General features: G+C 38.2%; 3 protein-coding genes, 1 long non-coding RNA gene and 1 other non-coding gene across 10 annotated transcripts; 1 reads left to right on the top strand and 4 right to left on the bottom strand.

Moving 5' to 3' along the window:
- The first annotated feature begins 6,086 nt into the window (after nt 1-6,086).
- LOC131317305 (uncharacterized) lies at nt 6,087-12,590 on the top strand. Its single transcript, XM_058346863.1, has 5 exons — nt 6,087-6,167; nt 6,407-6,570; nt 7,159-7,273; nt 10,133-10,363; nt 11,966-12,590. The coding sequence occupies exons 1-5, from the start codon at nt 6,087-6,089 to the stop codon at nt 12,389-12,391; spliced, it is 1,017 nt and encodes a 338-aa protein (XP_058202846.1). The 3' UTR covers nt 12,392-12,590.
- Nucleotides 12,591-19,188: 6,598 nt separating this feature from the next.
- Nucleotides 19,189-24,102, bottom strand: LOC131313214 (serine/threonine/tyrosine-protein kinase HT1). Of its 6 annotated transcripts, none has more exons than XM_058341427.1 (4): nt 23,745-24,102; nt 21,612-22,523; nt 20,354-20,809; nt 19,189-19,909 (listed from the first exon to the last, which is right to left on the bottom strand). In XM_058341427.1, the coding sequence occupies exons 2-4, from the start codon at nt 22,329-22,331 to the stop codon at nt 19,640-19,642; spliced, it is 1,446 nt and encodes a 481-aa protein (XP_058197410.1). In that variant the 5' UTR covers nt 22,332-22,523; nt 23,745-24,102; the 3' UTR covers nt 19,189-19,639. The 6 variants fall into 6 exon arrangements, with proteins under 6 accessions (XP_058197410.1, XP_058197428.1, XP_058197419.1 ...); XM_058341445.1 differs by having other exon boundaries at nt 21,612-22,556; nt 23,843-24,102; XM_058341436.1 differs by having other exon boundaries at nt 23,843-24,102.
- Nucleotides 24,103-47,131: 23,029 nt separating this feature from the next.
- On the bottom strand, nt 47,132-51,877 carry LOC131316024 (uncharacterized). Its single transcript, XR_009196974.1, has 2 exons — nt 51,502-51,877; nt 47,132-47,397 (listed from the first exon to the last, which is right to left on the bottom strand). It is a non-coding gene; the product is annotated as an uncharacterized LOC131316024 (long non-coding RNA).
- A 3,857-nt stretch (nt 51,878-55,734) lies between these two features.
- On the bottom strand, nt 55,735-55,842 carry LOC131318249 (small nucleolar RNA snoR100). The gene has a single exon (XR_009197580.1). It is a non-coding gene; the product is annotated as a small nucleolar RNA snoR100 (small nucleolar RNA).
- Nucleotides 55,843-67,544: 11,702 nt separating this feature from the next.
- On the bottom strand, nt 67,545-69,739 carry LOC131316580 (uncharacterized). Its single transcript, XM_058345997.1, has 3 exons — nt 69,326-69,739; nt 68,407-68,632; nt 67,545-68,096 (listed from the first exon to the last, which is right to left on the bottom strand). The coding sequence occupies exons 1-3, from the start codon at nt 69,596-69,598 to the stop codon at nt 67,657-67,659; spliced, it is 939 nt and encodes a 312-aa protein (XP_058201980.1). The 5' UTR covers nt 69,599-69,739; the 3' UTR covers nt 67,545-67,656.
- Nucleotides 69,740-72,089: the final 2,350 nt, after the last annotated feature.

Raw genomic sequence — 72,089 nt, 5'->3', positions numbered from 1 at the left:
AGAAGAACTAAGCTGCTATAAAAATAAAAAATAATAAATAAAAAGAAACTTTGAATTCACTATGTTTTGGATAAAAGTTCATAACATTAATCTTCAAGAGAAAAACTATTTTATAGCGGAGCCGTGAATATACTTTGTGGCACTCAATTGCGCGCGTCTAAAAATGTTTTGGACAGTCCAGATTTAAAAAAAAACTATTCGCTTGAAGAGCTTAACTCTTCGCTGGAAGAGTTTTTTTTTTAAATTCAGACCATTAATTGCCAAAACGGACGGCTGAGATTGTTCGGAGCCGTGAATAAGTTCTCTCAATTTTCAATATTTGTAGGTTATGAGCTTTTATTTTGATATTCTGAATTTAAGAATATGTTATGAATTGTTAGACAAATGATATTATGATTTATCATGTTAAATGTTATAAATTAATGGCTATATATATTAAATGAGATATTACATACCATAGGCGGTTCGGTCGCTCATCACATTTGTCATTTTCTCCATCCATACCCGTCTGTTGTTGTTCTGCGGTTCGGTTGCTGGTTTGAGCGGTTTGAATGATTTGGACAGTTCATATATATATTAGGATCCGTCATGAATTTTCTTTGGCATTTTTTTATCTTATTATACACTATTCGGTTGACATCTTGTTAACTGTCTTCTCCGTTTTCCTTTTCCGGGCTTTGTTTGGAATATAATTGTCATGGGTTTGGGTGCCAAAATAGTTGAGATGCTTTCCTTGTGATTGTGATGCCTTTTAGCTTGGTTTCTTTAATTTTTTGTAACAATTTCAAAGATTAATAAAATTATCTTTTGCCTTTGAAAAAATATATATATTAGGATCCGTCTCCATCTGTACCATATCTCAAGTGGGTTTGCGGGCGGTTTTGGTTGACCCGCTGAGCACCCCTACTAACAGAGGTGCATTTTGTAGCATTTTCCATCAAGAACTGGTGAAATGATGTGGATCCGGCTCCTCTACAAAAAAAATCTTACAAAAAATTGACATGATCATATAAGATGACACCCTTTTAATTAAATTTGAATATGAATCCAGTAGAAGACTGTAAAACCAAATTGAAAAAAAAAAAAAAACCTATCATTACGTACGTAAAACAAATCAACATCAATAATTTTGAGCTACAAAAAGTGTTGTCTAATACAGATCAGTAACACACATTGATCTTTCCAACAAACGAAAACAATAACTTGTTTAATTCAAAAATGAAAGGCGATTAGGGTTCGTCGTCGTCGTCTTCTTCTTCTTCTTCCGGTCAATTAATTTGTTTCATAAAAAGTAGGGGTGTCAAATAGGCGGATTTGGGTTAAAATGGGCAAGTTATAAGTGGGTTGGGTCTTTAATAGGTCATTGACCTATTTAGACCCATTAATTATGAGTTCAATTACCTATACCTAACCCGACTCATTTATTTAAAATCAAACCCGACCCGCCCATAAACCCAATTACATACTATATACTACAATTTAAAATGGCTAAAATACCAATGTACATTAAAATGACCATATTACCCCTGTAAATCTAAATGACAAATACCCCTATACACTAAAATTAATACTATCCCTATACTACTAAAATGATCAAATTACCCCGTTACACATAATTACCATATTACTGTCTCCTTATCTCTCTAGTCTTCATACTCTTCACTTCCCCCACTCCTATACACTAGACTATCACATTCCACATGGGTCTCGTAAATAATGGCATTTATTTGTTATGCACAGGTTTAATTATATAAACAAGAATGATTTTTGTCTTTGTTTGTCTTAGATAAAAATGAAAAATTTAGATATACCGATAATATTTTTATAAAGAACACAAAAAAAAAATCATTCTTATTTTTTATGAGGCACAAAACTAACAACCGCAAAAAAAATTCAAATAAAGACAAAAATAAAAAAGTGGAAAAAATTGTTAGTGGAACGGGGTCTGAGATTTTGATTTAAGGCCCCGTTCCAGAACACCTCCTTAAAAAATAAGTACTTATTTCACATTTTTAAACTTAAAAATAATATAAATGAAAAATAATTTTTCAATTTTTTTTGCACCGTATAAAAGATCTCAATGAGATCTATCAAACAAGATCCATATTGATAGGAAAATTATTTGCGTAAGCACATAATTTTTGAGTTTGAAATTGCCTTCTTAAAAAATAAGTACTTATTATCCTTTTCGGAACGGAGTCTAACTGTATTATCGACTAAATTCTACTGCTAGTCTGCTGGAGTACTAAATTTCAGGATTTCTCAAAAAGAGGGAAAAAAAAAGAGAAAAGGGAAAAAAAATAGAAAAAGGGCAGAGAGAGAGAGAGAGAGAGAGAGAGAGAGAGAGAGATCAGCATGGAATGGCATTTTCGTAAATCCACCAAGATAAAAGGCTACGCACACACAAAGGTGCCGTGCCCGAAACGCCACATTCAAATCTAACTCAGTCAATTTCATATCCGCGAATTTACAAATGGACTGATGAAGGTTTTTTTTTTGGGTCATAGTTATGATTTATTGGGTTATTTAAGTTGATCCAATTGAGACCCAATTAATAATGGGTTAGATGGGTTGAGACCCATTCTAACCCAACTAATAAATGGGTTGAGTTGGATCTATTTTTTAGTAGATGAGTTTGAATTTTTTAATGGGTCTGAGTTCAGTTTGTCACCCTTAATAAAAAGCAGCTTCTTTTTGAATTAATTCTTGTTGGAAATATTTGGTTAGAGGATCCCAGTCAAAAATATACAACACATATATATCCATTTTGGGATGCATATATATGATTACATGCATGCACCTATTTTTGGTACGTACATATATATGGTATGCGCTCCTAGTAAATTCATACCATTTGTTTAAGTTTTTTATTTTTGCATTTGTCAAATAAATTCATAACAACACGATAAAAGTTATGAAATTTAATACTCATTCCGTCTCTTTTTAAATGTCCTGTTTCGTAATTTCAACTTATTAAAAAGACATCATCATTACACTTTTCACATCAACTTTTTCCTCCACTTTTCCTAGTTACCCATCATCATTACACTTTTACTTACTAACTTTTCAAAATAAAATCTACTTTTAGGGGCAAAATAGATAATACACCAACTTTTACCCCCCTAACTTTACAAAATGGACACTTATTAAGGGACAATCCAAAATAAAATACTGGACACAAAAAAAGCCACGAAAGGAGTACTAATACTATGAATTTATCAAGAGTACGTACTACCCAAAAGCAGGGGCAGGGTGTTCAAGAAAATTTAAAATTAAAATCAGATAAATTAAATCAGTCTGAACCCACTTGTACGTTAGTTGTAGACTTCAGAGAAGCTAGAGAAAGCTACTAGCTACGACTAGGGCAAATTTCACTGACCTCCCCTGAGGTTTTTGACACGAACAGAAACCTCCCCTGAGGTTTCTGAAATGACACTGCCCTCCCCTCCTTTACCCGACAATACCAAGGGACCCCCCTGCCGTTACCTTTCCGTTAGAAAATGGATGGAAAATGTGATGTTGTACTATACTTTTTACAATACTTATACTACTCTCATCAGACTCTTTACCCCTCTCATTTATAAAATATAAAATACAAACATTTTTAAACTTTGTGCTCATTTCACTTTGAGATTTTGTCCTTATTTAAAAGGATTCATATTTGTTAATTTTCTGTCAAACTCTTGTGAATTATTGGTTCATCTTGATAAGAGGAATTGAAAAAAGTAAAAAATTAAGATTTTTACCAAATATTTTGAGAAATTCAATATTTTGGGTAGAAGTAATAAATTTATATTCTTTTGATTCCTCTCGTTGAGACAAACCAATAATCCACAAAAATTTAACGCAAAACTAGCAAATACGAAAAAAATTCAAATATGAACAAAAACCAAAAAGCCTAAAAAACTCCACAAACAAGCCCGCACGAAAAAAAAAATTGTGGGTTTGTTTGTGGAATTTTTAGGCTTTTTAGTTTTTGTTCATATTCAATTTTTTCATGCAGGCTTGTTTGTGGGATTTTTAGGCTTTTTGATTTTTGTTCATATTTGAATTTTTTTCGTATTTGCTAGTTTTGCGTTAAATTTTTCTCGATTATTGGTTTGTCTCAACGAGAGGAATCAAAAGAGTATAAATTTATTACTTTTACCCAAAAATCAGAATTTCTCAAAATATTTGGTAAAAGTCTTAATTTTTTACTTTTTTCAATTCCTCTTATCAAGACGAACCAATAATTCACAAGAGTTTGACAGAAAATTAACAAATATGAATCCTTTTAAATAAGGACAAAATCTCAAAGTGAAATGAGCACAAAGTGTAGAAATGTTTGTATTTTATAATTTATAAATGAGAGGGATAAAGAGTCTGATGAGAGTAGTATAGGTATTGTAAAAAGTATAGTACAACATCACCTTTTCCATCCATTTTCTAACGGAAAGGTAACGGCAGGGGGGTCCCTTGGTATTGTCGGGTAAAAGAGGGGAGGGCAGTGTCATTTCAGAAACCTCAGGGGAGGTTTCTGTTTGTGTCAGAAACCTCAGGGGAGGTCAGTGAAATTTGCCCCTAGGACTAACTACAGCAAGGGACGAAACGACTAACGCTTAGCTGGTCCACCCTTTAATAAAAAATAATGTAAAAGAATCTTGACTCTCGGGCTTCTACGAGCAAGCAAGCGCGCGGTTGCTTCTTTGGGTGAAAGATGGGCTCCTGGCTAGTATTGCGTTCCGACTCATGCATCTGCCAGTAAAGCATGTCCAATAAGTCGCCTTTTATGTTGTGTTTGCTTTGCTTCTTAAAAAGAATTTTTAAATTTTTTTTTCTTATTTTCAATACTTCTCTCTTTATCTCTTTTTATTTATTATTTATATTATTTTTCAAAAAACAAACCAAACTCAGCTTAGTCTGGTCATCTTTTTGGTCCCCAAAGTATTAGTAAACTGTCAATTTCGTTCCTAATGTACACATTTAACCAATTTTGTCCTCAACATTTAAAATGTGTCTATATGGTTCCTAGCCTAATGCTGTTTAGTTTTTCCGTCAAAAAGGAGGGCATTCTTGGTATTTCACATATTGTCATCTTTTTCAAACCCCAAACTCTGCTTTGTTTGGATTGGAATTTGAAAAGTTTTTTGAAAAATAGTAAGGGTAATAAATGAAAAGAGATAGAGAGAGAAATGTTGAAAGTAGAGAGAATTTAAGGGGAATTTTTTGAAAATTTAAATTACAAAGAGAACAAAGCAAAGTCACTTCCTCCTCCGACCTCCTCATCTTCGTCAAATTAACCCTAACCCTGAGAAGCAAAAGCTTTGTCCAATCAAAACTTGATTATTCTCACTCCCAATTTCCCTAATTTTATTATTTCTCAAAAAAAATGGTGCTTTTCTTGAGGGACTCCACCGTTGATGAGGAACTCCATCAACAACCCTTTGAGCTGAAAAAAATGGACGAGATTGCGACTGTTTAGATGATTGGATTGAAGAAACCCCTGTGATGGATATGGCTGGCTCTAATACAAAGTCAGAAAATAGTTCAGTGATGACGTGTTTACAACCATTTTTTGCCAAAAATCAGAAAATAAATTTACGGGTTAAAAGGTGGCTTCGAAGGTCAAGGCTCTAACCTCGAAAGACCTTACGTCCGGTTGCCCACGAATTAAGGCCGGTTCTTAAGAAATGTTGGGCCTTCCATAAAGGCTCAAATCAGTTAAAGGCCCAAGTCTCAAATTAGTCCACTAGGCTTGAGTTTTTTGTTCAGGCCTAACCCAGATTCCTAGGGGTAACAAAGCGTACGTAGTAGGCCCAAATCGGAAGGAGCCTTGATTTTCTCACCAGGCTTGGGCTCAGAAGGCTTACAATGCACAAAGGCCTGTGATTTACTACAAGTTCAGGCCCAATTGACGTATAGGCCTGCTGCGTTAAGAACATCATTCAAAGCCTTTAATGAGCAAGAAAGGGGCCTTAAGCTGCTCACAAACAGCTCAAAGGCCTAGAATATTTTTGCTAGGCAGATCTGGGTAAGCTGCTCACAAGCAGCTCAAGGTCTGAACTGGTGGGACCCCATTCTTCAGCATGAGGCAAGGCCAGTGACAAATGGCGTACATGCAACCCATGAAGATGCTAGTGAATGACTTTTGCAGACCTAAGCAAGCTGCTCACAAGCAACTCACCCAGGTCTGCTTGATATTTTAATTTTCGATTCTTTTTCCATAAGGAATCAGGCTCAAAGGATTCGAGGGACCACAAGAAGTGCAAGGCCCAATAAAATGATAGGAAAAGCCTGGAGTAATAGTAGTTTTTAGTTGTGGTGGGCCCGGAAGGAGTCCATTCAAGCAAAAGCTTGAGTATTTGAAGCAGCTCAAATGGCCTGGATGCTGCAGGAACTGAAATTCTTTTTGCCCTTTTACAAATAGAAGAGGGATTTCTCAGGCCTTTGCCGTTTTCTTGGAGTAAAAGGCATGTTTTGTTCAGAGAGCAGCCCCTTATTGGAGCATTTCGAAGTTGCTCAAGCCCAAGCTTTTGCTAGAAGGCCACATGGCAGTCATGCATTGGAGCTTTTTGAAGCAGCTCAAGACCTGTAGCTCCTATAACTCTCAGTTTTGGAGGCCTTGGCAATGGTCCACGACCTCAAAGCTCATAGCTTATGCACCTACATTTTCATTTCTTTAAAGCATTACTTGTATTCACTCCAAAGTAGTTTAAGTTTTCATCACTTTTTCTGTACCCAAGCCTCATTAAATCGTTAATGGAGTTTGTTTGATTCAAGTTTAGCTTCGCTTTAACTTTCTTTCCATTGTTCTAACAACGATAAGAAAATTTTAAGTCATTCGCTCGCAAAGGCAACCAACAAACCATCACTAGGCCTTACCCTTTGGGCCAAGCACAATCACTCGAAAGAAGTCAGATTTTGAGGCACGAAGGCCTTAAAACAACTCGGACAGCAATCCTGTCCTGGCATGTCCGCATTCTAAGCCGATTTGGTTTTGACACTTTTTGTGGAGAAACATGAAGATGATGATGGAAGTTCAAGCAATTAAGAGGTGTTTGGTAATGAAAAGGGTGGGTCTTGTAGAGAAACAGGTTTGGGAGATGGGTTTTTAGGAATTGGGTAATTTGAAAGCTCCAATTGAAGGAAATCCGGTTTTTTTTTTGTTTGGGTAAATAGAAATCCGGTTATTGATATGGTTGATTCACACCCGGATTCAGAAAAGATTGATTCAGTTAAGATAGAAGTTAAGGCTGTTTATGGTTGTGGGAATGCAAAAAGATGGGGTAAGTTGGTCGAAGGGGTGGAGAGGCACCGGAGAAGAGAAGCTCTCTAATTCTTGACATGTGAGGGTGAGAGTGAAATACCAAGAATGCCCTCTCTTTTGACGGAAAACTAAACAACGTTAGGGTTAGGGATCATTTAAACACACAATTTAAATGTTGGGCACGAAATTAACAACTCGCTAATACTTTGGGAGCCGTTTAGTTGTTTGACTCTATGTTTAGAGGTCTAGTTCTTTGTTTTGAAAACTAAGAGAACAGGTAGTTTTAGTTGTTCATTGTTGATTCTATATTTTAGAATCGTTTTGTTTTTATCAGCAAATTTTTTTTATTATAACCTTGTTAAGGGTACATCAAAAAAGAAAGAAAAAATCTAAACCACGATATTGAACCGTTGTTAGCATAGAACATAACTAGTTTAATCTCTTCCGCTCCATATATATTTATTTTGTTGGTCTAAATTGTTCTAAACTAAAATCTAACTGTGGAGATCTATTGAGGCCAAAAGTTGAATTGTCTTATTCATACCAATGGTCAAATTTATAAAGTAACTAAGATCCAACGGTGCTGAGTTTATTTCGGATCCAGCTGGAGTTTCTTTTTGATCCACACCTTTAATTGTATTGCATAAGTTCGTAAGTCTTTTTGATCAATGATTCTTGAAGCCCAACGACACTTATAAAGAAATTAATTCTATCCAAAATACATTAATTATACGAACCTAATACACACCTGGTACATGAAAGATAGACAGGTTCCATCAAAATATAAAATCGAGTCTTTCATCCAGACACGAAACCAAAACTCTCTAGCACATACCGCAAAAGCGTACCGATCGAAACAAGTTTGGCAATAAAGTGAGTCAAAAGATAAACACAATAGTTCCTATATATGGGATTACCATAAATTTTATCCCATCAATTAAGGACATCTCCCACGGCCCCACTTCCCATTTTTGCGAATTGTTTTGGTAGCAGTAGATATGAAATATTTGGTAGATGAATTCAGGTTTGAATGTCAACGAATGAAATTGCTAAAACTATTTTTGTGGATGTTTTGTGCACTATTTATGTGAAATACTTTACAATTGCACGTTTGTGGATAGTACTAAGAGCATGGGACCAAAATCGGAACAAAATTGGATTGATATCGGGGTTTGGTTCTTAGCAAGTTCCATGTACTAGCAGTATTCAAAAACAAAAAGTTTTATGTACTATATGTCTCATTGTTAGCTTTCGATTCAAAATCCTTTTCAGTCACTAAAACTTAAGGCCATCCACAATGGCATAATCAAAAATGGATAACCAAAAGTTGACACATCAGCTTTTGATTATCCATTTAAGAGGTTGCTAAGCTTAACAATGTTGAGGTCCACAATGGTCACTTCTAGTCCATAACTAAAATAAGGGATACACTATAATTTCACTCTCTCTCCCCTTGTGTTTTGCACCGTTGATCACTTCCCTCCATTACACTTTTTTTTTGACAAAAATATATCGATTTTCTCCTTTAATTTTGGAAAAAAAATTGGTGACTTCCTTCCCTAATATTATGAATTTGGAAAAAAATCATGTACTCAAAAAAAAAAAATAGATGTGTTCTTGAATTTGTAAAAAAATGTAAGGTTCTTTATGTACTCAACCACAAGGAGAGGAACGAAAAAAGAATTAAAAAAAATGAAAAAAAAAAAGTGAAATACCTTAATGCGGCGACAAATGTTTTCCACCATTGATCACTTCCCTCCATTACGTTTTTTTTGGGCAAAAATATATCGATTTTCTTTCTTAATTTTGGAGAAAAAATTGGTGACTTTCTTCCCTCATATTATGAATTTAGAAAAAAAATCATGTACTCAAAAAAAAAAAAAAACAGATGTGTTCTTGAATTTGTAAAAGAATGCAAGGTTCTTCATGTACTCTACCACAAGGAGAGGAACAAAAAAGAATAAAATAAAAATGAGAAAAAAAGTGAAATACCTTAATCCGGCGACAATGAGTTGAATTGTAAATGATCGAAAGATATGAGCTTTACTTTTGAAGGGAAAGAAAAAGAAAGAGTTCGTGGCTGAAGAAAATGAGATATATAGCAGGCAAAGAAAATAAGAAGAAAATACCATTTGAAACACGCGTGTATATAAATTTTAGAACCAGTTAACTTATGTGGTGTGAGATCCACAAATTTTGATTATTGAAAAAGATTGCTAGTTTTGGTTATCCAAAGCCCAAAATTTGATTATTTCTAAGAATGTTGTTAAGTTTGATTATACCATTGTGAGCTATCTTTTACCCAAATATTGTTAACTTTAAAAATAATTTGCTTTTGATTATGCCACTGTGGATGGCCTAACAAAACTAAATTATTTTGATCGGATGTATGTATGTATAAGAGGGTGAGAGAGTGTTATAAATAACTATTGTATCATGTTACTAAATTCCTACCGAACGTAGCGTGGTGTATCATTGTCAGAGAGAGAGAGAGAGAGAGAGAGAGAGAGAGATTCTCGTACAAAAGCATTATGAGAGAGAGAGAGAGAGAGATTGAGAGAAAGAGAGAGAGAGATATTCTCGTACAAAAGCATGATATGAGAGAGAGATTCTCTCGTACAAAAGATGATGAAGTCAAGGTCAAATATTATTATTTACTACTAGGGTCAAGAAAAGATTTTATCAATTCTCAGGTTATCATTTCTCTTGGATTCTCTCTTTTGTGGGCCATGTTACACCTTGTTTTGGAAAATTCGTTTTACGAAAATGCTAGATACACAACCACTCACACACAACAACTCACACAACCGCTGACGTCAAGCTGACGTCATGTTGACGTCAGCGCAAAACGACGTCGTTTTGATAATTTAAAAAAAAAAAAAAAAGGTCTCGGAACAGAAAAACCCCCCTTTTCCCTTTCCCTTCTCCCTTCTCCCATCTCGTTCAAAATACAGACACAGAAGCGAGGGACGGGCTCCCACCACAACTCCAGCTGCTCGACGGCGACCGCCAACCCCAGCTGCTCCCCCATCACCGGCGACCGCCACCAGCACCGGCTTCTGGCACCCCGACGCTGTCCACGACGAAGGTCTCTCTCTCTCTCTGTCCACGACGAAGGTCTCTCTCTCTCTCTCTCTCTCTCTCTCTCTCTCTCTCCTTGTTTCAGATTGATAGATTAATTCCCCCCACTATCTACTCCTCATCCTCATCAATTAGAGGGTTTCAATTTGAGAAATCCTAAAATGTTGTGCTGCCAAACTAAAAAAAAGAACCTAATTCGAAAATTTTGAGAAACCCCTAATTCGAAATTTCTACCTTCTGGCCTTGCTCCAAAAAAGTTGAAAAAAATGAAGTGTAGTTGACGTTGTTCCTGGTTAGTGTGGACGATGTGAAGCTTTTCCTTGTGGCTTTGTTGTGGGTTAGTCTGAACGAGAAGGGAGAAGGGAAAGGGAAAAGGGAGGTTTCTCTGTTCCGAGACCCTTTTTTTTTTTTTTTAATTATCAAAACGACGTTGTTTTGCGCTGACGTCAGCATGCCGTTAGCGGTTGTGTGAGTTGTTGTGTGGGAGTGGTTGTGTGTCTAGCATTTTCGTTCTTTTTATCCTTAATCTCTTTTCTCAATATATACCCTTATCGAGTTTTTATAAGGATTTGGGCAGATCGAATAAGAAAAGTCTGACGTGAGTGGGTTTATATGGAGTAATTCTACTTTGGAGCTAGATTAATTGAACCGCAATCTTTTCCTATTTTAAGTGTTGTTTGATAAAACTAAAAATTAAAATTAAAAGCCGAAACTTAAGTACTAAAAGGTGATTGCTGAATTAAATCTTGAAAGTTATTTGCTAAACATATTAAGCTCTGAATTAAAATAAATGATGAATTAATTTTAATTGCATTAGTTAAATAATTCTATTTTAATTCTGCTAATGATGGAGTGATGGTGGTGGTGGGCGTGGAGTGGTGGCCTGGTGGTGGAAGTAGTGGTGGTGTAGTGATGGTGGTAGTGGTGGTTATGGTGGAGCGATGGTGGTAGTGGTGGTGGTGGAGTGATGGTGGTAGTGGTGGAGTGGTGGTGGTGGTTGTAGTAGTGGCAGTGGCGGCGACAAAGTGTTTGTGGTAGTGCTAGTGTGGTAATGATAGTGGCGACGACGATGAGAGTGATAGTGGTGGTGGTGGTTGTGGCAAAATGGTGGTGGCAGTATCTACAGTAGTACTAGTGGTTGTAGATCGAAGCGACCAGAGTGGTGGTAGTGGTGGTGGTAGAGTTGTGGTGATGGTGATGACAATGATGATGTCGGTGGTGTGGAGGGTAGTGATGGAGGAGGAAAGGGTTGAATTCGAGCACGCATAAATTTAGTCATAATTAAGTAGCTCAAAACCATTTAATTTTTATTAACTTTTAAGCCTACATTTTAGGAGGAACTTAATTTTTTTAATAATGCAAAATATGATTATCAAACGTATTTAAGTCTCATTCTACTAAGATTTTTATTTTTTAAGTATTTATTTTTTACTTTACGAAACATGTCATTCTCTCATAATGCATCACCTTTAATCCAAAATATAAGTACTTATTTAAAAATTTTCTTAGCAGAACGGAACCTTAATCACTTATTACTTTATTTATTTCATTCAACTCCTCCTTGAAGGATCTCTGCCCTTACCTCTCCCCCCTCCATCCTCCCGACCATCTTCAGCAGTGCTTTGGGGCAATGTACAGGTGACGTTTTTTCAGATTTGGTGGCTCGGTGTCTTTCCTTCAGAAGCTACGATATTGTGCTATCAATCCATTCGACGCAGTCTCTACTCGGTCCGGTTTGCCTCTGATTCCTTCCTTCCCCTTTCAACCCTCCTGATAGGTGCAGATCCGGCGAGTTTGGGGTTGACGGAGAGTCGGCCAAATAAAAGAGAAGGAAAGTTGGTGGTTTTAGATTTTGTTGGTTTCGTTTTTGTATTTTGTTTGGTTTTAGTTTCTTCTCTTATGGGGAATCTCTCTCCCATGTTTGGGAGTTTCTCCCGGTTGGTTTCCCTAGTTCGGGCTATGTCCAGGTCTGGTTTTCCTAGATCCGGTGGGTGCTGGTATTGGATGTGTTCTAAGTTTCGTAGTGGTATCCAGTGCTCGTTGTCGCTTGCGTTTGTTGTATAATGAGCTGGCTGGCAGTTGGCTTGTGGTTTGCGAGGTTCTGGAGTTTAAACTTGGGAATCTAGTTCTCCAGGGACAGAGTCAGGATTTTCACCATGCAGGGGCGATTGTGCATGCGAGAAAAAAATAAAAATACATATGCATAATCACATAAATACATTAAAATTCAAAATAATATAAATACGTAAATCGGTTTAACTAATGGGATCGATCTTGATGTATGTGTATTGTTTTTCTTTATTGTTCATCTTCTTTTTTTCATTCATCACAACTAGACGAATTTGGTACATGGGCTTTCATGTTACTTGATTTTACCAGTCAAAAAATAAAGAATTAGGAGAAGTCTAGAACAACAATTGGGAAAAGACATACCTACAACTTAAATTTCACCAAAATTACTTTGGGTTTCTAAAATCTCTTCTCAGCTGTCTCTATTTTCTCGAAATTGCCTTTGAAGTCTTAATAATTGAGGATGTTTGTGCCGAGAGAGAGAGAGAGAGAGAGAGAGAGAGAGAGAGAGGAAATTTGGTGTGCCATTGAGATTTTAGGGCAAAAAGAAATAAAACTGTAAAATACTAAACCCATCTAACGAAAGATTGAAGTTTATTACTTGAATATTCACAATATTAACCTTATAGTTTTATTTTTTTGTTATATTTTAGCCCTTAGCCTTTAGTAATTAATGTTGATATCCTCGTAATTCAAAGGTTAAAATTATTATTATTTTTTCAAAATTCTACACAGGGATGAGCCTATATACCTTCATAGTAATTTTTTTTTTTACATATAATGATTGCGTTTCTTTTTCTTCTTGCAGGGACGGTTGGCCCCTCATGGCTCCGTCCCTATTTCTCCTGTTTGGTTATTGTATTCTTTTGGGAATGATAATCATCTTATTTGATGTATTGAGCTATTTTTATTAATGAAAATTTCTACCATTTTGAAAAAAAAAAAAAAAAAAAAAACCTTAGGCACTCACGAATTGAGTACAAGAAAAGAAGTCAGGTTATTTCGAGGCAACTCCCCTTTGCGAAAGTGCTGGTGTCCCACTTTTCTTCTCCCTTATTCGTGAAAATGACAAACATTGAATTAGCAAAACAAGAAATACTTTTCTATATAAGTATAGATGACAAGATCATATATGTATATCAGTTCACTTCCGATCCACTCCTCTTACGGTTCGCACCCTCTGCACATTTCATTTTCCAATAAAATTCTGATGATCCAAATTGTTCAATGTGTTTAAAACGTGATATTAAAGATACTCTCAAGAAATCAACTCAAAAAAATATCGAGAATGGCTTGATCCGTGTAGTTTTTTATAAAACAGTTTCTGCTAGCATTTTTGAAAAACTGCTCAGATTCAAACACTACAAAAATAATTTGATATGAAGTTATCTGATAAATGTTAAAAATAAAAATAAAAGACTCCTCTTATAAAGTTTCCTAGGAATTCATTTTTGAAATGTCTCTAACTTATTAAGGGAACAACAATGAGTACTAGTAAAAAACTTTGATTTTTCAAGAATGCCCTTCACTTTTTTAACATTAACTGAGAATGCACATTCTCTAAAGCATAATTTTTTAATATAGGGAGGATATTAAGAAAATGTTAACAAGTTAGTCTCAAATTGGACACACATTTTGAGACATGTAAAAGTTAAAAAAGTGGACAAATAAAATGAGACGGATAGAGTACTACACTCGCCTTTAGTAATGAGTACATGCCCTTTTTTTTTCCTTCATTAGGGGTAAAGTACAAAACCTACCCTTCGGTTATGTTGTCCTGAAAAATACCGTAACTACATGGGTGTAATTTTGAAAATTTTCCAATTTACAAGCAGCAGAAAGATCATTTAGCAATAAGTGAGGGGTAATTAGCTAGAGGGATTAGCGGCGGGTTAGCTAGCCACCCTCAGCGACCATGTGCTGTTAGGTAATCATGGGCTCATCCCCTACTCGGAAAATTGATCAGAGTCATTCATTTTATTAATCTATTTGAATAGATAACTCAATCAAAAGATCAAGTTTGTCAGACATTGATAAATTAACAGCTAAACATCAAGATCATACATATAGCCAGCTGACGACATGTATATAATACAAATTCATGTTGTGCGATATGCGGAAGAAACAATGATTATATATCAAGCATAATCGATCTCAAGAACAATAGAGATGAAACGAATACAAGGAAAGCAAGAAACCAAGCACACAATAACAAAAAGATTTACATGGTTTAAAGTAGGAGCTGCGTATCTACTCCACGGGGAAAGGGACATTAATCCACCGTAATTAATAAGGATTACAAACTCCAATCTCCTCTCAATGTATCTCAATCTCTCTAGGTTTCTCTCACCAAAATAAGTAGTAAAAACTCTAAGACCGTAGGAAACATTTAAATTGTGTTGTCTTGCATGCCCAGTCGCCCATCCGGACAGGAGTGGTCTCAAATTTTGTCCACCATGGGTCCTCCGGTTGGCCCTAGGCCCCGTCCGGACGAGCATTGCTGCGAACGCATTATTGAAGCCACACTCAACAAAAACTTTAGTATTCTGTGATGAATATTTTTAGTGTCGCATGCATTATCATATTAACTTTCATGAATCGGTGCCCCTCGTCTATTGAATTCCTAGATCCGCGACTACATTTATGCTCTACAAATATTCGATTAAATCGATTTATATATGATTGATGAGTCCGAATAGTTCCAAACTTCCAAACCAAATCACAACACCCGAAGTGGGACTCCCGTAATTCACAGCACTTAAATAATTTTTCTTCCCTATGGCCTTAGCCTCAATTAAACCACTCCTCAATCCGGTTTCGATAAATAGAGAGAGAAAAAGACAAGAGAAAAAGTTAATCGTGTTTAGACCCTCCAGAGCTGACCTGGTTTTTGTGATTAATTAGAAATTGATTTATTTATTACAAAATGTGCAACACGTGGTTGACGGCCGTGGAATTGAATCTGGCAGTGCCCTAATCATCTTCAAAGACTCTTCATCATTTTACACGTTAATGATAAATTAGTCTAGTTAATTAGGCATAAAATCACAACAATGAACCAGCAGATGAGTAGGCACTACGAGTCTAAATTCTGCCTTCACGTACCAAAAATGGGTTTTATTTATTTATTTATTTATTCCCTTTCTGTTGATTGCAGAATTTGAATCCCAAAAGTCGTCCAGAAAACAGTGCTAAAATTTGAAAAGAGATCATGCGTCCTTCTTATCTCTGAGGTTTGTGTCCCATATTGAGACTGAGAGAGTACATATGCCGTGTGATTTTGCTTTTGAAAGAATTGACTAGTTTCATCTCACTTCTCCGTTCAATGGCCGGTGGTTCCTTCCACCCCATATTCTACAGAGTGCATGACAAAGCGTATGGATCCCACCATATTCTCTGTGGCTTCCGGGAAACTGAATAATCTCTTCCAAAAGGGGGTCTGTTACTTTGGGATTTTGATCTTTTCATGTCAATATCATGTGAGAAAATAGGAGTACTCATTTATTTCTATTTTGTTTATCTGTGTCGTCTATTTTGTAAGTATAATCGTTGATGCAATAAATTAAGTTAACTAGAGATAAGTAAAAACTTGGTCGAGACATTTGTTTTGACAACCCATAGAAATGTAGAAGTAAAATAAACCTCGAGTGATCAGATCCATGGGCCACCAAGGGTACGTAGGCGATGGTAGTGCTTGGTGGTGGTAGGTTTCGGCGACAGTTGTTAAGGGTGCTTGACCGTGAGTTTTAGAATAAGTGTTGTACTGGGAAAAAAAAAAGGCCAAAAAGACCTCTATACTCTTAAGTTTAGGTAAAAAATACCTTAATACCGTTATTTATTGCTTTATCTATTTTTTCAATAACTTGATGATTGGCTTTTAAGAGAAATGGGTTGAACAAGGATTGTTATACCTTTAACGAAGTCACATGCAACTGAGTCAACATTTTTTTTGTCACTGATTTAACGTTTTAATCAACAGAAGGGGTACATTGCAAGTTAACCTAAAGTGTGAAAGTAGGAATGTTCAAATTGAAAATAGAGAGTGGAAAACGACACTAGCGTAAAAGTATTGCGGCTTACCCAAATACTTACTCGTGCGGTCTATGTTTAAATGCAGGAGAGGACCATGACTTCAGGGATAGCTTTCAACTTTCCATACAACCTAGCATTTTTATTCCCCTTTTTTTTCTTTTTCTTTTTTAAATTTGAGGTGTCACGGGTAGCTTATGCCCACCTCGGACTAATTCATCCAGCCCCTCCCACAGTCTATTCACATGAAGAAGCCAATTTATGCGCACCTCGGACTAATTCATACAGTCCCTCCCACAATCTTTTTACACGCTTACGCGTGTGCTTGGGCGTGAAGAATAGATGACCCCCAGAAATTACTGACAAAATGAATCAAACCTTGGACCTTAGGTAGAAGCGAATTCTTAAGGCTTAGGCCAAGACCAAGTCAACCCGTTGATACAACCTAAGCATTATTTGCTGGGTTTCGCTTTTAATAATATATACAAAAAGCAAAAAAGGGACAATCCTATTGACGAGGAGAGGGTCCTCTTCTGAGTCTTCCTTGGGTTCAGATCACTAATGGGTGTCCAACCGTTACTTGGCATAAAATGACCAACAAATAGCTCTTGTCAATTCGTTTGTGCTCCTTCTAGCATAAACAAAAAAATAAGAAATAAAGGGCTTGTTTGGATGGGGCTACTGAAGGGTATTAGTAATACCCCTTCTAAGATATTAGTAATAGCTCTTCTAAGATCGTGGGCCCATGATTAAGTCATGATTTGGAAACACATTTTGCCGGAGTATTAACTAAGCCCCGAATTATCTTGTACCTCCTAATACCCCGGCAGGAGGATTATTTATGGGAAGGTTCTGTGGTGTTATTACATAATACTCCCAGATAATATCCCATCTCTCTTTTATTTCAACTACAAAACAACATTATCCACTCATTCTATCCCTCATTCAAACTAAGTAATATTTAATTCCCCCGTCACATCTATATGGGTCCACCATTCTTACATAATATCTCTACTATCTTATCACCCTTCATAACTAATACCCTCAATCCTTATTCCGCATCCAAACGGCCCCAAAAGTTCATTTTTAGAGACCAAAAGAGATCCAAACAGCTGTTTGGTAGGTTTGTGCTAAGGAAAAAATAAAGGGAAAATGACGGTCAATGACGTGTTTGATATTTAATACCCTCCAAGGACATTTTCAGCATTAACAAATATTCTTAGCATGTCCTTGACGGGTATTAATTATCAAAACACGTCATGGGCCGTCATTTTCCCAAAAATAAAAGTAGGAAGTGATAATAGTAAAATGTATCAATGTTAGTCATGTTATGTCACAAATTAAAATGCAGTAACAAACTTTTCTGCTTTGACACAGGAAGAATAAGCATTATCGTCATCTATCTGCTTTGTGTCCGTTTCCAGATCCCAGTATCCATGCTTCCAATTCAGCTAACAAACAGAAACACATCTGAGCGTCCATAATTTCATGTAACAATGTAGATGGCACACTCATGCACGAGTTTGAGTCCTATTGTCACGAAAGTAGGGTGGTGAATATTGAATCCAGGTTTGTGGAATCCAGGATTCCAACTTCATCGAGTGAGATCGAAAGAACATTAGCCATCCATCAAAGCATGGACACAGCCTAGACGAAACAGGCGGTAAGTGATTGAGCTTCTAGAAAACAAATGGATAGATGGATTGTAGTTTTCCAAGTTGGACCAATCTATAGCTTTCGATTTTGGTGAACCCCAAAATCAGCAAACCCAGATTCTTCCAGGTTCCAAAAGCATGTTCATGCTAATGGAAATCATGAACATGCAAAACAACATATGCACCAAAACTAAAGATCATCAAAATCAAATATGTGAAATGGAAATCGTTCAAGTATTGTCAATATCAGTTCCAAGCCAAAATAGGCGAAATAGAATTCTGTTCAAATACCAGTTCTAACAACAAAGAATGAGAAAATACCAAAGCAAATCCAAACAACAGGGAAATTAATATGCCTCTAATAGGTCAACCATAATCTTCATTAACGAACAAAATCGAAATGCTTACACACGAGATTCTGAAGTACGTCTGACTAAATAAAACAGAAGCAACAAAACATTATAGCAATGGAATAACACAATGTTGCAATCTAAAATTTACATGGACCACACAACTTGTGAAATATCAAGAATTCTGCCAAGACATATTTTAACATGTGCCTCTATCTGCAGAATGCAGCATTTGTGCAAGCAGGTCCAGATTCTAAAATTCAGTTATCTTAACTCCAAGAAGTCGGTATCCAATCTTGCAGACAAATTGTGGTGTCCGTAACAACACTGAAATGAACGATGCCATTCAACAATCTAAAAATGTTGGGACTATGTAGAAGGGTTTTTTAGAAAGACACCAAAATCCAATATCGACAAAGTACGACTTGTTGGATCGGCTAAAGAAATACGTAACACATGCATTTCTTGTATAAGATGGAAAATACGAGAGGATGATATATTCCTGAAAAATTATCATTTGTATCAAAATAAGGTGTCTAGTTTATAACTAGTGTGGCATGAAGTTAGGTGTCAGTTTAATAGTTTATCACTAGGACCGTGACTTTCCCAAGTTTAGACATCACGAGAGAACAAACTTCATAATGTACTTCACCATCAATTACTTGTAAGTGTGCAATACATCAGTAAAAACAAGAACATATTTTAAGTAACCAACCAAACAGGTTTCAATTGAACTTAGGAGCAGGAAAGAGAAGACTCGTCAAAGAATGCAATTTGAATATTACTAACTCTCTTGTGACTTTCGAAGATCACAACAAAGCAAGAATTTACAAAACTGGATGACTGTTATGGCCTTATGGGATACAGGGAATTTGAGATAACAAAACAAGAATATCTTTTTAGTACATTGCTAACCCCAATACCAACACAGATGCACATCCCCAAGTCAGAAAGAACTTCTAGCCGCAAACCAACTTGCAAATTCTTCAAAATCTGACCATATCACGCGATATATATGTATATGCAGATGAAAATCAATTTCACACCAATGCATGCCCAAACCTATTAATTGACGTTTGCATGTAAGTGAAATAGGGGAAACAACCAAAAAAAAAGGGATTAAAAAGCCCTCTTTAATTGCATTCTGCCCTGGCAAAGGTATATTTAAAAAAAAAAAGAAAAGGAAGCCACCAAACCGTAAGGAAGATTCAAATGATCTTAGGCTTGGCCGTAGATGAGCTGTGAGAATGCATGGGACCAAGCTTTTGAATCCAATAAAGAAGCCCCTTCTTATGATCTTGACAAGGGTTTTGGATCAGGTTGAGGGTTCCATCTTGCTTAAGTGAAGACTCGAACTGCTCTAACACCTTTACTACTTGCCAAAAATCTGGCCTTTTCTCTGGTTGCAAAGACCAACACTGCTCAATCAAAGCTCTCATGGCAGGTGGGCAGTCTCCAGGGATAGCTGGTCTCAAATTCTGAAACACCGCATGAATTAGTAACTTCAATTTTAGTATACGATAGTGTCACAAGAGTTCCACAATAAAAAGGCCAAAAGGTTCACCAAAAAAGGAAAGGAAGGAACAGATAAACCAAAAAACCCAAATCATGTAAGAACACGCAACATGCGCCTTCAGTACACTACACATGAAGTTCAATGTCACAGGGTCTCACTCTCTAGTAAGGGAACAAGACAAGTGTCTGACATGGGAGGTCGAAAACTGATTTTCCCAGATTGCATTTGATTTCAAGTCCTAAAAAGTACTCTACAACATGTTAGGCCATAACATCATAGGACAGTATGTTAACTCAGTGATTTGGATGTATCAATAGATACAGTAGGGAAACCAAAACAGCCTAATCTGCAAATTTGCAACTTTCGAACAACATCAGAGCAATAGAAAATGATGTTTACCAAGTACCTTGTTCACGACAGCAAAAGCTGCTTGGATAGGAGTCATCTCCTCGTAAGGAATTGTTCCAGACACCATTTCCCATAGCATAAGTCCAAAGCTATACACATCAACCTTCCGTCCATACAACTTACGTTTGATCATTTCAGGAGCCATCCAACGGTAGGTCCCAGGGTCTTCTGCCAAAAGATCACAGTACGCCTCCTCACAAGCTATTCCAAAATCGGCAATTTTCATATTGAAATCTTGACAAATAAGAACATTCTCAGGTTTGAGGTCCCTATGAATTACTCCTTGAGAGTGAATGTATTCCATTCCTCGAGCAATATCCAGCGAAACAGCAATTAGTTTTTGTAAGGGAAGAGACTGGTGCTCAAGTTTGTGGAGGTATGCTCTCAAGGAACCCCCTGAGAGATATTCTGTGACAATAAAAAACACTGGTGGCCTTCTGCATGCTGCTACAAACTGTTTCATCAGATCAGAGTAGTCAACTCAAGTCAGTAGTGCTTAAAAAGGTAACAAATCGCAAATTTGAAAGAAGTACACGTGAGTCGTGACTTCTTGGTATTGTGCACTAAGGAAGTAGAATGTGCCAAATAAAAAATTCGTACTTCCATATATAAGAACAATTGATTGCTTCATTTGCCATGACATGTTGTACTATCAAAATTGCACGCAAAAAGGGAGCCACAAAAATCGTGACAGTAAAGCAAAAGCAAAACTCACTTTTCTTTTATAATAATTTCAACTTCACTTCCTTCCTGAAGGGAAAAGGCATTTCTGAGAAAATAACACACCAAAATTCCACCCCCGAGGGGATTCTACCACAGTTCCATCAGATGATTCAGATCGACCACAGGTCCATCAGATGATTCAGATCACAGTACAGACAACTCAAGACAGTATGATTTTGAACGGAAACAACTCTCAATTTGAAAGCAGCGTGCATGTGATTAGACTTCTTATTATATGCATTAAGAACATGGAATAGACCAAATCAAAAGTTCCTACTTGAATACATAAGAACAGATTTATTCCTACATTAATCATCCTGTGTGCTATTTTCAAAATTTGTACAAGAAAATGATGACCACAACAATTTGGTGACCATAAAAGTAAAGATAAACATCAACTCACTTCCTTAGGTTATGGGAAGAATGGCTTCCAATAAAATTCCACACAAATATTCTACTAGGAGGGTGTCCAAGAGTCAGCAGATTAATTTTTTTGCTGAATCTGGAAGAAATTGATAACAGAAATAAATTACCCTTAAGACATTTCGATGGTGGAGCCGAGATAAGAGAGTGACTTCTCTAGTGAATTGATTCTCTAACTGAGCTCCCAGAGCTCCATTTTCGTCATCATCCGGTATCTGTATAATTTTCACTGCAACAGGTTTATCCTTATATATCCCTTGGTAAAGCTGACTGTGTGCCCCATGAGCAAATTTAGGCCCAAAATATAGCTCAGAGAGATCAACAATCCACTCATCTGCTGTTTCCACAGAGGTAACCCTTCCACCTCCAACCTCAAAATACTTTGTCCACGACGATTCCTTCCTCGTTTTCATCTCGTCAAAAGTTTTCAAGGAAGAAAAATGCCGAAGTGGGCTTTTCCTTGAGATTGTCTTTGAATTATGTGCTCGTGATGGATGGAACAAATTTCCAATAATACTTTTCTCATGCTCTTTCCTTCGAGGATTAGGCGTGGAGAATCTCTTCAGATCTGATCGAGCTTCCTTAAACGAATCAGAAAGTTTAATTTTAGGGAGAGGTGATATGGACCTCTGCTGGTTTGTAGCCGGATTTCGCTGAATCTGGGGAACAATAGGATCTGATTTTGGATCAACAGAAGCCTTTCCAGGTCTAGATTTCACACCAGATTTTTTTTCTCTTTGAATAGAAGCCAACCTAGCAGAATCCAATCCATGATAGACAGTGCGAGAAAATTTTGCTCGCCTTATCCAAGAAGTTTCCTCTCCCTCCATGCTCACCCCTAAAAGGCCTTGTAACCACAAACAACAGTACCCTTATTTTCCTTCTTCTCCTGATGAGAAGAAGATCTGAAATCAAGATTTTCCGCAAGAAACCCGATATATTTTGCAAAGATCCATACACACATTTGTTTCAAACCCATCAACAGAGAAGCAGTTAACGATCAAACCGCAGCACCATTGAAACTATAAAACAAAATCCCTTAGTAGCCAATTAACCTTGAAAGATCAAACCCACAAATAATATCAGCAGAGTCAAAAGTTTAATCTACTTGATAAAAATCAAAACTTCAAATCATCCCATCAGATTCAGAATTGCCTGAACGCCTACCAAATGCCATACCCTACCCACCAAACTCAACATACCCCTAGCTTCTAAGTCAAATACCAACTTCCTTGAAAACTTGGAAATAATAATAAAAAAGTCAGCTAATCCTACAACAATCAAAACCAATATTTAATTGACACCAAAACAAAAGTATACTCAACCGAATGTTAAAAAAACAGCCATGTACCCATTGAGCAATAAAGAAGTACAGAAGAACCATTAAAGTAAACGAGCATTTACACCACAAAACACCAATTGCCACCACAATCAAAATCAGAGAACCCTTGAAAGTTCCATGCCACAATCAGGTACCAAGAAGAGTTTCAAACCTTAAATCTACTTGTTAATAATCATACTTTTCACATCATCCTATAAGATTGAAAACCGCTTGAAAACCCCATAAAAAATCAATACCATAAAGACCTAGCAAACCCATCTCACACCCACAAAACCCTATAACAATCCTCACCTCAAACAACAAACCCTTTTTAGCTTCAAAGCCAAATACCCCACTTCCTTGAAAGCCTGGAAATCTCACAATAAAGCCCCTAAATAAGAATCATTTGACCTATAACAAACAAACAGAATGCTAAATTATACTCCATTTTCTTAAAAACATCATTCTATAATAAGGAAAACCGCCTGAAAAATCCATCAAAATTCAATACCATAGAGGCCTAGCAAACCCATCTCATACCCACAAAAATCCAATACAACCCTGACCAAAACCAACCCACGCCTCAAACAACAAAGCCTTTTTTTTTAGCTTAAAAGCCAAATACCCAACTTTCTTGAAAACCTGGAAATCTCACAATAAAACCCCCCAAACAAAAAACTTTCCCCTATAACAAACGAACAAAAAGAATACAAAAATGGCACTAAATTATTCTCTATTACATTAAAAACAAAGAACCCATCAACAATCGCATACCAGGTAGTTTTTCCGAAAGGTAAAGATGACCCATCATCTCAAACAAGCAACAACAAAAATTTAACCTAGGCATATATAAAACCAAACACCAAACTCTACGATCTTAGCATATGGATTGAAAGTAAAGAGCCCATCTACGATTACATACCCATAAAATGATCAAAAACCAAAACAAACCCCCAAGCATATGATAGACGCAACTTAAAAAACCCAAGTACAAGACGTTAAGATCCGAGCATGTGGCACTCACCAGATGGGTCTATCATCAATCGTGTTTCCACTCCTTTATTCTCCTCTCTTTCCAATCTTTCTCTCTCTTCTACCACTATCAAGCACAAAATCTAAGTATTAGAGAGGACAATTCATGAGGGGAAAAATCTGTTGAAATGGTACAGTTTGCGTATACGGAGGAGATATACGTAGATTCGATGGACCCGGAATTGTTGCTGAGGTCTTGTGATGGGGGCGGCGAAGGTGGGGTGTGGGACACACCCTCCAGAAAAAGTCAGAATAGGCGGAGAGAGAGAGAGAGAGAGAGAGAGAGAGGGAATGGAGTAATAAACAGGGGCATATTTACACTTTCCCCCCACTGTTTTTTAAATTACACTGACTTGACATCCCTTTGTTCTGCAAATGCGATTGCTTTCCCATAAAATTCTAAAGTCTCGTTTTTACCTTCTAAACATTGGCTTTGTTTGGTTTGGGTTTTGAAGGGTGTTATTGGAGTATTAATTGAAAACCGTACACTGAGAGAATGGTTGAATCTAGAGACCCAAAACAAACCTAGTGTATTGTCTATTCAATTTTACGGGTTTCAAAACTAGGAAGGAGAATTCTATTTCGGTGGCTCCTTTATGTTCTTGATTACATTTTGTGAATTTATCTTATTTCCGTTTAATCCTTTCTTTTTTATTCAGAATGTTTTTTTTCCTATAATGATACGGATTGGGCGATTCTACTTTAATCTAAAAGAATCTATATCTTCTAAATTTATCTTCTCATTGTTAACAATGGAATGGGAGATCGCTGGTAAGGTAGAAATGCAATGAGGATTGGACGAGTGGCTAAGAGCGATAATTCGTGATGGATGTAGGAAACATATACATTTAATTTATTGATATCAACAAATGTTTGAGCTATCCGTAGTTTTTTCCTGTAGCTAAGCGGATGGGGCTCTTTTGAGCACAAGCAAAAATGTGAAAAAGTCTACTATATTAGATAACATAATTCAAGTGAGCGAAAAGAAAATTTAGCTAGTGGCAAGTGCAAATAGTCACCAAAACATAAGAGAAGTTGATCTTAACCAAGGCCTGAAGTATGAGAACTGTCTATATTTTATTGTATTGAAATCCAAAAATACCCTTTCTAATTATTATTTTTCTCTCACCCCTCAACTCTTCAATTACAAGTGCAGACAGTATTTGCGAAATAGTGTTGTTGTTCAAGATGGATATATGGATCCTGTCTCTCTTACTATCTTCCATTACTTATTTTTGTATCTTTTACAATTTCGGAAATTGAATGTTTTGCCAAAAACAATGTTAGTTAATTGGGGTCAAACTATGATTCCAGAAAGTATGAAGACAGACTGTGTTTATAAATGGATACAGAGGGTGTTAGTATAATTTAACCAATAAAACTGGAAGAATATAAGCATCACTATCGGATAAACGATGTCTACCAAAAAATAACGGGCACTGATATTCGCAGCCCTTTATTTTCTCTCATAACTCACTACATTTCAGTAAATGGTTGTTGAAAATCATAAATAATATTTCGGTAAATTACCGTTGAAAACAAGATTATATTTCGGTAACTATATGTCGAAAATATGTTCAACTTTCGGTAAACAACTGCCGAACATATATTTTCGGTAAATAGTTGGTGAAAAAAATATTATATTTCGGTAATTGAATGCTGAAAATATATCTCAATTTCGAGAGAAAATAGAAGGCTGTGAATAGCAACGCTCAAAATAAAAAAGACGTACGAACCGGACCGGCCGTTGGTTCTGCTCCCTCCATTAAATTGGTCCCAAGTTGATCAATTGCAGTTACAATTGACAACTACAACTCGGATAGTATTTAGCAACTTAAGGCCCTGCTTGGACGAAGGAAAAAAGCGAGGGGGGGAGAAGTAAGAAGGGGCACAAGGGAGTGTTGCTATATGTACCGACCACGGGGAGGGAAAACGTACCGACGGCCGCCGGCGGGCCGTCTCCGGCCACCGGACGGCCGATCCGAGCCGTTCAAAAATTCTAAAAAATAAAACCGAGGGGGTCAACGCGGGAATCAAGGGCATCCGAGGTGTTTAGGGTGCTTGATCAAAGCACCCTTTTTTCGTGTATATATGTACACACACATATATACACGAAAAAAGGGTGCTTTGATCAAGCACCCTAAACACCTCGGATGCCCTTGATTCCCGCGTTGACCCCCTCGGTTTTATTTTTTAGAATTTTTGAACGGCTCGGATCGGCCGTCCGGTGGCCGGAGACGGCCCGCCGGCGGCCGTCGGTACGTTTTCTCTCCCCCAATGGTCGGTACTCATAGATTTTTCGGGCACAAGGAGAGTGGCCGGCCCATTTACCTCGTTTGGCATCCTAATTTGTTCTTTTATTAGAGCATACGTATTGTAATAATCAAATTGATATGGATAAGCAAACTTAACAAAAATAGTTTAAAAACACCTCATATTGTAATAAGTAAAGTTACAAGTCTTTTAGCAAATAACCAAATTCCACTCATTCCATAACCAAACTTAATAACTTTTACCAATAACTAAAACTCAATAACCAAACTCAAAATTCAAGAACTAATAAATACCCCACATTAGACCCCACATTAGAATCGTCTCATCGAGACGAATCATTTGGTGTGGTAAGGTGCGTGATTGGAACTCGTTTGCAATTGGACATAGGGGCATTGTATACTGTGGGGTTTTTTTTTTATAGGGATGCAAAAATAACCAATGTGGAGGTAAATGTTGTTAAGTTTTATTATGAACAAAATGGATAATTAAATGCTGACGTGACACATTTTGGTTATTGATTTTGATTATTCCCATTGCGGATGCTCTTATTTCTTACCCCCTCTTCATTTTCCCCAGTTGAAGGGATTGTCCGGTTTTATTTTTGGACTCCTCTTAAGGTCTTCAAAAATAATCCGGATTTGGAGGGGTATTTTGTGAACGAAAATACCCTTCGTTATCCCCTCTTCGTTATCCCCTTTTCCCATCCACCATTCAACCAGCTTCTACTCTCTATTCTATCCAAAATCATATTTTCCATTCAAACCTATCATAAGACTCCTTATTTAGTTTCAAGGCTCTCTTAGGGTGCTCATTAAAAAGCCTTAGAGCCAAAAATTCATTATGACCATTTAAGATAAAATGATCAGAAAAATAAGATCTTCGCACTGGTTCAAACAGATTGAAAATTGAAACACTTAGTTTTTAACTATATTTTTTAATATATAAACGATGTAAAAAAATGTGTTCCAATTTTCAATCCGTTTTGAACTAGTGTGAAGTTATTAGTTTTCTGATCATTTTATCTTAAATGGTCATAATTAAATTTGACTCTATGGCTCTCGTTGATTAGCCCTAAAAGATATTTGATTCTACGACTTTGTTAGAACTAATCAACGAGAGCCCTATAGTCAAAATTTAATTATGATCATTTAGGATAAAATGATCAAAAAATTAAAATCTTTCCACTGATTTAAACGGATTGAAATTTGGAACACTTAATTTTTTAACCATATTTTTAATATATAAATTGTCTAAAGAGGTTGAAAAATTAAATGTTCCAAATTTCAATCCGTTTGAACCGGTGAAAAGATTTTAGTTTTCTGATCATTTTATCATAAATGGTCATAATTAAATTTTGACTCTATGACTTTCGTTGATTAATTTTAAGAGATATTTGATTCTACGACTTTCTTAGGGCTAATCAACGAGAGACCTATAATCAAAAATTTAATTATGACCATTTAGGATAAAATGATCAGAAAACTAAAATCTTTTCACCGGTTCAAACGGATAGAAATTTGGAACACTTAATTTTTTTTCAAAAACCAAATTTAGTAAAAAAAAAATTGTTTAATAGTAATACTAAATTCGTTAATTTGTTAGTAGAAATAAATATTACGGCTTAAATTGTGAAAAAATAATTAAATTTGCAATCCTTATAAAACGTAATACATAATTAATTTAGGGACTACACAAGGGCAAAATGGTTATTTGACAGCTTTGTATATCATTCACCTTTTCTTATACCCCCTATTAATCCTTCATCCAAACAAAGTATTATTTAATCCCCTCTCTCTAATACCTCATCCAAACAACCTACTATTTAATTCCCCCTCTATAAACATCACATCAATGTGGGTCATCCCTTATTAACTAAATACCTCATACTATCTTATCTCCCCTTATTATCTAATACTCCCAATTCTTTCCCCTCATCCAAACAGGCCCTAAAATCAATGGAAGTAAATAATTCGAAAAGAATAATGAGTACATACACCATGTACATATCCCGCGTACATACGTCTATGGGATTCGTTTTGGGCCTCACAAAGATGGCCTGAGCTAGCTAAACTCTAAAACAAAATTGAATGTTTAGTAAACGCTCTTACCGATATTCAAATGAGCTGATATGGAGACCCTAAACCACATATTCCGAATAAAATGAACGACTTGGATCATCTTTGTAGGAACCAAAACAGATCCCGAAGTGCATGTAGGTGGGGATATGTACATGGTGTGTGTATCCATGGCACGACTGTAATTAGAGGGGTGTTTATTTTGGAAATGATTTTGCACTTCATATTTAAAAAAATGCATTCCAACAATCGTCTTTTAGTATTTCCAATTACGGACACAAAAAAAAACTAGCACACAAGAACAATACCAGCAGACAAATTTAGATAGAACTTTTAAAAAAATGGATTGCAAAAATCATTACTTTTTTTTATTGACAATTATAGGGTTAATTCAGCTTCTAAATATCAGTCCAAATACTCGAAACAAATATGAGGTTTTAATTAACAATGAATCAAAATCATATTGCCAACTAGGGGCGTAGACGGATTAATTTGGTACGGTTTAAGCATTTTTTCAAACCAAACATTATATATTGGACATTCTATAAACCAAATCAAACCATATTATATTTTCAGTTTGATTAGATTTGACCAATTTCTTCCGGTTTGGTACTTAATAGCGTATACTCTAAAGAATCCTGTATATAATAGTCTCTCTTGATCCAATACAAACCAGTTGAAACACAATGTTAATCCACCAAGCTTCATTTATGTATAATAGTGTCATGTGTCATGCTATGCACGAAAGTGCGTGCTCAGTATAATTGATCGCATTTGGGTTTTAATAATTTGTCTGGAATGCATTTTATAGACGTTAAACATGTACAGATGGTAAAGAAAATGCTGCAGTGGGGAGAGAGGGGATGTAGAGACCTGTGTTAAATTTCAATAAATACTAATGTTTTATAAATACCTGGATATTGAGAAAAATGAGGAATGAGATATAGTTATGTAATTTGGGGTTAATATGATGGAACTATTTACAATAAGGGTGCAAGTACAATTTGTGTGTGCTAATATATATAGAGGTGTGTAATTGGACAGGATAGAAGAACCCAACCAGGGCCGACCTTAGGCCTAGGCCCACCAGGCAGTGGCTTAGGGCCTCCCCAAAAAGCTCAAATATTAGGGCCTCTCACTAATATAGTTAACATAGTATACTAGGAGTCTTTAGGCCCAAATGCTTTGTAAGTCCAATTTGGCCAATTCCTGAACTCTTACTCTTAAAAGAAAAAAGGAAAAGAATTTTACACAAAAACAAATCCAATCGACTTCTCTCACCCCAAAATTTCATCTCCTACCGGTGAGTTGTGGCCCTAACCCTCAAATTCCAAATCAAAGCAAACCCCAAAATACTTTTAGCACTTGGAGAGGTAAAAACTTGATACAACATGCACGAACCGGTTTTTGCGGCAAGGAATAAATCTACCACTTAAATTTGATATTTTGATTTGCTATCGCCTTGTCGGATTGCTTTCTTGCCTCTCGGAATCCTCTTTTCATTCTAGGTGTGGCTATGGGCATTAGTTGTTGTAATGTTAAGTAATTTTTGTGACCTCGACATATAAGTATTTGCAAGTTTTATATTGCGATGATTTGTATCTTTTGAAAATATAGCATCTCTAAATGTGAAGGGCCCCAAATTGGTTGATCACCTAGGGCCCTGTAAAACTCAGGGCCGGGCCTGAACCCAACTCATCTCTCTCTCTCTCTCTCTCTCTCTCTCTCTCTCTCTCTCTCTCTCTCTCTCTCTCTCTCTCTCCATTGAACTTAAAACTCACCCTTCAACCTCAAAACTCATACTTTCGACCTTCACTCCGTCTTCTACACGTGATTTGAGCCTTGGATTGCGTGGGTTTGGGCTTAAAGTCATCCTTGATTACGTTGTGTATTGATTATGTTGTGGTTGTATTCCATTCCTCTTTCTCTCTCTCTCCATTGAACTTAAAACTCACCCTTCAACCTTAAAACTCATACTTTTCAACCTTCACTCCGTCTTCTACACGTGATTTGAGCCTTGGATCGCGTGGGTTTGGGCTTAAAGTCGTCCTTGATTACGTTGTGTATTGATTATGTTGTGGTTGTATTCCATTCCTCTTGGTGCATCAATCATCTCATTCACATATAGCTTAAGCACATATATCTCTACTGGGCTAGTGTAGTTTATCCTATCATCATTTTCAGGTACACCATAGGGGGCAGTGACATGGCGTGCTTGCTATACATGTTGACATCACACTTTTGAGAGCTAGATACAAGGAATTACTTTAGCATCCACTTTATATTTTGGAAAGATGTAACTATAACTTTAAATTTGTTCTCTTTTGACTTTGAAAATCATGTAACTGTAAACTCTCCATCTTTTGACAATCTTTGGGAATTTGGGCCGAAGTGCCATTATTGTAACCTTTGGAACACGTTCGTACTTTTTGGAGGATCTTGGAGAAATCTTTCGGGTTATAATTATATATGGTCGATGGACTTTTCCTTTAAAAATTATTATTATTGTTAAGTTGAAAATCGTAGATGTGATAGGAGATGTTATACTATGAAAATGTACTAAGGAGATGAAGTTATATTTGCCAATTCTGTGTTGGCAGTGGAATGACTGTCAAAGCTAAGCTGACAATTAAAGAGTTGCTAACTAAAGCCAAGTACTTAGTTTTCTGTAATTTAAATTTACATTCATACCTGGATACATACGAGCTACATACCAGCTCGTAATCCATACTAATTTGACCAAACACCAAGGTATTCAACTCTACATTGATGTTAGGATTCAGCACAAATGTGTGGTAGGGTTTTTTTTTTTTGTTGAACCAAACTCATAAATTTTGATTACTCAAAATCCGCCTAAAGAGCTACAAACCCCAAACTGAGGGAGGTGGATGCGCCAAACCACTCCAAAACTTCGAGATCTCAACAGATAAGGCCCATCACCGACTGAGCATACAAACTGAAAATCAAAAGGGGTCATCTAGTAAAAACCCTTTTGATTGTCCTTTTAGTAGTCATTTCTTTTACTTTGGTTGCAATTATGCCCTTGTGGGTTCTTTCAACTAAATGGCCGTTTTCTTGAATCTCGAGATCATGCATTATCTAGATCCCTCCCTTGGATCTCCCCTCCCCCGTTTTCGTGGTAAATGGGTATCATAGGGCCATTTCATTTGGTCAAATGGCCTTTGAAACATTTGGAGGGAAATAACCGACTTGGGCTGTATCCGACTTCCCTCTTTTCGTGGGCCTTTATCGATGATCCAAACTACCTCCATGATTCATGGGCTAATACACACGTGAATCCATAAGTCCTGTGCTATAGCTTATTTTTGAATCAATTAGTAATTGGGCCCAAGACTTGTTAATCATCACAACCCATGAATCTTCAATCCATAATAGTCCATGTGATGGCCTAATTCAATTGTACATTTAATTAAATGGCCTTTCAATACTATCCCGATGCTCGGTGCCAAAAACGGATATAAACAAATTGCTCACGTAGAAAATGGAGATTAGTCAATGACTAAAAGGATACAGTGGGTATGAAGCTTTAGAAGGGATAGAGGTCCAAAATGTTTACCCTAGGGGGGCAGGCTACAATGTTTCTAACTTTCTAAGTATTACCCTATTGGATATGATGGATTTTGTTGGGAAGTGTTTTTTTTTTTTTTAAAGGTCTTAGGGAAATAAGCAAGAGAAGTGGAGGTAGGTTAAAAAGTAGAACCTTCAAATATAACGCAAGGAAGTCGATATGAATGGCTTTTTCGCTGTATTTTTTAAAGAATTATTTAAGAAATTACAAGTTACTTTTGTTGAATTTAAGAGGATGCAATTTCTCCAAATGGAGTACCTCTATGTAGGATGGGGTTTAGCATAGTCCAACAATCCAAGACTACCTCCAACTGGATACTGGATACTAAGTATGGGTAGACATTGGTATCTTGAGGTAAAACCTACTTCTCACTTAGTGTCGGGTATGGAAATTTGGGAGAGTGCAAAAGGAAGTCAACACATTTGATGTGTTTCGATCATGAATTTGTGGGGGGTTTTATGGATGAAAAGGAAGGCTGCGGAAAAATTTCCTTGCCCTCCTTGCCATGCTTCTTAGACTAAAAACTCCATCCATGTATCCATGGCCTAAACACAGTCTATGCACTAATCATTCTAGAGTTGAGAATTGACAATTATTCCAGTGTAGAGGTATAGCGTTCACTACTATAAAAATAGATAAAGATCTCGGTCATCTAGTGTAGTCTTTCACTTTTAATTTCACATTCAAAACCATAGTCTATCAAAGTGTAACTAAAAATCCCTATCTTTTAACCACGAGATAGAACCGTGATTAAAATTCCTTAAAACCGTGACTAAAAAGGTAAAAATCATGATTAAAAATGACAAAAATGTGACATTTTAACAGCTTAACATCATAGTTTTATTATAAAACTATAAAACCGTGGTTGTTTAGAGAGAAATAATCTCAGTTTTTGAAAAAATAGAGGTTAAAAGTGGCTTCTTCCTATGGGAAAAAAAATCCCACTTTATTACTTCTTTTGGGTTTTAAACCCAAGTCTCCTAAGTTTTGCATAGAATCTTCAACCAATTGCACCACACACACTTTTCAATATATAATTGAAATATTTAATATACTATAACATATGCGTTAACATTAAAATATATTTCGAATGTCATTTTGAACCTTTAAATATTAAAATTAACAATTTTGATAAACATGAAAGTTGTAGCCCTTTATGTTATTGTTAAACCCAATTTGAATTATCTCAATCGGAGTTCTGAGCAAAGAATTATACTCAAAATACATTTGGCGACAAAACGCAACCTTCATTGGAGTACTTTATTCATTGTTTTTTTAATTTATCAGTTACAGTTCCATCAAAAGTCATTATTGTTAACTTTATAGGATCGAAAGCTCGTAAATCACATAAGACTTACATGTACGATTGAAGCGCAACGGAATTGAATTGCTTCAAGCTTTTCACGATCTAAGGCCTGCTCTACAAGCACCGACCTCGTACACGTACACCGTCTTCGATTCTCGCCAGGTAGAGGAGACTACTAGAGTCTGCTCTTGATATCCACACCGCAGATCCTAGGGTTCTTAGATGGAAACCCTAGAGAGAGAAGATATTTGACAGGAGAATTTTTCTAGAGGAGAAGGAGAGATGGAACTCTAACTATTTCGTATTGTATATCTCTCCAAATATCTGCAGGACTATATTTATAGATTAAAGTCCAAGAGTTCACAGTCTCCTAATAGATGTAGGTGATCTATTATCTTTGAACTCTCCTAACAGATAGAGATTATGAGTCTGTCTCATCCTTCTAACCAACTCAATCACATAACCCATGTGGACGACCCATGTGGGTTGGGTCCGGTCCGAACCGACCCATTTGTCTAACATCTCCCACTCGTACACATTGGGCTTTAAGGAAAACATCTTATCCATGTCAATCTTATCAATTCTCTTTTCATACAGGAAATGAGGCGTGCGACCGACGAGAAAGAAACTAGCAAAATACGAGTACCATATTAAGCTTCCATCAAACTAACATGGCACATCACTCCACAAGATCTCGTCATTTCCCTAGACAAATCTAGCCACATCGGATCAAGCATCTCCAATCCCTCTTGAGTCCCAGCTCAGAGCAATGCTCAACCCCCTTGCGTTGGTGTGCTCCCAATTTCAAAATTATTTTTCATTTTGATATGCTGTATATAAAAGTATAACAACTTGTGCCAGCACAAAGCACAACCAACCGCATAAACGAATGTGATACCAGAAAGTCTTCCTGGAGCCCTCATGTCATTCCATGTTAACCTTGCTGCTTTCCCAGTCATGCTCCATGGGACCCTGACATTTTGTGGCCTTAGGTAGTCAAGCTAGAGTAGCAACACAAAGTCTCTACTTCATGACATAGTCTCAAGTCAAGTAAGGGCAATGTATGGTCATATAAATGACTCTTAGAGCTCACACAATGATAGGAAAGGGATCCATGCTATCACTCCTCTAAGTATGGTCAACAACAGCACATGTGGTATGATTCACATGCTACGATGGAGTAATCCATAAAGATTGTGTCACTCTCAAAAAACACCATACAGACATAAGTACAGTCGCTACTAAAGGCGCCTTACTCGAGACTCTCAAATTTGTTGCATGCACTGCGCCCTATCTAGGTCTCCATCTTGCTCAACCAAAGGCTACACAGACTCTGTGTTCGGTCAAGAGTGACCTCATCTTGGTCCAACCAAGGCGACAATACTCTAAACACAACATCATATAAAGAGTATAATTATGTCTCATCTCGCTCGCCCATCAGCGCCAAGGTAGGTTACCGTGTGAGATGGTCAACCCTATGCCTTTTGACACACAATTGTAAGTGCATAACAATTTAAATGCAACATGATTTTTATTATCACAATCAACTCGAATATAAAAATCAGTGCATAAACAATAAATATCCAAAGGTGTCTCAATAAAGCATAAACAACTCAAATCCTATGAAGTCCCAAACTACTAACATGGCTCTGAAAGACATCCCTCTCTATAGGCTTAGTCAAGGGATTAGCAACCATATTGGTCGTGGATATATGCTTTAAGACCACCTCTCCTTGCGCAACCATGTCTCGAATGTAGTGAAACCGAATATTAATGTGTTTGGATTTTCCATGATATTTGGGATCCTTGGTATAAGCAAGAGCCGCCGTACTATCACAATATAGAGTCACAGGCCCACTAGACTTAGGCCTTGTGTCAAGGCACTGTAAGAATGTCCGCAACCAAACAGCCTCTTGGACAGCTGAAGAACAGGCTATGTACTCAGATTCCATTGTGGACAATGCGATATAAGTCTGTTTCTTACTGCACCAGGAAATTGCTCCACCTGCAAGCAAGAATGCATATCCTGAGGTAGATTTGCGCTCATCTATGTCACTACCCCAGTCTGCATCACTGTATCCTCGTAAGCATCCGTCTCCACCTTGATAGCATAGCATGTAATTTGCAGTGCCTTGCAAGTATCTAAGTATTCTCTTCACAGCCTTCCAGTGAGCAAGTCCAGGGTTACTCTGAAACCAACTGACCAACCCTACTGCAAAAGAGATATCTGGTTGAGTACACAACATAGTATACATCAGACTCCCAACCGCCCTTGCATAGGGGACTCGAGCCATTGCCTCCTTTTCTTGATTAGATTGAGGGCATAAAGCAAGACTCAAGGTGTGTCCCTTCTCGATTGGAATGTCAATGGGTTTTGGAATTTTGCATTCGAAAACGCTCAAGAACTTTTTTGATATAGGTTTCCTGACTCAAACCAAGAAACCTTTTTGAGCGATCTCTAGTGATCTTAATTCCAAGTACAAAATCAGCCTCTCCCATGTCCTTCATCTCAAAGTTTGAAGACAACCACTCTTTAGTGGCGACAATCATCTCCATATCATTCCCAGCTAAAAGAATATCGTCAACATACAAAGAGAGGATAAGAAAAGTTTTCATGGACTCCTTCACATAAACACAATGGTCTTCTTCAATCATCATAAACCCATTAGAAATAATGGCTCTATGGAATCTCAAATACCATTGTCTAGATGACTGCTTCAGGCCATAAATGGAACGTTTCAACTTGCAAACTTTGCGCTCACGTCCCTCAACTTTAAAGCCAACCGGTTGATCCATATAGATCTCCTCATCTAGTTCTCCATTGAGAAATGCAGTTTTAATGTCCATTTGAAAAAGTTCCAAATCCAAGAATGCGACAATAGCTAGAATGAGGCGAACAAAGACTATTCTCACCACCGGGGAGAAAGTCTCATCATAGTCTATACCCGCTTTTTGGGTAAAACCCTTCGCCACAAGATGGGCTTTATACTTGTCGATTGATCCATTTGCCTTGCGCTTAATCTTTAAGACCCACATTTATTACCAATGGTCTTGCGCCTAGGCGGAAGATCTACCAACTCCCACACCTGATTTTTGCCCATAGAACTAATCTCGTCCTCTATACTAGCTAGTCATTCCTTACATGCAGGTGAAGACAAAGCCTCATTGTACGAACTAGGCTCATCTTCCTCTTCAGGAGCACACATGAAAGATTCCCTTTCAATCTCAAAACGACGACGAGGAATTCTTTCACATTGACTCCCATGTAGTGGAGGATCTTGAGAATCAATAGTCTCTAGTGGAGTACTCCCACTGTTCTCGGCGACCATAGGATGAGGATTTAAACTCCCACCCTTGCCGAGAACAGGTGTAACTTCCTCTGATTCACACATCTCATAAAGATTAAGATCTCCCCTAATGTCACCTCTGCTTGGAAACTCATGTTCAATGAAATTCACATCTCTGGACTCAATTTCAGTCAATCCACCATCAAGTTGTTTGCATATCATAACATACCCTTTCGAGTGTTCAGGATACCTTATAAAGATACCCTTTTTGCCTCTCGGATCTAATTTTCCAAGCTGCTATGAAGGAATGCGCACATAGCCTGCTGACCCCCAGGGTCTTAAATGGTCAAGAATTGGCTTCCTGCCTGTCCATAACTCATATGATGTAGAAGAGACTGATTTACTTGGCACACGGTTAAAGATGTAGGCCGCACTCAATAGAGCATCTCCCCAAAAACTAATTGGAAGATTAGCATGCGCTATCATCGACCTAACCATATCTAACAGTGTACGATTCCGTCTCTCTGCAACACCATTTTGTTGCGGAGTACCTGAAATTGTTAATTGTCTTTGGATACCTTTATCTTCACAGAGCCCTTTAAATTGCTTAGATAAGTATTCGCGTCCGCGATCTATCCTCAAAACTTTTAGGGTTCTTTCTCTTTGATTCTCAACTTCTTTAACAAATCGAATGAAGCAGTCCAATGCTTCCGATTTATGATAGATCAAATAGACATATCCATATCGCGAATAATCATCTATAAATGTGATAAAGTAGGTACCACCATGTCGTGCCCTAACATTCATGGGTCCACAAATGTCTGAATAAACTAGCTCTAGTGGACTTGTAGCTCGCACTGCTACAAGGAATTCTTTCACGATGACTCCTACGTGGTGGATGATCTTGAGAATCAATAGTCTCTAGTGGAGTACTCCCATTAAGAGGCAAGCTACTCCCACTGTTCTCGGCGACCATATGATGAGGATTTAAACTCCCACCCTCGCCGAGCACAGGTGTTACTTCCTCTGATTCACACATCTCATAAAGATTAAGATCTCCCCTAACGTCACCTCTGCTTGGAAACTCATGTTCAATGAAATTCACATCTCTGGACTCAATTTCAGTCAATCCACCATCAGGTTGTTTGCATATCATAACATACCCTTTCGAGTGTTCATGATACCATATAAAGATACCATTTTTGCCTCTCGGATCTAATTTTCCAAGTTGATGTGAAGGAATGCGCACATAACCTATTAACCCCTAGGGTATCAAATGGTCAAAAACTGGCTTGCTGCCTGTCCATAACTCATATGGTGTAGAAGAGATTGATTTACTAGGCACATGGTTAAGGATGTAGGCCGCACTCAATAGAGCATCTCCCCAAAAACTAATTGGAAGATTAGCATGCGCCATCATCGACCTAACCATATCTAACAGTGTACGATTCCGTCTCTCTGCAACACCATTTTGTTGCGGAGTACCTGAAATTGTTAATTGTCTTTGGATACCTTTATCTTCACAGAGCCCTTTAAATTGCTCAGATAAGTATTCGCATCCACGATCTGTCCTCAGAACTTTTAGGGTTCTTTCTTTTTGATTCTCAACTTCTTTAACAAATCAAATGAAGCAGTCCAATGCTTCCGATTTATGAGAGATCAAATAGACATATCCATATCGCGAATAATCATCTATAAATGTGATAAAGTAGGTACCACCATGTCGTGCCCTAACATTCATGGGTCCACAAATGTCTGAATGAACTAGCTCTAATGGACTTGTAGCTCGCATTGCTTTACCAAATGGTTTTCTTATCGCTTTTCCTTCCATGCAAGACTCACATATTGGTAGGTTGACTTTAGCGAGTTGACCTAAAAGGCTTTCTCTAGCTAACCTAGTCATCCTATCTTGGCCAATATGGCCTAACCTGGCATGCCATTTCACAGAACTAGAAACAACATCGTCATCATGAAAAGCCATAAATGCATTATTATTCAAACCATCCAAATCCAAAACATAGAAACCACCAGAAATAGATCCATGCCCAAACGGCTTATTACCTAAGTAGATGGAAAAACTATCTTTGCTGAAATTAAAGGAAAATCCTAACTCAACTAAAGCTATAACTGATATCAAGTTACGTCGAACTCTAGGCGCATAAAGTACGTCATAGAGAATAAATGTGCGACCATTTTGCAACTTTAGCTGATAAGTGCCAACACCTAGCACATCTTCGGCTGAACTATTCCCCATAAAGACACTCTGGCTACCAACAGGAATCCGACGATACTCGATAAATCCTCCTCGATCTCGTGCTACATGTTTTCTCGCTCCTGTGTCAACAATCCAATTAGGATCAGTATGAGCAACCAATACATGAGAGCAAACTAAGCAATCTATGCGAGAAATAGGGTAAGATGGTACCTTTTTTGGCTCAGTGCAATCACGAGCGAAGTGTCCAATCTTCTGACAGTTGTATCAAGTCACTTTAGATTTATCCTTCTTGCCTCCTCTCTTGCCTCTGCGACGCTTAACATGTTCCTTTGGCGCATTATCTCTAGCTGGCCCTTGCTTAGCCTTGCCATCTTGCCTTTTGCGCTTAGACCCAATTGTCTTGCGCTGGCCTGGTTCAACCACAAGAACCGCATTGCCTCGCTTAGCATCTTGGCGCTCGGCTTCAAGCTCAAGATGACACTTCAAATCATTAAAGGTTTTAACCATTTCATTGTGTGTCATTATGAGCTTGAAATGGTCCCAAGTCTCATCAGGCAAAGACCTATGCATAGCGAGAATCTGTTGCTCATCAGTCAGAACATTACCAGCAGTCCTAAGGTCGCGTATCATAGCGGACATAACTCTCAAATGTTCAGGCATGGAATGTTGGGGGTTCATTTTATAACTGTCGAACTTCAATGTTAACGCGCACAACCTAGTTGCCATTGTGCCACCCAAAGCAATTTTCAGCTGGTTCCACATTTCTTGGGCAGTGGCGCAGTTTTCAAACTCGCCAATGAGATCATTGTGCATGCTGGCTAACATAGTAAAGCGCACACAACGGTCTTTCTTGACCCAATTTTGATAAGTTCCATGTTTCGGCGGTCTTGGGCAGTGGTCCCCTCTTCGGGGATAGTCATGGTATTGGTCAAGGTTTCAAGTACTTCTTGCTCATTTAGGAGATACTGGATTTTCTTGTGCCACATGTCATAGTTTTTGCCATCCAGTTTCTCCCCCTTAACAAGATCAGCAACAATAGTCCTCGAGGCCATTTCACTACATTTATTTGCGCATTGGAAATATTTAGCACATTACAATAATTTTATCCTAAAACCCTATTAAGCAAATAATGATTTTAACCATGGACAGAGATTGAAAATCTGCAATGCTCGTAGTCATCACTCCAACACATGGTGTAAATCATTATTTCTTAATCGATTTTTAGACAAAATTTCCAATGAATCAATATAACAGTAAGAGAATGGGACTAGTTATTTTAAGTCCCTAATTAATATTTTATGCAAGAATGGGAGTCAAAAATATTATACAAACGTAAGTGCAAAAATTCACCCCTTACAAATAAAAAACAAATGAGGGTGTTGCACTTATTCCATATAATAAGTTTGTCTCCGGTCTCTATCATCAATGAAAGCCCATCTCCAAACGCATACAAATATTAATTCCTTCAATTGACCATCCATGCCAACATGCAATAACACATAATGGTTAAAGGTATGGATGGTTCCACCACACTCTCCCTCTAAGAAGATGGGTGAAGTCCGATTACTAAGGGTACAATTGTTTGCGCTATAACGCAACAATAAATAATCAATTCATAATGAATATGAAAAAATATACAATTTGTTCATAATAATCGCAACGTATCCAAACGCGATAGTCACAAAATAATTAAAAGGAATTATTGCAAGGTTGGAGCCCAACTAGCACAACCCTCGTGCGCACTGTTTTTTTTTTCCGACTCGAAATCTGATGATATTTTTGAAAACGGAACAGCATCAAATTAAATATGAAAGTTGATGCGGTGGTCGCTTGTTCAATCCCTGCACCACTCACTAAAAACACCTTTTTTTTAATAGTTGCGCAAGCCAAGCCGCGTGCTATCAAGCTGCTGAACCTTGACCGAGCCGCGCAATCAAGCCAAGCCGCGAGCCACGCTGTCAAGCAGATCCGTGAGCCACTTATCTAGCCGAGTCACGCTCTTTTGTTACTGTTCCAGATTTCCACGCACATAAAACTCCAAATTTCAAATGGCCATACCTTTTTCGTTTTAACTCAAAATCTGACGAATCTTATATCGATGTGAACTTTAGGAAAAACAGAATCCTATCAGATAATTTTTCATCGACAAAAAAAACTTTAGCAAAGATCAGATTGAGCACAAAACAAGGCCATTAATAAAAAAATAATTATTTTTGTGACGAGGATTATTACGAACATAATATATGGTGCAAGTTATATGCGAGAGCGAGCCCTAATGGCTCTGATACCAATGTTAACTTTATAGGATCGAAAGCTCGTAAATCACATAAGACTTAACACGTATGATTGAAGCACAGCGGAAGTGAATTGCTTCAAGCTTTTCACGATCTGAGGCCCGCTCTACAAGCACCGACCTTGTACATGTACACCGTCTTCGATTCTCGCCAGGTAGAGGAGACGACTAGAGTCTGCACTTGATATCCACACTGTAGATCCTAGGGTTCTTAGATGGAAACCCTAAAGAGAGAAGATATTTGACAGGAGAATTTTTCTAGATGAGAAGGAGAGATGGAACTCTAACTATTTCGTATTGTATATCTCTCCAAATATCTGCAGGACTATATTTATAGATTAAAGTCCAAGAGTTCAAAGTCTCCTAATAGATGTAGGTGATCTATGCTTAAACTTCAAACCTCGCCTTCAAATAAGGTTGAGAAAAACCTCAAGGGTAGGGCTAGATTGTCGATAGCATAATAAACCGGTAAGACTGGGATCATATCCACAGAGAATTCGAATATAACTTAATCGGATTGTACGTTTTATAAGGTGGTTTGTGGCGTTTAAAACAACCAACTTAGTTTTGCTTTGAAAGGTGAAAAGGCTAAAGTAACAGATTAGATAAGAGCTTAATAAACTAAAAGAGGCAAGTCTAGGGATCGTCTAACTCTTGACTTAAGCCGTTACCGGTTCTCGATTATAACTCAGGCGAAAGTCACGACCGCGTGCTCACGCCCGGAGAATTTAGCTTTAATGACTTCGTTTAACGAAAGATGTGATTAAACGGAGACGAACCAACTTATTTTTAATATTTGTCGAACACATAGGAGGCCACGAGCCCTCGGTAAGCTTTTTGCCAAGACCGCTTGGCTAAACATCTTACCAAGGAGTTAACACCCCTTGTTTAGACCAAAGATGCAAGTTAAGCTCTATTCCGAAAATCATGATTTTAAGCTCGAGGACTTGAGAACCAAGTAACCACCTAAGTACTCGGGAAAGATTACCCCGAGACTTGGCCTATCGACTACTCACACATAGCTAAAGCATAAAAGAAAGCATAAAAACGAGACATGATTTTTAACTGATAAAAACGAAAACAAACTTGATATTATAAAGGATCCAAGTCGTACGAACAACTTTAATTAACGAGAAATTAACAAACGAGAAAAAACTTACTTGAGTTCTATGGAAATTACTCTTGAAAAGCTTAAAAGAACATTAATGGAGGAAACACTAAAGAGAAAACTAACCTAGAACATAAAGTAGATATGAGATAAAGTGAGAGAGAAGAGTATTTATACAACTCAACTTCTCTCGCAACAAATATCCTAGAAACATACTATAAGTAGCAACTATTCCATAAATGGAAAGTCCAAAAAGCAGCAAATATCTGGCCGAAAGCTCGTAGTATCGATACGGATTACACAAAGTATCGATACCACGTTGCTAAGTTGAAAAGGGTCATTTCTCCGTAATGATCCCGTATCGATACGGATTAAGGCCATATCGATACAACAAAACCTGCCTTCCCACTAAGCAAACGCGTATCGATACAGCCTAAGGCTGTATCGATACGGAGAGCTTATCTCCAGTCTTCAGGCCAACCTCCAAGACTTAGCACCCGACGGCCCCGGAGCTCCACAACATCTTATTTTCATTCTCTAAAGTTAAGTAAAGACTACATTTTAAACCTTTCTTTTGCCTTTTCTTTTCTTTAATTTATTTAATGAAAATAAGAAAGTACCCCATTTGAAAACAATGGCATTACCAGAATTTGAAGATTCCAATTAAATCAAAATGTCAACCCCCCACTTTTAGTGTAAAATGGAAAATTGCACATTTTTCGCAAGAGAAAATGACTCAAAACATGACCTTGCTCTTCAAATAAAACCTTGTAACTTTGTAGTTACTCTTAGAAAAATTCAAAGATCAATTACCGCCATTTTTAATCTCGAGAATCGATACTTTTCCTGAAAGTCATTTTTCCATACTTAGATAGATTTAAGGGGCTGACAGGGTCTTCGAGTACTTGGAAGCATCCGGAACATTCCTTGGCATTCAAATGCGCCTTATTTGCACGGTTTACCTGAAAATACAAAAAACACACCTTACGTGCAATATCGTTATAAAAGCTAAACAAACGCAAGTTAAAGCAACATAAAACGGGACTAGTCACACCAAATATCTACAATATTGGGTGCTCATCACCCCCTCCAACTTAAACCTTGCTAGTCCTTAGCAAACTAAAGCAAAACATATTTAACTAAGCTATGCAATCTTCCTGAGATTCAAGATACAAAAATTATGCTCAATAACTACAACTTAGCAAGAGTCCAAAAACACCCCTTCAAACCCGATCGTATGCAATCCACGCACAAACATGCCATTAACTAGGACAAACAAACTATGCCATATTAGAGTAGTCAAGCATGCATGCACCACAACGAGTTTCAACTCCAAAACGCACAAGGATACACTCTTATTCGACTTTTCACACAGTGAGATACAAGATACATCCCATGACAAGCGCTAGCAATTAAATGCAATAGTCAGAGACAAAAAGCTACGCATGCTATCAAAAGGGCGTTTAGAACAAAAGGAAAGCTAATTATTCACAACTCTGCACGTCAATGGACCAATCATACTTAAAAAGTAATAGATATCAATCATGCATCAAATGGAGTTAATTAGCGTACAAAAGATCAACGGAGGACTTTATTAGCTTATAACGACCTTGGATACAAAGAGAAATGAACTACAAAAATGTAGTGGCCACATACTAGCTCGGGTCAACTACCTTTGGCCACTACTGACCCTAAACTACCCAAGGCATGGCCACATATCGGCCAAACACTAAACAAAATTACGAAAAAGAAATAAAGAAAAACTACTACTACCGACTCCAACACACATAGTCATCATCCTCATCCGGCTCCTCATGGTATTGAGCCTCGAGCTTCCTCTCCTCATCGGACTCTTCCTCCTCCGGAATGTAAGCTAGCCCAAAGGTCACACCAATCCTCTCATCATAGTATTCAACCCTCTTTCGGATATGATTTTGCTTTTTCATAGCATTTCTTTAATTTTTCTTTGAGGAATAGGGTCATTTGAGGTGAGATTTGTAAGGAGAGAGATTGATGGGCCAATGTTGAGGGCTTGGAGAGAGAGATGAAAATTTGGAGCTTTAACATTTGTAGTGGGAGAGGAGAGATAAGGAATCATGTACCAATTTTCGCCTTTTTGCATCCCAACCACTTCTATCACATTCACACCACCCCCAAACCTTCTTGAAACATTGAAAACTATAGACACACAACCCTCCGAACATCCGGTTACCTAGGTTTGCACAACGGAAGAGACTCAGACTATGGTTCAAAATAAGGACAAAGTGACTCTTATGTGGTTTAATCAAGCAAAAATGCCTTGAATCATTTCCTAAGTACGTTAACAACTCCAAACAAGATGCACAAGAGATATAAACATTACTCAAGCATGAACAAAAGATATTATTTACGTAAATGCGGAAAATGAAAGCAAAAAGCATGGGATGCTTAAGAATGAATCTCTACTCTAGCGATGCATAACACTTGACTTGACTTTTAGGCTAAACTTGTTCATCAATGTTCATGTATATGCTTGTGACATAGATTCAAATATATAACCAAATTCGACGGGATACACGACTCTTGCCACTGACACAATTGAGCATAATTAAAGTATCTAACTTACGAACAAGGGAGTATTGCAAGCAAGAGCAAAAATTTTAAAATTTTAACGAAAACGAAAAGAGACAAGTCTCAAAAACATATATATAGCATATATAGATATTCCTCCCCCAAACTTAAACGATGCTATGTCCTCATAGCATGAAGAACAACAATATTGAGAGGAAAGAATAAAAGATTGTACCTCCGGGGGAATGTTAACCCTCGTATACCTGAACCAAGTTGGAGGCTTTCTTGTCATTGCTTCCCTTCGTCATTGGAACTGCTTCCAAGGCTCACTATTTCGGCTCCTCCATCAGAACCACAACTAGTCACACAAGGTCATCGCCAGGGCTTTCTTGGTCTTACAATCGCGACACGTAATCGCACCCATGCTTAGGGCTCCTGAATGCCTCACTCACCCTAGCTTTTAGACCTAAACCACCAAGGCTGGTGTGGTAGCATGCTTACCCTGCAAAAGACTTAAGAACCAATTACCTACTAAGAAGCAAATGACATTAGTATCGCCTGGCTCGTGTTATCCGGCCCCAACAACTGACAAGTAAAATTAAATTCACCAAATCGTCACGTGATTACACGGGTACTACTTTTAGTACCTTTCTCCCCATATCCAACTCATAGTGCCGTAGAGCAAGGCATGCAACAACTTGGAGCTAGAGACGGGTGACTATACCGGACCATCAAAAGAGAAAAAGAAAAAAAAAGAGAGGGAGAAAAAGAAAGAGTTTATGTACGTTCAGCCAAACGCGGACTCCGAACTTTTAATATGCCAATGAGAGCTAATAAAATGAACATAGCACTCCACTCCACACTTTGCTTCAAAAATTGAATCCGACCATGCCACAAAAATAGATACTTTGAGTACCACAATTGCCAAAATCCGTTGAGAAATTTAATTTCAACCAAGTGCGTATTCCAAACTAGATTGATTTTCAAAGAGTTGACAAAATCCACAATATAAGGATGATAAACCAAATCAAATTCATCAACACCTACAAAATCAATCAATTCGACTTTTAAAAACTCTTGCGAAAGTGGAGACTCAGTACAAAGGGTGGCATCATCAAGAGCTGAGAGTATTGGATGGTTCAAAATTTCTATGGATGGTATCTCTTCAAAAGAAGGAGACAAACTCTTAGGTCTATTCACATTCTTCACATCCTGCTCATTCAGCAGAGCACACAAAAAGTCTACCTCCGCATTTGTTTTCTCAACAATGAGAAATTTCTTCCTTGGATTGTCACACAAAAAGGGCTCCACGGAAGGAGAACACTGGACAACAGGTTCAAGACTTGACTCATCACTCCAAACATACTCTGAGGAGTTGTCAGAATCTACACTAACATCTTCAACAAAGATAGGCGGCTCAATATCCTCTTCCATGACATTTGAGTTGGAATCTTGAGAATGTTTAACAAAAATCCTAGATCGTAAAATTGCGGCCAAATGATCGAAGAAATTTAAGGCTTGAGCGGGTTCTTTTTCAAAAAGTTTGCCATCGCGTATCATGTCTAAGAACCGTTGACTATTTTAAGAAAGTCCATCATAAAAATAGTTAGCAATTTGGAAATTATCATAGCCATGATTCGGGATCGCAATGAGCAAATCCTTATATCTTCCCCAACATGCATAAAATGACTCATTCACTCTTTCGGCAAAAGTTTGAATTTGGTTCTTGAGATCAAACCAATTGGTAATGGTCATACGACTTTTAAAAACATTGGTGTCATGAGTAGCTATGCAAGGGGGTGTGAAAAGTTGATTGGGACAAAGGTATTCCCGCAAAGTCTTGTGGGGTGTTTCCCAATTTGCCACCGCCATTCTATTAGATAGATAAGACATAAAATAAACAGGCTAGAGGGGCTATGCCACCACCTCTTTTCTCAAAACAGTTCCGTGGGGTTATGTCACCACCACGTTATATAGACAATAAAAGAAAAGGCAATTGATGCTCAATCTAGCTTCGTTACACCTCAAGTTGAATTGGTGGCTCGGTTAGAGGTATCCACTAAGTCGAGTTCAAATTACACAAACAAAAAAATAAACGGAGTACTTATAGTGGTTTGTCGAACCTCCAAATAAGCTATATTAAGATTCCCTGGCAACGGCGCCAAAAATGTTTAACCTTCAAACCTCGCCTTCAAATAAGGTTGAGAAAAATCCCAAGCGTAGGACTAGGTCGTCGATAGCATAATAAACCGGTAAGACTGGGATCGTACCCACAGAGAATTTGAATATAACTTAATCGGATTGTAGGTTTTATAAGGTGGTTTGTGGCGTTTAAGACGACCAACTTAGTTTTGCTTTGAAAGGTGAAAAGGCTAAAGTAACAGATTAGATAAGAGCTTAATAAACTAAAAGAGGCAAGTCTAGGGATCGTCTAACTCTTGACTTAAGCCGTTACCGTGTCACGCCCTCGATTTTCAGCTAAAATAATAATATATTTTCCACAACAAAAGTCTTCCTCTCAAACTATATTTACCCTTAACTGTCATGCCAATCCAAATAAAGAATCAAAGTCTCTTCTTCTTCTCTCTAAATTTTTTTTTATTTATTTTTTATATAAAGTCTCCCAAACGTTTACAATTTAATGAGTTCCATAATGATCAATGAGAGGAATTTACACATAGCTTTACATATATTCTAATCAAAAGGTACAACTTTCCATTGCGAGTAAAGTACACAACATGAATTAGACTAGATGATAAACACTTCCTTTATGATACCAATGAAGCTCTCAAGAGACGTCTCAATGTGCACTCCATGCAATCCAAGCTAAGTGACATGGCGAGTACCTGAAAGGATAGGGTGAGCTACACTAGCTCGTAGAGATATCCATACCTAAATTACATGCAGAAGTAAAGACAGATCACAAGGGAAAACATTTTCCAAAAGCATACTTGTTTTGTCAAAAGTGAAACTCAAAATGTCATACTCACGCTGAAAAATATTTAACTCCATTTCTCAAACACCAACACTCTCACCCACACACACCAATATTCTTAAAAATCTCAGCTTACCGTTACGGCATTATCCAAATCGATCCTTACTTTTTCATTTCCATTTCAATGACCTAAAGATTAATCTTAGTTCCTTAACGAAATGTTTTCACTTTCTTTTCTCATACAACTAGCCAACCTCACCCCAAAATATACGCGCTAGGCATGTAGAGTTAGAACATAAGGTAAGCAATGACAAGTCAAACAATATTGCACCTCAACAACAAGGAAACTCACCCGTCAACCCCAAATCAATCTTCAAATCTCAAGTTTAACATCTAGTAAAAATCTCTTTCACAATAAGATTTCTTTTATGAAACTCTCGCAATGCATAGCCCCACAAGGTACCAAATATGTATTCACACAAAACAAGTTGACCACCACATATTAGGAAAACAAGTCACAATGATTTGGAGGTCTAAAAGAAGGAATATAAAACATGTATTGACATACTGGACAATCCAAGTTACCAACTCAAACTGACATTTCAATCTTAGTAAGATGCTAAATACTATGAAGATTCTCCGTTTTCACTGTCACATGTTTCGATTTCATTTCCGGGCATTAAGGATCCTGTGCGTCCTATGTTAATTCCGGCATCACACCTTTCGGTGGATCCGTGGCTTTCTTGTGCACTTCCGGGCATTAGGGACCCCGTGCGTCCACTAAAATCCTTTTGATTAAATTCCGGGCTTTTAGGACCCCCGTGCGTCCACTAAAATCCTTTGATTCAATTCCGGTCTTTAAGGACCCCTGTGCGTCCACTAAAATCCTTTGATTCAATTCCGGGCTTTAAGGACCCCCGTGCGTCCACTAAAATCCTTTTGATGCAATTCCGGGCTTTTAGGACCCCCGTGCGTCCCCGTGCGTCCACTAAAATCCTTTTGATCCAATTCCGGGCTTTTAGGACCCCCGTGCGTCCACTAAAATCCTTTTATTCAATTCCGGGCTTTAAGGACCCCCGTGCATCCACTAAAATCCTTTTGATTCAATTCCGGGCTTTTAGGACCCCCGGGCGTCCACTAAAATCCTTTTGATCCAATTCCGGGCTTTTAGGACCCCCGCGCGTCCACTAAAATCCTTTTATTCAATTCCGGGCTTTAAGGACCCCCGTGCGTCCACTAAAATCCTTTTGATTCAATTCCGGGCTTTTAGGACCCCCGTGCGTCCACTAAAATCCTTTTAATCCAATTCCAGGCTTTTAGGACCCCCGTGCGTCCACTAAAATCCTTTTGATCCAATTCCGGGCTTTTAGGACCCCCGTGCGTCCACTAAAATCCTTTTGTTCGATTCCGGGCTTTTAGGACCCTCATGCGTCCACTAAAATCCTTTTGATCCAATTCCGGGCTTTTAGGACCCCCGTGCGTCCACTAAAATCCTTTTGTTCGATTCCGGGCTTTTAGGACCCTCATGCGTCCACTAAAATCCTTTTGATCCAATTCCGGGCTTTTAGGACCCCCGTGCGTCTACTAAAATCCTTTTCTTCAATTCCGGGCTTTAAGGACCCCCGTGCGTCCACTAAAATCCTTTTGATTCAATTCCGGGCTTTTAGGACCCCCGTGCGTCCACTAAAATCTTTTTATTCAATTCCGGGCTTTTAGGACCCCGTGCGTGCACTAAAATCCTTTTGATTCAATTCCGGGCTTTTAGGACCCCCGGGCGTCCACTAAAATCCTTTTGATCCAATTCCGGGCTTTTAGGACCCCCGTGCGTCCACTAAAATCCTTTTGATGCAATTCCGGGCTTTTAGGACCCCCGTGCGTCCCCGTGCGTCCACTAAAATCCTTTTGATCCAATTCCGGGCTTTTAGGACCCCCGTGCGTCCACTAAAATCCTTTTATTCAATTCCGGGCTTTAAGGACCCCCGTGCATCCACTAAAATCCTTTTGATTCAATTCCGGGCTTTTAGGACCCCCGGGCGTCCACTAAAATCCTTTTGATCCAATTCCGGGCTTTTAGGACCCCCGCGCGTCCACTAAAATCCTTTTATTCAATTCCGGGCTTTAAGGACCCCCGTGCGTCCACTAAAATCCTTTTGATTCAATTCCGGGCTTTTAGGACCCCCGTGCGTCCACTAAAATCCTTTTAATCCAATTCCAGGCTTTTAGGACCCCCGTGCGTCCACTAAAATCCTTTTGATCCAATTCCGGGCTTTTAGGACCCCCGTGCGTCCACTAAAATCCTTTTGTTCGATTCCGGGCTTTTAGGACCCTCATGCGTCCACTAAAATCCTTTTGATCCAATTCCGGGCTTTTAGGACCCCCGTGCGTCTACTAAAATCCTTTTCTTCAATTCCGGGCTTTAAGGACCCCCGTGCGTCCACTAAAATCCTTTTGATTCAATTCCGGGCTTTTAGGACCCCCGTGCGTCCACTAAAATCTTTTTATTCAATTCCGGGCTTTTAGGACCCCGTGCGTCCACTAAAATCCTTTTGATCCAATTCCGGGCTTTTAGGACCCCCGTGCGTCCACTAAAATCCTTTTATTTCACATCTCATATTACCACCTAATGGACCCCCTTTGTGACATCTCCATTAAGAGTCTAATTTGCAAATACTTATAAAGATCCTCATCTTTGTGGTACCCATCAATGCTTAACAACCATGCACTCATGCCAAGTGATTCACCAAATCCTGTTTAACTCACTGCAAGTATCCCGCAAGCCCAAAGACTCAATCTCATGGAAAGACATTGAATAATTTACACATCGCATCAAACATTCTACAACTTAATTTATCATCGATCGTATCATCCATCTAATCCATTTTCTATTCCAATCGTTTACAAGTATTTTAACCCTTATGCTCACTAGTTCTCATATCCCAATAATTAATCATCTAGATCAACTCATCATATCCCCACATATCCAATAGGTGAAATTAATCATTCACACTTGAAGTTCTGACTATATCCGATCAAATAACATAAATTTAAGAACGACATTTAAACCATTGAAAAGTAGGCTTCTTCTTCTTCGATCCGAAGGTCATACATCAAAAAGAAACGGAGTTCGGGTAGCCTTGCTACGGCCTTATGATTATGGCTCCACGTAACCATGAAACTGGTGCAAAGGCAAAATTTGGGTCAACTTTGGATGCAAATCTGTTATCGCTCGGACATACCCATGATGCATGGCATGTATCGTTGGAAAGCTCTATGTGTCTAGTTTCTAACAAAACAAACGGTGCGTCATTTCAAGTCCCGAGCTAGGAGTTATGGCCATTTTATCAAAGTCCGCTGGTGCTGTCAGATTCTACGCGGGAACAAGTAAAATTGATTGAAAAATCATAACTCCTTCATCTTAAACCCAAAAATATTGAAACCAATGCCAAAAGTTGCACCACTACAAGCCCTACAGTCAATAAAAATTCCAGGTTCAGAAACGAGAGGAGGTTAACCCAACAATCAAAAGTAAAACCGATTCGCAACCATTTTCGCACCTGTCAACCAACCCTGCTTTAGAAATTTACCAAAAATCGTATACTTAACCAAATTACTTGATTCCAACGCCAATCTCTTCTTAACTTAAATATGCAACTCCTGTAAATGACCCAAAGCCACCCAAAATGTTCATCATGCCCAGAAAGTTAAAAGAAGACAGCCACGCACAGATTCGCACATCCAGCAAACAACCAGTATTCAAAAATCCATAACTAATTGTGTGATTATCGGTTTTGCATGATCTTGGTACCGAAATGTTCGTATTGAAACGCACTTTAACAGTTATGAAGACACCAAAAATTGATTCCTAGCAGAAGAGCCCCAAAATGACAGATTACCAGAACCCACGAAATTTTCAGCATTCACTAGATTTATTCAAGACTCAAAATAGATAATCAAACTTAATCCTTGCACATCAAACCAACACTTAACACATATAAAAAAGGCTGGAGATCCCTACCTCAAGTATCAAGACCAAGCTTTGAGCTCAAACCAAACCCTAGCCTCCAAATCCGAAATATGCCTCCACCGAGCTCTTCCCACGCGATCCGAGGGCCGAGGATGAAGAGATGTGCGTGGGTTTTCAAGGATTGATGGTGGAGTAGCAAGAATTTGGTTGAGGGAGTGAGAGAGAGGAGACCGAGAGAAAGGGAGAGGAGGGAGAGAGAGCTGGCGTTAAAAAAGAAAAGGGGAAAGTGAAGTGTTCTCTTGGTGTGTGTTGATAGATATAGCCCTAATGCACTAACACCCCTCTATTCAACAAATATCACATTATAACCCCCAACTCATACACCCTTACACATTAACAACATTTTGTTCAAAACTTAAATTCATATATATATAGAGACCAATTGCATTATAAATACCAAAAATTAAATGATGAAATTACGGGTCTCTACATACCGGTTCTCGATTATAACTCAGGCGAAAGTCACGACTGCGTGCTCACGCCCGGAGAATTTAGCTTTAATGACTTCGTTTAACGAAAGATGTGATTAAACGGAGACGAACCAACTTATTTTTAATATTTGTCGAACACATAGGAGGCCACGAGCCCTCGGTAAGCTTTTTGCCAAGACCGCTTGGCTAAACATCTTACCAAGGAGTTAACACCCTTTGTTTAGACCAAAGATGCAAGTTAAGCTCTATTCCGAAAATCATGATTTTAAGCTCGAGGACTTGAGAACTAAGTAACCACCTAAGTACTCGGGAAAGATTACCCCGAGACTTGGTCTATTGACTACTCACACATAGCTAAAGCATAAAAGAAAGCATAAAAACGAGACATGATTTTTAACCGATAAAAACGAAAACAAACTTGATATTATAAAGGATCCAAGTCGTACGAACAACTTTAATTAACGAGAAATTAACAAATGAGAAAAAACTTACTTGAGTTCTATGAAAATTACTCTTGAAAAGCTTAAAAGAACATTAATGGAAGAAACACTAAAGAGAAAACTAACCTAGAACATAAAGTAGATATGAGATAAAGTGGGAGAGAAGAGTATTTATACAACTCAACTTCTCTCGCAACAAACATCCTATAAACATACTATAAGTAGCAACTATTCCATAAATGGAAAGTCCACAAAGCAGCAAATATCTGGCCGAAAGCTTGTAGTATCGATACGGATTACGCAAAGTATCGATACCACGCTGCTAAGTTGAAAAGGGTCATTTCTCCGTAATGATCCTGTATCGATACGGATTAAGGCCGTATCGATACGGATTAAGGCTGTATCGATACAACAAAACCTGTCTTCCCACTAAGCAAACGCGTATCGATACAGCTTAAGGCTGTATCGATACGGAGAGCTTATCTCCAGTCTTCAGGCCAGCCTCCAAGACTTGGCACCCGACGGCCCCGGAGCTCCACAACATCTTATTTTCATTCTCTAAAGTTAAGTAAAGACTACATTTTAAACCTTTCTTTTACCTTTTCTTTTCTTTAATTTATTTAATGAAAATAAGAAAGTACCCCCTATTTGAAAACAATGACATTACCAGAATTTGAAGATTCCAATTAAATCAAAATGTCAACCCCCCACTTTTAGTGTAAAATGGAAAATTGCACATTTTTCGCAAGAGAAAATGACTCAAAACATGATCTTGCTCTTCAAATAAAACCTTGTAACTTTGTAGTTACTCTTAGAAAAATTCAAGGATCAATTACTGCCATTTTTAATCTCGAGAATCGATACTTTTCCTGAAAGTCATTTTTCCATACTTAGACAGATTTAAGGGGCCGACAGGGTCTTCGGGTACTTGGAAGCATCCAGAGCATTCCTTGGTGTTCAAACGCGCCTTATTTGCACGGTTTACCTGAAAACACAAAAAACACACTTTACGTGCAATATCGTTATAAAAGCTAAACAAACGCAAGTTAAAGCAACATAAAACCGGACTAGTCACACCAAATATCTACAATATTGGGTGCTCATCAATCTATTATCTTTGAACTCTCCTAACAGATTGAGATTAGGAGTCTGTCTCATCCTTCTAACCAACTCAATCACATAACCCATGTAGACGACCCATTTGGATTGGGTTCGGTCCGAACCGACCCATTTGTCTAACAATTATTCATTTGAAGGTGCTAAAATTTAAAGGTGCTTTGTGCGAAGATTAATACCTTCATTCTGTTGGGGATTACAATTATCATTTGATTGGTTGCTGCGTCCTTTGACAAAGCTTGTGAATGCTGTTCAAGCATATATTTAACTTCATGTCCTTCGAATGATTTGTTTTCCTGTGCTGGCTGGAAACCCTTCAGTCGACACACCTGGAGCAACGGATCATTGAATTACTTCATGGGATATGATCATGCATTTAACACTAGTTATTTGCTTTATTGAGATAATTAACATCAGTCACACGTCATTTTAAATAGTTAATCACAAAGAATTTAAGAAATTTTGTGACATGGCTCTATGTAGATCATCTGGATCTCTCTCACAAGAAATGAGAAATGATCAATCGTCTAGATTAAGGACACAAGACTATTAAGATCAATCCAATTCAAATTTCCTATTGACGTAAGTAATTGGGTGCATAGACTATGTAGGGTACATGGTGTCTGTTGATGGTTATCACAGCATATACGTACAATCATAATTAAAAAGCATACTTTTTTCTTCTTTAAGCGAGAATCTTTTTAGTTGGAAGACCTCTGCGTGCACTTTTACTAGTCTAATAAAATGATCAAAAGCTTCTCAAAATTCAAATTTGGCTTATTCCAAATTCAAAATTGGACAGCTAACTTCTCTAAGAGTTTATTTCTCATAATTCTTTTACCAACATTTGGGTAGTAATACGAATTTAAAATTCCTAATATCCTGCTACTCCACTTGTTGAACTCTGAACCATAACTCTTCATAATGGATGAATTGACTAATATAGAAATTTTTATTCACCCAAGCAAAGAGTCCAAAAAACACAAGAGGCAGGGATCAATATCACCAAACACCAGATGTTTACAGAGATCAATATCACCTAACGAGTATTTATGCCCTACAATATTTACAAAGAGCATGCTTGAAAGCACATATATTGTTAGCTCAAGCTATTATCCAGCTTCGAGTCTATAATGTATACCACTAATGTATGCAAGACAATAAAATTTAAAATGCAAACACTGTTTTGAATACTAGGCTTTTGTTGTTAGTGGGGAAAAAAAAACCTCTTCCCAAAAGCTAAAGCCAAAAGTGTGGGTCTTTGGTTTGAACTTAGTTACCCCGATTGGTAGACATGAGCTTCTTAACTAAAGACAACATTTACTTACAAAACACTATAATGCAGGAATATAAGCAAACAACAGGCTATTCAAATTTGAAGTGGCTTTGTGCATTCAACTGTGAATCTCATCTCCCTATCTTGGTTTTATTTTTCATTGTCCTTGGTAGCGCCAATCCCTAGCATCTGCCTATGTAGGTACCCTAATGATTGTAAGACACATAAGACTTGCGCCAACAGTTAACCAAGGGCCCTTTTCAAAAAAAGAGAACGAAAAAAGATAAAGCATATTAGTCTAAAGTTCAAATGAAACAACTCCATAGAAGCTTTAGTTCAGTCTAAATTTCTGTGATATGTAGAGTCCATTAATAAAAATATTTTAGAGTCTAGAGTATGTGAAAAAACAAAATTGTCATTAATGAGACAAGGGCTTTGTTTGGCTAATACAAAAAATATTTTTTTCATTTAAATTGTCTTAAATGAGACAAGGGCCTTTTTTTCGTGTTTTTTTTTCCGTGTTTTTCGATCTTGTTGCATTTTCGTAGGGTACCCTAAGGTTTTAGGCACTTTCATAGGGTTTTAAGGTGCATTTTCCTATTATAGGATTTTAGCGGTTTAGACACTTTCATAGGGTACCCTAGGGTTTTAGACACTTTCAATGCTGGTCAACATTGGTCAACGCCGGTCAACCTTGGGAGGGATTTTTTTTGTAAATCCTGGGCAGAATGTCCTTTAGACTTTACGGAAAAATATTTATGTCCTTATTATAGCAAAATTAAAGGCCACCAAATGATAACTAAGCAAGCTCACCTAACAAAAATCAACCACAGCAGAACCCATTTAGTCCCCAATTATTGGAGATATGGGTGGGGAAGGATTGGAGACAGACGTAACCTTTGGCAATATGCACAAAGTGGCTGCTCACAAAATACCACTGAAACAATGGCCCCTTTATACCTGTTTTGTTGCGGAACCATGCCTCCAAATCAAAGCCAAATGGCATCAGAGAGGGCATACCTAGAGACCAAAATTAATTTATGCGCACATTACTATACTTCCTTCATTGATAGTTTAGAGCATTAGTATGCAAACAAAAATGATAAAGGTAAATCTGTACCATCATGTACAGATCAGTTTTGGGTCCCAAAAAAATAATCCGATCCGCTCATTTTGTTTAAAATATTTTATTTAGGGTCTATGCAAAAAATCAGCTAAACCGGATATCGTTACGAGTGTTTGCGATACATCCAACTTTGCTTCAGAATTCTAGCCTGAATTTTGAGACAAAGTTGGATGCATCGTAAACGCCTCTACCGATATCCAATTTAGCTTATTTTTTGCAGAGACCTTGAATAAAATACTTCAAACAAAATGAGCGGCTTGGATCATATTTTTGGGACCCAAAACGGGCTCGAAACTGATTTGTACGCGGGGTATGTACTAGTATATCAGTACCAATAGCATATCTCACCTAACTATGCAAATCCATGTACAAAAGTGTGAAGGACAACTTTAACATCCGACAAAAGTGTATTTTCCAACCAACCAAACACACCTCATACTCATATTTCAATACCACCTAAAACTTACATATTAACCAAATAAAAATTTAGCGCAATAGTTTACCCCAGGCCCCTATTGGAGGGGCTATTTTTTAAAAATTCGCCAAAACCAAATATTTAAAACAAAGTTAATCTCCTAATTCAATCAAAGCATTATGCAAAGAATATAAGCAAACATAAAACAAACCAACCCTAACTAAACCTCCAAAATAACTCTACTCCTTTCAACATAAACCAGAAAAGAAGTGAAAGAAAAAGAAAGAGTGTCCATTATTACCCTATGAAGCACGGATACGCTATTTCGGCCTCCGGATCACATATCATACGCATATGACGTATCGCATATGCATACACTCAGTTATATATGCTCCGGATACATGTCCGATATGTTTTTCAAAGTATCGTGATTTTAAAATTAATTTTTGGTATCTTGATACGTTTTGGATACGCTCGGGTGTCAATATGTTATTTCTTAAAATATATGGGTTAAAACTATAATTAGGGCTATCTATCCATTTTCCCCACCGACATCAAAAATTAGAAAACGCAGAAAGGGAGAAAGGCAAAAGACGATCAATCACCTCTCACCTATAAGTATCTTCTCTCTCTCTCTCTCTCTATATGTATATATAAGTGTGTATATATTACTCTATCCGTCCCAAATTGAATGTCAATTTTTGATATCCGTGCCAATTTCAACTCCTTATATCTTTCAATATGGATCTCAAAAAATATGCAATATGAATCTTGTTTGATAATTCTCGATTTGTTCTATTATACAAAATTTTCAAACTCATGAAAACGTTATAGATTGAAAGATATATATAAGCGATGAAAAATGACACGAGTTTCAAAAATTGTAATCCTTTTTGAGATGGAACGAGTAACTATATAGATAACTATGTATATATAACTATGTACATATATGTAAGTATCTCGTCTCTCTTTCTTCTCTCTCATAATATATTTTTTATTTACTTTTACATTCAACGTATCTCCAAACATATTGTATCCTACTTTTTGAAAAAATCACATATCCGCGCGTATCAATATCGTATCGTAGTATCCGTGTCTGTGCTTCTTAACCATTGCCTTGTCAGCCTTCTTCTCTGTTCTTCCTTTGTACTCCCTCCATTCCAATTTGAGAGTTCATCTTTCCTTTTTTGGATGTTCCAAAATGAGTGTCCCATTTGAAAAGTCAACACCAAAAAAGCTAGAACTTTCCTATTTTGCTCTTTCTTCTCCAAATGTAAATACTCATTAAATAATGATGTGAAAGGACAATTTTGAAAAGGCAAAATTGGCGCCCATAATACTAGAACCAAATTGACTTCTCCTTGGGCAATGTGACTCTTCGTAGAAATTGCAAAGGCAATTTAAAATCCAGCACAACATACAGTAATTGAAATCTACTTGAGGACAAAATTGAAAATTAGAAAATCTGTCAATGCAATGATGAGGCTTTCTTAAATAGTTGGATTTCTCAAAAGGGTCTCACAAATTGAAACGGATGGAGTATTTCGGAGTGGAAGGGAGAAGTACGGAACCACACCCACCCCTTAGGGCTTCCTTCTCCTCTTCCTCCTTAGATTTCTCCAACCTATCTCTTTCCCCTCCATCACCATCTCCGACCACCACCGTCTCCCTCTCTCTCATCCGTTCATCGCTCTCTCTCGGGTGATTTCTCTATCCTTCTCCCTCTTCATTTGCCAAACACAGATTGAGAGAGGAAGAATCATTAGAAAGGAGAAAGAGAAAGCCTTTTTCCAATTTTAATGGAAGCCCAACCGACCGTCAATTTTCTACACGATGAAACAACTATGTGTCCTCGCCCTTCTTGGCCGCGTCATAGGCCATCCACAATGCCTCCAGCTTCATCGAAACGAAGCCGCAGCGGTCGGCAATGAACAAGAGGCAAGCGACCTTCATGCGGTTTATGTAGAGGGACGCATACGCCTCGACATCGAGTTGCTAGCTGCTAGTGATCGGCCTGTGATGCTGGGATTCATCACCGTCGTTGGAGAAGATCTCGTCGATCATCCGTGACAATGCTTCATCTGTGCCTTCCATGATTTTGTAGCTCGGAGGATGTTGGAGTTTCTGTCTCTGTCTCACTCTCACTCACTTATGTGCTCTCAGAGGAAGTAGAAAGAGAGAGAAAACATTACACCTACTTTTGTACTTCTACTATTGACTTTGTATTGGAAAGTGGAAAGGAATTAACGCTGCAGACCCATGATTTCCCCAAACAACGCTTGAGCAAGAAGACAAAACAAAACCAAATAACACTGCTAAATAGGATAGAAAATGGCAAAAGTCTAGAGAGGCAAAATGATTATCAAAACCAAACCATTGCCATTGTCATAGACTCATAATCACTGCATAAGACATTAGAAGGCGAGGGCTGCGCGCTTATTATCATTTCAATAGTCCTCTTAACAATCTAAAACCATAAAACGCAGTAAAAAGTTAGCAAAAATGGATATCAACCCGGTACATATTCTAGGCAAAATTCATCAAATGACAATGTAAAGGCAAACTGAAACATGCAACAACCTCAAGGATATAATTCAACTGTTGGATCGTAAACCAACATGTCAAGGTTAAATCAACAGATCACAAAAACTAGACACAACAAGAGGGGGAAAAGTTTAATGTGACAGCAAGCGTGGAGCTTGTATCCACTCGATTTATCGATAATAGCAAAAAGAAACCATAAACAACAACGTATGTTATTTTTAAACCGTGTTTTCGAGACCAAATTGTATTGACATTGCTATACATTTCATGTGTTTTTTATATAACTTTTAGCGATCTGTACGACCCCGATATCTCCTCGTCAAATCGTGAAACCAACAGTGGAATTAAATATCTAAAAGGATAACAAATTAAACGCCACAACTCTTATCCCGTAACCAAACTTGCCATGTCGTGTACAACCAAAAATAAAGAGGGAAGAGTATGTATCGAAGGGTTAGGAGAGACCTCGTGTTGTGACCAGCGGTGGTCTGGATAAAACGCGAGCCAGAGAGGGGAGGGGCATTGTACGAAGCACTGTCAAGGGCTTACCATAGTCGGACGGGTCCTCTGGCCGGACGTTGCTCCGTCCCTGCTACAACCCAGGGCATACGCACTCTAGCAAAATCACGCCATTGCAACGGCACGACGGTGGAATCAAAGAGACAATGGTGTTGGATAGGGTTCGAGCGCGGTTGTTGAACAACCTCCATAGAACCTCCGCGATCCTTCGCTTCCTCGCCATTGCGAGAGAGAGAGAGAGAGAGAGAGAGAGAGAGAGAGAGGACTTTTTTTTTACTGTGTGTACCGTGTAGGGAGATCCAACTTCTTTGTCTGGATAAAACGCAGAGAGTGGAGGGGCATTGTCGGATACCACAACGAAGCACTGAATCGGACGGGTTCTCTGGCCGGAAGAGGAAAGACGTCGCTCTGTCGCCGCTACAACCCAGCATCCGCCGTCCGCACCCCTTGCAACGGCACGCTGCCTCCGACGGCGTCAGTGGTGGTGGAATCAAGGAAATAATGGTGTGGGCTAGGGTTCGAGCGCTCCTCTTGAACGCCTTCCATAGAACCTCTGGGAGTCTAGGACCCTTCATTTCCTCGCCAGAGAGAGAGAGACGTTGAGCTTTCAAATTCAAGAGGGGGCTCCTTTTCTTTTCTCCCCCGTTAGGTTTAGCTTATTTGTTGGGTTAATTAATATATTCTTGGTACTAATATTTCTTTCTTTTAAATTTATATGCTTGGTAGTTGTTAGGTAAAAATTTTGTTATGTCCCTTCGACTTTAAGCAAAAATTCAATTTGTTCTTTCCCCTTTTAATTTGTACAAATAAATACGTCCATTTTAGAATTGATTCCAATGTCAATACTTGGTTGAATGTCGTTAGTTTTTTGAACGGAAAATACACGTGTCTTGCACGCGAGCTAATGGGAGGGGTATGTATGCCCATTCCCTCTTACCTTTTAGAAATTATTTTGTGAAACCATTGGTCCATTACTCCACCCTCCGAAGTGATGTAATATCTCTTTCCACTCAACACGTGAAAAACCTCCATTAATAGTTTGTCTCTCTCATCCACTTTAGAATCTTCTTCCCAAAACCCAACCCACGACAACACCAACGCCCACCGCTACAATCGTCCCCTCCGATTGCCGGCTGCCAAAAATTTGCAAGAATGATTACCCAGCGCTGAGACCACTTCTTCTTCCTTTATCTCTTCAGTTTCTTGTTCGATTAATGTTTTTTAAATTAACAAAATACAGAAAAAGATATTTTTTGAATTAAAAAAAGGGGTTAAAAATCTCCTCATCTCTGCAGATCTCCAACCCCCCAATAGTTTCTCTCGTGAGTAGGTACAGGTTTTCGGCCGCCGATGATTGGAGAGGGCGGTTGCAGCAGTGGGCGGGGATCCTCCTCCAGCGAATCCGCCGAAAACACGACAATGATGTTGAACAACTATCGGCAGGAACAAAGAGACGAACGAAGAAGGAATGGTCGATTTGAAAAGTAATCCTCCGTTTATGAAGCCAATCGAACTAGATTCATTGCAAATTTTCGACTCCGATACAAGTTACTCCTTGAACCACGACTCTAACACCCAGATCATATACTTACATATTTATGAAGATGTATATGTATATACAAAAAAATGGTGTGTATTGTTTGTGTGTGTATATATATGTATATATGTATGACATAAAATGGGGAAGATTTTGGGGAAATACTGGTCTGGTGGGATTGGACCGAATTCAATGGAATTTGGTGGAGTGGAACACAATATTGATATGGGTATTGGTGGTAATGCAAAATGGGTTGAAACTTGAAAGGTTACAGGTTGGAGCTTTTGGTGGAAGAGGGTTAGGGATGGCCAAATATGGACAGAGAATGAGAGGGAGGAAGGGGTGGGTGAATGAGAGGGAGGAAGGGGTGGGTGAGAGAAGAGAAAGAGACTGGGGTTTTGAGGGAGAAGAGGAATGGCAAATTTACCCCTGAAAAATGGTTATGTGCTGGGCGCATGACGATTTTCCGTCCAAAAAACTAACGATATCCAATCAAGGTTGACATTGGAATCAATTCTAAAGTGGAAGTATTTATTTGTCCAAATTAAAAGGTGAAGGACCAAATTCAATTTTTGCTTAAAGTTGAAGGGATATAACAGAAATTTTCCCGAGTTGTTATATATATATCAAACAAAAGTAAAAAAAAAAAAAGGGACCCAGATATTTTTTTTCCAAATGTGAAAAGCTATTCAATTGTGAGGCGAAAGCCTACACAACAGAGAGGGACCTGTTTGGGCTAAATTAGCTCGATTTAATGGCAAATAATTATGTGCAGGCATGCCAAAAAAGAACTAACTTCAGAAAAGAAATTATTCTTTTCAGATTGATTGAAAACGACTAATTTAAATCAGGCAACCGTCTTATCCGTTCGCTTACCTCAACTAGGAGGATTTTTCCTTAAAGTATCAATCAAACAATGGATTGACGCTCTTCAATCAAAAAAGATAATTGAACATAAACAAATGCCTACACAACAGAGAGGGACCTGTTTGGGCTAAATTAGCTCGATTTAATGGCAAATAATTATGTGCAGGCGTGCCAGAAAAGAACTAACTTCAGAAAAGAAATTATTCTTTTCAGATTGATTGAAAACGACTAATTTAAATTAGGCAACTGTCTTATCCGTTCGCTTACCTCAACTAGGAGGATTTTTCCTTAAAGTATCAATCAAACAATGGATTGACGCTCTTCAATCAAAAAAGATAATTGAACATAAACAAATCTGAATTTAATCAAAGGTAAGTTTATATATAAAACTATTGAGATTTCTATAAGAACAATACAGAAATATAAGCGCACTGAATTTAATCAAAATTGAACTTATAAACGACTACTCTTTGGTAAGAAGAATAAAAGAAATAAGATAACTTGAATTTAATCAAAAGAAGCCTTACATGCAAATAAGTCTTCAACTTACAAATTACTAAACTAATCTAATCTAAGTCCTAAGTTATGATAAATCTCGGAGCAATCATTTTGTATGAGTTGTAAGATGATGAAATTTTGTCGGGGGTGTGGGCATGCGTGCCCGAGGAATTTTTGGATTCCAAAACGCAGGGGGCCCGGGTCGAGGGAGCGTGAGCGGGGAAGCAAGCGCTCGCAAAATACAGAGTCGCCACTCGGGTTTGAAGGTCCGACACCCAAGGAACCGTATTTCGAAGCACTTGCCGCGCTGTTTGATTCGAAAAAGTTAAGGAACCAGTCCGTCATAACCATATCTGGGTTCGGGAGCCAGGTTACGAGAGGGGAAGGATTTTATGGCACCCCTCTCGCCCAATTCGGAGATCGGTCTCTACTTAGGCATTTGCGAAAGATGTTTGTTTGCGATTCTGTTTGATTAATCAATTTTTAGCCAATTAGGGCAGGAGAACAGTTAATCGGGGATTAAAACTGTAACAATTTGCAGGATGTGATAGATATGGCATGGATTAATGAGATGACAAGTAATAAATGGAATAAAGTTCAAAACATCGATTATACATCAAGACAGTGCTGTGTATGATTTTGGCACGAACAAACAGCCAGCCTGCATGCATGAGTTCATCTGCATGCAAGCAAACCGTCGCGCGACACAACCATACACTCGCGCGAGGTTGATGCTCTACCAATGTTTTGAATTTTACCTCCTTCTGGGCTCTGGAAGGACCAGTGCTCACCCAGGTGCAAACCAAGCAGTTTATAAGTACTTGGAAGTAAACAATATTACAACAAGCAGATGGAAATATTGTGAAAACACGACCCCTAAACAGTGGGGGTATCTAAACAGAGGCCAAGGCCAAGCTGCTCATGCAAGGGCAGTCCCTGGAAAACCCAGAACCATCGCGCGACAGAGTGATACAGGCGCGCGATTGTTCAGACTGGACTTCCAGGAATTGCTTTGCATACTCAGGGCTCTGAGACATATTCAAGAGCATCCCAAGAGCATTCCAAACCAAGAGGAATTATAAACTAAGCTAAACAATAATTTTTAACATGCAAACTTGCAAAGTAGGGAGCTAAAGCTCCTTAAAAGACTTTAAAAAGACTATGAACACAACAATGAACTTAAAGACCAGGATCCCTTCCCCACGTGGTCCAATCTCACGCAGACAGAAGTGTCGCGCGAGTGTATGGGACCATCGCACAAGGGTGTTCCAGGTAACGGCTCTTGAAACCTTGCCAGCTTTAGGGCCAGAACTGGTATCGATTACCAGCCTTGACCCTGCCAGCCCCCCTCAGGGGTTCGAACAGTGAGCAGAAAGATATTATACCTTTGCTTGAGTGTCTTGGAGATGGCTTGAATGAGGTGGTGATGCTTAGAGGGTGATAGTGTAGGAGTGAGTGTGGTATGGGATATTTGTGCTTGAGCTTTGCTTCTTCTTTCTTAGAGAGAATTTGGTAACCCTTTGCAATGAAGCATGGGGGGGGATTTATAGAAGAAAGGGTTGGTTGGTGGCTAGCCAAGGCCTTGTAACCAGCCAACAATGCTGGTTACAATTGCTTGGTGGAGAAGTGGGGTGGCAAAGGTGATGGGATAATGGGGGGTGAGGTGGTGCAAAGGGAGCCCCCCAGAACGTTGTTCAGCCGAGAAAAACGGGGTCACATAGGCCTGTAGCCCCCTGACCACCACGCAATCTGGGTGAAAATGACAGGTGTTGACCATCGCGCGATGAAGTGAGAGCATCGCGCGAGGGTCCAGCCAATCCCGCGAGGGTCAATGGTCAAAGCTTTGACTTTGACCACCACCTGGCAAATGGACCATCGCGCGAGGATCCTAGTGTGTCGCGCAACTATCAAACCCAAGGTCCAGGTTCTGATTCAAGGGTTTTAGGGCTAAGGATGGGTTCCTCACATGCCAAACTCAAGCCATTCCAAGTTCTCGAGACTGTTTTCGACCTGATTCATCATCGGGGAATCAAGAAACCGAAGAAGAAAGTAAAACGATCGGGAAGTCAGATTGGGGTGTCTACAGGGGGCTCTCTCTTCACTTGCTTCTTCTATTTATAGACAATGAGTCTGCCATCGATCTTCATTCTCCACGTTCTCAATTAATACCCACGTCTTTGATCGAATTGCTCACCCTTCCCTCCAAAAAACGGTTGAGAGGGCCTTCAAACGGTTACTTGAATTGGTCTTTCAGAATTCTTCTCCTTCCACGTTTGTTGATGTTGATCATGGCTGTTTTCTGGGTTATGGGGTTCCTGTTTTCACACAACATGGTTTAGTGCTATAGAATTGACTATCCAAACGATTCACTACAACCACGATTGATATCCTACATGAAATGGGCAGTTTAATATCATCGTTTGATGGTTAATCAATGGCTAAACCCAATTACCATCTTATTTACCCTTGTTTGAAGTCCAAACGAGGTCGTTTCCAATCGAAACAATACCGTGTAGTACTAAAATAACATCATCATCAAACTTTCTGATCCTCTACATCTTGGGTTGAGATGAGACATGTTCTGATTGGGCAAAATGTTGTTCGGTACCATGTGTAATTTTCTCATTGAGTGGCATATTTTAGGATGTAAAAAGAACCCCATGGAGGCAAATGGGCGTCCATAGACCGGACAAGCCATTAAAGAGGGCAATCAGAGCACAATATGTGCAGCCCTATTTCAAACTCGCCTAGCGATATCAGGTTCGCAGAAAATAAAACTAGTACCAAGTACATGACCAACAAACCACCGGACTAAATCCAGACAAAAACAAAATAAAGCAAAAAATACACTCTCCTCCGTCATTGAGCAGCCCTTCTCCTGGCTAGCCCTCTACCGATCAATCTCCCAAGTCGGCGACCTAAGAAGCCGCTGGCGATCACGCGGCTGCAAACCCAGAAGCGATGCGGCAACAAACGGCAAGCGGTTTTGGTGGAGAAGGGGAAAGGGAAACCATATCTAAAGGCAGGAATTGGTCCCTCCTCTCTTGTCGCCCAAATGAGGATATAAACCCAAGGGGGACGGAGAAAAGAAAGTATGACAGTTGTTTTAGGGTTAGGGAGAGATGCTCCAATTTTAGGGTTAGAGAGAGGTCTTGCATTGGTTGTGGACCCAAATAGTTGGGTTTATAAAAAAAAAGTTGTAAGTTAATTTAGGAATAAAATTTTTACTTTTCCCTGATGAGAGAAATCGAAAAAGTAAAAAAAATTACTTTTTCAATTTGTCTCAACGAGATTAATCAATAGTTCACAAAAATTTGACGCAAAACTAACAAACGTGAAAAAAATTTGAATAAAGACAATACTAAAAAAACCCCAAAAAGTTACCCAAAAAAAAGATTAGTGAAACTCCATCTTAGTGTGTAAATGAATGTTAGTGTGATAATTGAAAGAATGCTGCCCCCTTTTCTTCTTTTTTCCTTCAGTTCCCTCTCTTACCATGTGTAGTTAAAAGGACTACTACAATTATGTTCTAGACCAATTTTGGCTCAAAATTTTCAGACTTTAACCTCAACTAAACCTCACTATTGGAGCTTAATCAAACTCTAAGGTTTGTTAACTGAGATAATACTGACCTCAATTTTATCTTTAATTAACTTATTTGAGATGGTCAAAGGTGGCGGCCTCTTGAGTCTTAACTGAGGTCGGCCCTAATGGTATAATAATACATGATTTGTAGGGGTTTAAAGAGGAACATAAATTCACGAGTAATTAAAAATAAACAATTTTGATTCATCACCATATTGATAAAAAGAAGAAAAAAATCCCCTCAGCATCCTATCGTTTTATTTACAGTTTCCTTTCCCATTATATTGCCCTCCACACGTCCATGATCACAACTCAAGCTATAGGTTTAGTAATTAATGGAATATTTTCCCTTTGTTCATGCTTATGAGTTCTCAAACCCATGGCACATATATTTAATAGGGAAATTTATAAAAATGGTCCTCATAGTTTCACTCGAGTCTCGTTTTCATCCTCCAAGTATCAATTGCAACTCTTTTGACCTTCAAGTTTGGTTTTCGTACTAAGTTGGTCCAATTGATAACGTCTGTCAACCAAACTGGATGGAAAAAATCAGATTGAGGACAAACGTTATCAATTGGACCAACTTGGTACGAACTGCAACGTCCAAATTACCATCAATCTGATTTTTTTCGTTCAGTTTGGCTGACAGACATTATCAATTGGACCAATTTGGTACGAAAACCAAACTTGAAAGTCAAAATAGTTGTAATTGATACTTGGAAAACAAAAATGAGATTCGGATGAAACTATGAGGACCATTTCTATAAATTTCCCTATTTAATAAGAATGACATGCACAATATGACACGACACAACGGTTAAATTTATACATTACATGCATAAGTTTGGCTTAAAATCTCCAATAAATTCAGAAAGAGTAGCTCTGGAACCCAAAGAAAAGCATTTGAGTCAAATTGATCAAGTCTATCTGTCTTGTCCCCTCAATATCTTTATACCTACCTCTTCCCTTTAATATATAGGATAGATACCAGTGTAGTTAGAGCACATACATCAGGTTAGCAGAAAGAGCAAATTATTCATTTTACATAACCAAATTGAAGAAAACTCAACTACAGTAGCTTCGGTAAACCTTATGTATTTTACATTTTGCTACAGTTCTTAGCTACAAATACCTGATCAGCACTGTACACCCGCCATTTATTTGTTTATTTGTATTCACCCACTCTCTCTCTCTCTCTCTCTCTCTCTCACAGTTTGTTGATGCCCAATTAGTGATGAACCCAATTTTTTTTATAAGATATATTTGTGCTTATTCTTGTTTCAAGATATGTGAAAGAAACCCATTTTTATCTTCCAAGAACAGTGAAATTGGATGACCAATCAATAATGAACGCAGTATTTATTACAAGATCTATTCCTACCCTTTCAAAAATTAAAGCTCGATTGGAATATCCTTGTTTCATCTGTGCCTATTCGTCTCTAAGATTTGTTTATGTGAAATTCCGGCACCGATCTGTGATTCAGTGTTGTAGTTTTAAGATCTCAGGCGACGAAAAAGAAATAGATGACAAAAGTAGAAATACATTATTTTAATAAAGGATTGGTAAAATAAATACTATTGGTAGAGTGTTGATTGGAATGTGAGAAGGTAAAATGTAAAATGTGCATTGTTCACTAGCATTTTTTGCTAGTGACCGGTAAACTTGCTCTTAGGCAACCCTTTTAGAGAACACAAGAGGACCAACGCGTAATTGTTGCACCAAATGCCTCGGTCAATTTGAGTTACTCAAGCGAAATAACAAGACAAAAAGGCAAAAAGACAAGACCTACAATCACACAACTTCAACTACAGTCCTAATCATGTTGGGCATATTATCCATCAAATCTACAGTCAGCATCGATGCCCTCGGCTTGGCGGCGGTGGCTGTTCGGCCAGGAAATCCGGCTGCTGCCACTAGAGGCTGAGCCGCCATCCTTTCACAGGAGGTGCTCAGCCACTTGGCTTGCATGTACTTGTGCTTCCTCCAAGGACCCATGTGCATTTTGTTCTCTTTCATGCACTTCTTGGCAGCAGAGCACAGGATCTTGATCAGATTTTGTAGCCTTTCCACTTTTCCAACAAATACTTCTGGGAGCTTTTTGATCAGTAGCTTGTATTCTTCGCTTGCTCTTGAAATTTCGAATTCAGCGTGAAAATTCAACTCGATCATGACTCTGATCTCTCCTTTCTTTGAACTTGGATTGTCCACAACATCTAAAAATGTGTGTTCACCTGAAGAAGTGAAAATTTTAGGTTAGGCAAAACTAATGTGTCATCTAGGAAAGGGTATTCTTCGAATGAAATTGATTCACAAACTAATCTCAGTGTCAAATTTTTTGACAACTTAAAAGTATTAGAACAGTTTACGTGCACCCCGACTACACTTTGGGGACCAGTTCTATGGTCCCTTAGCAACGAGTTAAATCAAAATTAGGACTAAATTCTCAGTACAGGTCCAGTTTAATTTAATTCTTCGCGATATACGTCAAGTACAACACAAATATATATTTGTTTGAAGGGATATAAGGCTCTGTTTGGATACCTGATGGGATATACGGAGAACTCCTCCACTTAGACTTGCAAATGGCACTGTTGAAACCGGCATTCCTAAGGTGGCCACATATCACTCTCATAAGGCAATTCCGGCAACCACCGGCAACCGGTCTCCGGCAAACACACAAGTTGCCGGCCATTTGCGCTTCTTTTAGTGCTTCCTTCGTAGCACTTCGGATCCTTGATTCCAAAGAGCTACTCCTAAACAAGGTGTCCTGTAAAAATGGCAAGTATAGATAAATCAATTAGGTCCAATCTGATACTTCACTTCCCAACCAAACCTTATTGGCTCCATTAACTATGAAATTAAAAAATCTGTACGGAAAATATATAATACAGGGCTTATGTAATTTTAGGTAACCATTTTCATCAAAAGATTCAGTTTTAGAATTGCAAATTTTACATCGTTCTGCGACCATTGCAAGTTTATCTATGTGGTTTTTACCAATCTTAAAAGTCTAAAGAGCAGAAAACTTATTTCATCCAGCTTTTGAAATTAACCGTCGTGTCATGTTTGATTTGAAAGCTCTGGTTGGAGCTACTCTGAACCACCAAATATCCGCGCGCACACGCAAAACAAACAAACATCATTTCCCAAGGCAAAAATGGTCAAAAATTTTGGAACTCTTTTTTTTTTGAAAAACTAGCTTAAAACTCTTGTTCACAAACTTTTACTCAAAATTAACTCAGCAAAAAGTAATAAGCCAAGCTTAAAGGGTAGAGCCAAACGGGACCTAAAGTATTTTGAAAACCATTTTGAAAGATGAAACCAACGTATATATATATGTGCAGTCAGTGGTGCTTAATGAATTTGGCATACAGAAGATCAAAATGATCACAATAATCCAAAACTCTTCTTAGTTTTTCAGGGATTAATACAGTATGAATTAAAATGACTTGCCACTCACGTGAAGAAGTTGGTGTTGAGTTTCCCAGAAGCCCCTGTCATCTTCAACATTCCTACTACTTTCTTCCTCTTCCTCTTCATCAGTTTCTTCATTTTCACCGTAATCACGACCGTCAGTACTTTCCGGCGACCCTGCGTAACTCTCATCGAAAAATTCAAAAACAGTGTCCGACAAGTTCATTCCGGGCTCACCGGAACTCTCATATTTGTAATTCTCACACATCAAAAGCCGGCCACTCATCGGAATTTTCGCGGTTGCTCCAGCCATGGCCATTACACACACTAAGCTTTCAAATCCGCTTTATTTTTGGAATGGACCATACCTTTGTTTTTTAAGAGGTTAATTTATATACCCATAGTTGGATGTGAGCGGGACCCAAGCGAACCTGCGTGGACGCACAAGCCGACGCGCACATGGGTAGTAAAAGCTGGAGTCCACATGGCAGTTATGTACTCCAATTGATAAGGTGGTGAGAACGAGTAATTATTCAGTGCCCTAGGGGCTTCTTCCACCACACATTGTGATGGAATCTATACATTTTCTCTTAGTGCCATAGCAATGTGTGGTAGAGGTAGCGGCCGAGCCAGAAATTTTCATTTAGATGAGGCACCTCTTTACAATGATCATTCTTGCGGTTCCTCAATTGATTGTTCGACTTATATTTTGAAAAACTAGAAAATAAATTGAATGGACAAAACATGTCAAACAAAGTAGTAATTTGCCTCCCTGAAACAAGCATTTAATTCTTTAAGGGGTCTATTGATTTAGTTGGAAATGCGTGACGATAAGCCTTATGCCCAAAATTTTCAATTTCTCTAACATTTTTTGAGTAGGTGTACAAAAAAAAAAAAAAAAGTTTAGGGGATAAAATTCTAAAGGGGCACGTGACCCCGGGGCCTATGCTAGCTTCAACCCTGGTAGGGGTAATATTTAAACCGACCAAAAAAACAATCGAATTTGTTGGTTCGGTTTGGTTTTCGGGGATAGTTTTGAGTTAGTTTGGTTTTGCTTTTCAAAATATATTATTTCAGTTCGATTTTCGATTTTGAGGGAGGTCAAAATTGAAAAAATCAAACTGAATTATACATGCTTTACTCCAATTTTTAATCCTACCCATTCATCTCTAGAAATTGGGAAAATTGTAGCTGTTCATTACAACCTATATATCATCTAAGCCCTAAAATTTTGCCCATTCTAGCCCCCCCCCCCCCCCCTCTATCTCCCTCTCTCTCTCTCTCTCGCTCCCTCCCTTTCCGTCTGGGCAATTACCAAGATCTTTCTCACTCCAGCCCAGTTTAGAGAGAAAAATCTCAAAGCCATCTGAATCCTAGAGAGAGAAGAAGAAGAAGAAGAGGGGAAAAAAGGGCTTTTAATCAACCAAGATCATGCAATCCTCAAGTGCTAAGAGCGGTGGTGGTGGCGATGTGCTTTTTCGGATACATTCTGCGCCCACCTCTTTACTGGCACTTGATGGAAGGCTTAGCCGCCGTCAACCACCTCCTTTTCATCCTCTGCCTCCTGGCCTCCCCGCATCTGCGATTGCTCTTCTCTTCGGCCCTCTCCTCACTGTAACAGCCCTGATTTTTGGAAGGTAAAAATTTCGTTAATATTTAAATTTTATTTGAATTACTTATTTTTACTTTCAGTAATCCGTCGTAATTAGATTCTAGTCCTTTGGGGCCAATCGAATTAGATTCCAACCGACTACTTGGAGGAACCGAGCAACCAAACTCACCTAGTTACTAGATGAACCTTTTGAACCTTTTGCCTTTACCCATTGGTCAATAGATGTTAGGGTAATCTTTGTTCATTGGACATTAGGCCTCTCATTAAAATATTTTGATAGTACAAAGATATAGTATTTTAATGGTGTATATCCACATGTGCAAAGTACATATATGCATTGTTTATTGGGGATTCTTCCACCCTTCTATTATCCTTTGGTTATTAACCACTAGGAAAACTATTACCCATTGAGTAATACCTCAATCTTCCAACAAGGTAGAAGGTTTTATTTAAATAAACAAGTATGGATTTCCCATGTAATTTTTTTGCACTAAAATATTGGGGTATATCTAAACCCTAGATTTTTCAAAGTACTTTATTGAATAAAATAGTACTTGTACTTTATTATTATTTTAATAGAGAGAATCCTAGCCTATTATTTAATTGGGATACTTGGTACCACTTCTATATTTAAATATTGGGCATTTGTACATGTGTATCAATACCCTAGATTTGCAAAAGTACAATATCTATTAGTTTAATCAAACATGTGCCTAATTAGATTTCTTTAATGGAGTATTTGGATTTAAAAATCTAGTACTTTTGTACTTTTATGTTATTATATGTGTGTGTGTGTGTGTGTGTATATATATATATATATATATATATATATATATATATATATATAGTGTACTTGAGAGAGAGAGAGAGAGAGAGAGAGAGAGAGAGAGAGAGATGCTGAGAGAGAGAGAGAGAGAGAGAGAGAGAGAGAGAGAGATGCTGAGAGAGAGAGGGAGAGGGAAGCCGAGAGAGAGAGAGAGAGAGAGAGAGAGAGAGAGAGAGAGAGGAGGAGGAGGAGGAGGAGGAGGAAAGAGAGAGGAAGATTGGTTGTACCTTCCATGATCTTTTTCATCCTTTCAAATCCATGGGTAAATATTCTTCCTAGCCTAAATCTACCTCCCAATTGTCCTCCTATAGTTTAAGAACCAAATCTTGTACAATTTATCATTTCTCTCCATCAAATCTTTCAAAATCTTCC

The sequence above is a fragment of the Rhododendron vialii genome, chromosome 2a (genome assembly GCF_030253575.1).
Source record: "Rhododendron vialii isolate Sample 1 chromosome 2a, ASM3025357v1".
Lineage (NCBI taxonomy): Eukaryota > Viridiplantae > Streptophyta > Magnoliopsida > Ericales > Ericaceae > Rhododendron > Rhododendron vialii.
The sequence above is the reverse complement of the archived record's forward strand: the minus strand, read 5'-3'. Positions and strand labels throughout refer to the sequence as shown.

Coding starts and splice junctions, on each gene's coding strand:
- LOC131317305 (XM_058346863.1), top strand. CDS start 6,087: ATGGCGTACATGCAACCCATGAAGATGCTAGTGAATGACTTTTGCAGA. Junction 6,571..7,158: donor TTTGAAGCAGCTCAAGACCT/GTAGCTCCTATA, acceptor TTGGGTAAATAG/AAATCCGGTTATTGATATGG. Junction 7,274..10,132: donor CAAAAAGATGGGGTAAGTTG/GTCGAAGGGGTG, acceptor AAAAAAAAAAAG/GTCTCGGAACAGAAAAACCC.
- LOC131313214 (XM_058341411.1), bottom strand. CDS start 22,331: ATGGAGGGAGAGGAAACTTCTTGGATAAGGCGAGCAAAATTTTCTCGC. Junction 20,810..21,611: donor ACCATCGAAATGTCTTAAGG/GTAATTTATTTC, acceptor CTGATGAAACAG/TTTGTAGCAGCATGCAGAAG. Junction 19,910..20,353: donor CTTTTGCTGTCGTGAACAAG/GTACTTGGTAAA, acceptor GCGGTGTTTCAG/AATTTGAGACCAGCTATCCC.
- LOC131316580 (XM_058345997.1), bottom strand. CDS start 69,598: ATGGCCATGGCTGGAGCAACCGCGAAAATTCCGATGAGTGGCCGGCTT. Junction 68,633..69,325: donor CTCAACACCAACTTCTTCAC/GTGAGTGGCAAG, acceptor CCATTTTTACAG/GACACCTTGTTTAGGAGTAG. Junction 68,097..68,406: donor TTCTCCGTATATCCCATCAG/GTATCCAAACAG, acceptor TCACTTCTTCAG/GTGAACACACATTTTTAGAT.